Source organism: Ambystoma mexicanum, chromosome 8, assembly GCF_040938575.1.
Source record: "Ambystoma mexicanum isolate Mex_15411 chromosome 8, UKY_AmexF1_1, whole genome shotgun sequence".
Classification (NCBI taxonomy): domain Eukaryota; kingdom Metazoa; phylum Chordata; class Amphibia; order Caudata; family Ambystomatidae; genus Ambystoma; species Ambystoma mexicanum.
In genome coordinates this window covers 1063651375-1063723463 of record NC_090929.1, presented here as the reverse complement: position 1 = coordinate 1063723463, position 72089 = coordinate 1063651375, and positions in this window count along the sequence as shown.

The following is a 72089-nucleotide window of genomic DNA, read 5'->3' as shown; positions in this document are numbered from 1 at the left end:
CCCTATATTTGGACCATCTTGAGTGGTTCTGATCCTCCAGCCCCGCAAAGAAGCTGGAGTATTCAGGGGAAAATGTCCACTTGACATACTGAAGGCAGCTTTGGCTAGCCTTCAGGTGGAAAGCCTCCATCATTTGCTCATACAATTCGAGGTGCTCCCAAACTGAATATTTGGCATTTTTATGGTAGGGCGTTATGACACTCCTATTAGCTTTGATTTGCATCAGGGGTTCTTTCAGTAGGGCCCTCTTTATTTTGTTGGCCTTTTTGGTTTTCGTCATCCTTGTCCACGCATCCTCTGATTCAGAGGCACTGCTACCTGAGGTTCGCCCTGATTCTGCAGTCTTGAGAATGGCTTGCAGAATGTGGGGGCCTAGTCTCTTGATACTTGTGGTGCTCAGAAGAGTCTTCTGACTCTCCCTTTCTCCGAGGATTGGCTGAGTAGTCCCACCCCCTCCCCCCGCCCCACTGCCCTAGCTGGGAAGAGGTTTTTAAGATGCTCTTTGTGGGCCTACTTTCATGGAATTCCCCACCAAATTTCACTGACTGGTCCCTTGGTAGGTGATATTTTTGAGGATCCAGTTCTCTGATTCTCCCCTCACTGGAGTCTCCCTGATCAGAGAGGCTGGCCCTAATATTTGGGAACCTGTACATAGACGCCCGTCCATTTCTGGGAGGAACTGATCTGTCAGTCCCATCTCTCCCATTGTGTTGATGTCTACCACCCCTGTGGCCCTTGGTTCATCTGAGCCAGTGGACATGAGGGTGGCAGAGTCCATGGAACTGAAGGGATTAAAGTCCCTGATGCCAGGGGTCCTGAGATTATGCTCAGGAGTTTCTCTTTCCCATCTTACCTCATCTCTTTCAGCCTCTATTCCCTGATGACATGCCAAGATCTGACACTTTTATTCCTCTATTAAAGCCTTACTGGTCTCTATGATTTGTTCTTGCATGGCTATCTGTTTGTGGAGCCTGTCATTCTTTTCACAGAGAGCTGCATTGACTCTCTGTGCTTCCTGCCTGAATTGGGAATATTGGGCCAATTTTGCTGCAGGAGACACACCTCCTGAGTTTGGTCCTTATTGGTCTGATTGTTCTTTGCCAAAGCATCCTCCACCCGCCTGGTGTGCTCTAACAGCTTTTCATAATCAGTTTTGATTTCCCCAAACTCCTGAAGGGCCAACTTACTTTTCTCCAACTTTGTTTTTAAATGGCTGACTTCCTGGCCTAAGGCGTCCCTCTCCTGACTTAGAGTGCCCCCCCGCCCCCTGTGCAGCCAGGTAGTCCCTCTGCTTTTTAAGTGCACCAGCTTTCTGACACTCCTCATCAAACTCTGCTTGGGATTCTAGGTCTTGAATAATTAATTTATTATTTCCTCTTTCAAGGATTCTAGGCGGTTTTGTAGGGTGACTACCTGCTCTGTGCAGGCTCTGTTAAAGGTTAATTGCTGGTCCAACTTTTGTTGACTTTTGTCAACTTTTGTTGACTCTGTTGTAAAGAGTCGAACTAAGAGAGCCAGATCCTCTTGGAGTTTGGTGACATACTACCTAGCCTCTGTTTCAGATTATTTGCTATCCTGGAGCCTATGCTCTGCAGAGTCCAGATTGCTCTGGATATTCTGCAGTGCTTCCCCTTGACTCTTTGTCAAATCTATATAGTCTGCATGCTTTTCCTGTATGACTCCTATGTGGAGGTACAGGTAGGCCGCTAGTTTGGCAATTTTTCACTGCTCCTCTTTTATTTTTGGGGCCATGTACAGCTAGCTAAGCTCTTGATGTAATGGACCCTTATCCTGCCAGGTATCAAGGTTGATTTCAGTGATTTGCTGCTTTATTCCCTGCAGCCATACCTGTTTGTTCTGTTTTGGCCATTCACCCCTGACAAACAATTTGTGCAGGGAGTGTTCTCTAGCAATATTAATTTCCACTGGGGTCGCCATTCCGGAAACATTAATTTCCTTCTGACTTATCTCAGGGATTCTTTGCTTTTGCAAACAGGCCGAATTACTTTGAGTATTTCTTTTGAGGGATGCTTGTACAGTGAAGCACAGTATGATAACCCAACAAGGTGTATGTACCCCGCCGGCTAACAAGCTGTGTTAGACTGTCACGAGTCGTATGTCAAATTCAGGATCCTGGACCCGAGCCCCCAAGCTGTAAGTGATTTCAATCTGGCACACACCCAAGTCACACCCAGAATATAGTGCACAAATGAAACCCTTATTTATTTTATCTATAAGTTCAATATTCTGAACGATATACCACTCATATCACACCCTTCTCCTGATACCCCCCTGTTCACACTGAACCAGGAATCAGGCTAGTTCGCAAAGAAAAATATTTATGTCTTTAGAATTTAAATCACAATGGGCCTCATTACACGGTAGGCGGTAAGGGTTTACCCGTACCGGTAAGGGCACCGGTACCGGTAAACCCTTACCGCCTTACTACGAGGTCCCTTTGCGGGACCCGACCTTAATGGCTGGTTTCACCAGCCGTTAAGGAACGGGCCCGCAAAGGGACCTTGGTGCTAATTACGGTACCGCAATTTGCAGTACCGTAATTAGAGCCTTCCCCATTCCCATTGAGCCCTATGGGGGCAAAAATGGGAATGGGGAAATGCCTTGGTGAATGGGGAATTACCGCCCCCGCTCACCTTGGAGTAGGGCGGTAATTCCGCCATCCACCAAGGCGGACACGGTAAAATACCGGCGGCAACCATGGCGCTAATAGTGCCATGGTTACCGCCTACCGTGTAATGAGGCCCATTATATTTTAATAGGTAACAACAAACACCAATGGAGTGATAGAACACTAAATAATCTCTTGAATGCACTAGGAGTCAAATAATGAACACAAAAACATATGCAGCACAGAAAAGAATACTGTTGTGTTGGTTTGGAACACATAGCACTATGGTTAGAGGTTCCCCCTACAACACCCCTCAACCCACCAATAGGCAATTTAAATAGATGTGAGGAGAGAGCAGGTATTCAGGAATAACACAAATCAAACAGACTATCACTGCCACCTTCCCCCTTTTAAAGACAAGAGAAGAACAGAGTTGACTTTTCAACTGTCAGGATTGCTTTGAAATTGTTTGAGCAAAAACACCAAATGTGGTTAAAAATGCTTAAATTATGATACATTTCTATGGGAGCCACTTTGAACAGATGCACACAAACACAAGCAATGATTTAGTTAAACAAAACCCTTTGAAATCTCAAAGTCAAAGTAGGAAATAATTTAAAGCTAATTCACATGTGTAAAATCTTTCAGAATGTCAAATCGCAGCAAACGTTTCCTTGTGTGATTTTCTCTATAACGGGCCAGTCGCACTGTGGGTTTGGGTTGTATGGAAAGCTAAGGATGTTAGGTATAAATTGGAGTTGAAATTATATTTCTATCATGAAAACTGAGGGAGTTATAGAGGTTTTAATAAGAGTCGTTTTTACTAAATAGGTGCGAGAAGGGAAAACAGAAATTCGGGTTAAAAATGACAGATAGGTTTTCTTATACTATGTTAAGGACTACAAAAAGGAGAATGCCACACAGGAATCAGTTATTCACGGCCGCTCATAACCATTCATGCGTGATACTCTAGTTTCCGTTTGGTTTGGGAATTACTTTTCTTAATCAAATCAATAAGAAGTTAGGGTTTAGTAACATAGATGAGAGAAAAGTCAGTGCAAGGATAGTTCTAGCAATACTATGGTTCTGAGTTAAAGAGGGGATGGGTTTGAGATTGAGATCATACAATGCAGATATATTATGGGTCACTGTTCTTCCTATTAATACTTGCAGTCCTTGGTGATTAAATTAGACCGTCAGTTCTGGTAATTTGATCGTGTCTATCAAGAAAAGGACAGCACATCAGGCGCAGGACTGGATCAGCTAGACCGGTTACCGGATTTGCATAGGATCTGCCCTACTTGTTTCTGGGTATTTCAGATCAGCTGAATAGTGAGTTCAGACAAGCCTTGTGGTAGCAAGCCAGATAGTTTCAGGATACTGGTTCAGAAGGCCTTCCCACACCACAGCACTCCACTGGGCTGTGAGAATAAGTTTGAGGATTTAGGCCTTGCTGAAAATCAATAGTTCTCTACTGCTTGCCAAGGTTCTTGGCATCTGGATCTGGAAGGATGTTAAAGCTGGATGTTGAATGCTGGCACAAAGTGCTTCACCGTAATCACGAAGGTGAGTGAATCAGTGAGTCCCTATGTGTTGTCAGCTGTCTCTCTTTATCCTTTTAAATGACATCACAAAATGGGTGTATGGGTCGTCTTATCTAAGCTTGCCCCTGTGAGCTGGGATTGGATCAGGACCTCATCTCCGCCTTGCATCTGAGTGATTGGATCAAGGCTGGATGATGTCACATTTATGGTTTAGCTTTACAGTCCTTAGAAACCTCCCCTCAGCCACTAGTGTCAAAATTGGATTTTATCCTAAATACATATTTCTACATTGATCACTTCCACACAAATCACACACACACAGATTCCATATTTTATGTAGCATCTGTTCATCAAAATCACACAGCTGTGGGATCTTGTTTCACCTTTCTACCGAATTTTGTCCTTTTCGCCATGAACACATTTTCTAAATTGTCTGCACATTTTCACAAATGTGTGTGTTTAACATACGGATGTGTGTGTACATTTTCACAATTCTAGCATTAACACAGTTCACATAAAACCACATATATTGCCATTCCTGTCCAGACTATGTTATACAGTTCTACTGCCTCTTAAAGCGTGCAGCCAAAAATTAGACTAACAACCCTGTCCTTTTTATATTTTTCACCACTTTGAATAACATGTTATGAGTCTCTAAAAATTGTTCATTTTTCATTCTTAACAGCAAATGATCTGCCCCTTTGTCTCTCCCTGGAGTCCAGGAGTAGCCCCCTCCTTTGGGGAATTCCTTCCAGGACTAGTTTCTGACCCTTTCACACATCTGTTTCCTGGGCTGGAGGATCTGCTATTGTTCATTCTTTTTTTGTAGACAAAAGTCTGGCGTAACTCATAATTATCATCTACCAGTGAGTTTCTGCTGAGAGGATTTCCCTCTCCTTGGGAGAAACCTGTTTTTCCACTTCTTGCAGCTCAGCCAGGCTAATTTATTCTTAACTTCTTAAATCCAGCAGAAACAAAACTTGTTGCATCAAACATAAATGCATTACTTTCTTAGCTTTAAATCTGTGGGATCAAAAACGCAACTGAGATCTGTATTCCTTTTGGCAACAATCCTTGTGTGTTTGCTAATCTGGCAGACTTTTAATTTAGATAATTTGCAGTTTCATCAAGAGCTCATCTGACAGCTGTCATTTACAGGTAGCCCGGTCTACTTCACACATATTTTGACAGGAGCTGTCAGTTTATAGGCAATCCAGTTTGTCTGAGGAAATGTTTTGCTCTTTACAGTTTAGGACTTTGGATATTCGCCATGTTTCATTAGATTGCATGAATGTTAGCACCAAGCAATATTTTGAATGTTGAGAAGTGTTGTGTATAGGCATTTTGGAGTTTTTAGCAACAAAGCAACTGTCATTTGTAGGCACATTTTGGAGTTTCATTTACAAAGCGCTGCTTCTCTCTCTGCACATTTTCTGCAGTGTGTGCTCTATCCCACCACATATGCGCCATGGGTGTCAGGTTGAGCCTCCATCTATTTGTGTATTTAAGCATGCAGGTTTGGAGGTTTTTGGCACGTACCAAAGTTTTGCCGCCATTGTTGCTGTTCCTTGCACCATAACTATCAGAGTGATGCCGCATCAGATAGCGGAGTGGGTCAATACATCCCACAGATCGGCTCAGAGATGAGCAGAAGAGATGAAGTTGCTGACATTGTGGAGAGCTGTCTCGGTAGCAGCCAGAGGTCGGAAGCCAGATTGAAGATGTTCCCGGAGGTTGAGAGTATTAAGGAACTCAGTGTGTTGATTTAATACTACTCACGTAATCATTTTGGAATAGTGTGGTAAAAGAGCGACAGAGAGAAAGTTGGTAGGATAGTTAAGACCTAGACCAGGTTTCTTCAGGATATGTATGACGATTGCTGTCTTATAGGATGAAGTAAAAGTGGCATTGTCAGGAGAGGTGTTGAAGAGGGAAGTAAGATGTGGAGCAACACTTGGAGCTATGTCCTTCAGAATAGGTGGGGAGCCAGTGTGTCAGTGGGGTTCAAGGAAGGGATAGCCTTAAGGTGTAGGGCACAAACCTCATCAGGTTTGGAGGTTGGGGGGAGGAAGACATAGTGGCCAGAGAGGAGGGTAAGAGTAGTGGAAAAAACTTAGCAGGAGAGGGGATGGAAGGTAATTAGCAAGGGCATTGTGAATGGTGGATATTTTAGAAGAAAAGTAGAGAGCAAGATTATTTGCAGAGAGAGCAGAAGAGATGGAAGTGGGTATAGGAGGTGAGAGAATTGAGTTGAGAGATTTTTGGAGTCATCTAAATTGTTTCAGTTTTTTCCCCAGGTCAGGAAGCCACACCTTTTTTTGCATTTATTTAGTTTTGACCATGCCATAATGGCTACTCCAGCACCTGCGGCAACAGGATTCTTGAATCCTCAATAACTGGAAATCCCTGTCACTGAAATGTCATTCCTGGCCATGAAAGTATGATGGAGGGCCACCTTCTCTTCCTTTATGCAGTCTCAATGTCCCTGCTGGATGCTCCTCCAGTTGCTGTTATTGAGAATGTCCTTCACTACATCGAGAAAGTCCTTCTGGTTGCTGGCAGCCAGAATATCCTTCAAGGTCATGCTAGGGGCAGCGCAGACACACAACCAATGTGATTTTCATTGGTCTTGAAATTCTGTGGTTCCTTCGCCATCCCTGTCTTAGTGTGGTTTGAGAGGTAGCTGGTGGAAATGTTGAATGATGGGTAATAATGCAGATGTCCTGCTGATGCAGACGCTGCCCTTCAATGCAGAGCAGGGTTTTTGCCGCTATGCCGTTAATTATCACTTTTGGCAAGACCAGTTTGTGATCAGCCTGGCTCTCACAATGCATGGCTGAAAATGTAGGTAATTATAAAAAAGTTGGCCTCTCTATTTATTTTTGGGAAAATGTTGTTATGTCTCAGTGATTGTTCTGCTTCTGTAAGCCACAATGGTGTGAGTTCATTGCATGCTGTTATGACAGGGCATCCTTCAAAAACCACAAGGACTGCCATCGACTACTAACTCTCTTAGTTAGGAAAGTTTGAATTAATTTAGGGTATTGTCAACTGTCTGTGCATCCTTTGTTTTCTGTAGCTGTAGGACAGGCCATGACTATAGGGTGTTGAACACCATGAGGGAATTTAAAGGCCCCTATTGTGATAGCTGAATTTGGATGAAAACTCCATAACAGCTAAATACATCTAAACAACTCCTTAACTGCATAGATGCACTTGCCGGTTGCTAGACCAGCTGCCTTGATGACCGACATGCCATTTTCTGTAAATGTGTTACCAAAGAGTTATTTTAAATTCACATTTCCTCCAATGGAGTGTGAACATGCATTCCGCACTTTTACCGAATACAACTTTGCCAAAAATGTGCTTTGCCCATTTGTTAACACTTCTTTAAACTCAAAACTTGAAATGGTAAGTATGGGTATAGTATATAGAGTGGGAAAGGTTGTTGGTTTGGGAGTGTATGGGGTAACAGGGGAGTTCTCCCCCGACTTTTTAAGGTAAATAAAGGCAAAGTTGCATTCCGTAAAAAGAACTCCTTCGATCTCTGTAGGACCCCTTCCACTATTCAGTGGTGTTCACCAATGTAGACAACAAAGGTCAGGATATAGTCAGTGCCATTTAAGACACTAGACAGGCTCTCCGGCATCTCCAGCACTTCATTGATGGTATGGTGGACCACCTTTGCTGGCAGTAGCTGGTCAAAGACACAGTGGAAGGAGAATTTTGTGGTGTATTTCGACTTCAGATGCAGAGGAAATTGTTGCCACCCTGCATATGGTCCAGAATTGTGTGAACACTCTGATCTCCTGGATGCCTGTAATGTTATTAGTTGTCAAAGTCAGATGACATTCTCTTGTATCTTGCATGTTCAGTGGCAGCCTGTCTACAGATAGGGAAAACTTGTCAGGTTGTTTTCGCTTTCCCACATAATGATGGGGGGGACCCACAGAGCTGCACCTGAAACGTTCTCAATAATGTCCACTTTTTCCAACTCCCAAGTCCTTTCTTTGACTATGTTTGCAAGTGGAAGGGAATTCTGCAATGTTGAAGTGTGATCTGTAGGACCATGGTGTTAAGATGAACACAACGTTCCTATTCTTTCAGACACTACGCCCATGAACCAGTCTATTTTATTCTTCCATCAGACTCTCCCAATCCTCTATGTGTAGATGGTTTTAGCAACATGGATACACTCAAGGCTTCTGCTAAATCACAGCTCACCAGAGTGTCTTTGTCAACAACATCACATTGAAGGAAACAGACCTGGAGGGAGGCACATGTACGACTTATGACATTAAGCTCCACATCACTACACAGTGAATTAGCACTTCCCAAATTCATAGATATTCACACAGGTTCATGAATTGGCTGAGTCACATCACATTTACCTATGCCCATTGTCAATATGTTCCTGGCCATCAATGCCTGCAATAGTGGCACACACCTTGGTTGATGCCTCTTCTCGAGGTCTGGCCCAGCACAGTAGAGATGAAAACCATTTCAACTTCTTTTTATTACACTTTAGGTGGTTTATTTTCTTGAGAGGCCACCTCCCCTGTACCAACCAACCCACCTTACTGCAAATGTTGGAGGACGGTTTGTGCATGCTTGGTCAACACTAGAATTGACATACCTTTGAAAAAAGCTTCAGCATGTGGCAATTTGCATGTAATTGTCTACTTGCTGACCACGCACCTTGGTGAACTTGGGAGTGCAATGGCTGTTGTCACCAGTACAGATTTGAAATGGGATGTTTGCTTCTTCATATTGGGATGTGCAATGTCCAGATTATCCAGGACCACCTCCATTTCCACAGCGCTCAGGTTAGACAGCTCATGGGCTCTCGCTGACTGCAGGATCCTTTACATGGTAGTTCCTGGTTCCTAGAGATCTGACATTGCAGATGAATCAAGTGGCAACCCCATATTACTAACACCTGCAAACCAATCCCTTCGTCTACATATGTGCAAGTGTTGACTAGGAGTCATGAACATGTGGTAGAAGTCAAGTGATTTATTGGTATTCTTGGGAGACTGATGCAATTGGAAATGGTCAAAGTCAGCACTGGCAAAAAGGCTATTGTAGTCCAACAGAGTCTTAGGAACAGCTGCTTACGAGTCATCCCCTTCAGGCAGAGATTTAAAGGAATAGCACTAATTATGTAATGCTATGTTAATTGGTTTTATAGAGCGCTTGTTTGGCCAAGCACCATGTCGCTGAAGGACATCAGGACAAAAGGGTATTTAAAACAGAAAGGTTTTTAATAGGCGGCGGAAGCTGAAGTGGTTTGGGGTAGCCTGAATCGGGAACAGCAGTCACGCACTTTCAGATCTTAGTGAACGTGCAGGTACATAATGTTGAAATTTCTCCTGCAGGACTTGACGATAATCTGCTTCTGCACTGGCAATCAGTGTAATGCCCGCAAAACTGGGGAAATATGTGCCCATAGGCTGTGTTAGTGACCATGCGGGCCGCTGAGTTCTGCAACTGCTGAAGCAGGTGCATAATATAAGCTAGCTGGGCCAGGAACAGGGAGTTACAATAGTAGAGCCGGCACCACCAAAGGGCTGAGGTTCTCCGGGAGAAAAGGGAGAACTTTTTAAAATATTTGAATTTGGAAAAAGCCAGATTTATATACTGAGCTGACTTGGGCTGGGGATCAGAGGGATTTTGATGGCAGAAATCACACATTCCTGGCTACCGCAAAAGCTACCTGACAGGAGCCTAGCTCCAACAGCCAGAAAGCAGAAGACCAGAGACATGAAGGGGGGAGAGGACCAAGAGACCCACAAGTGGGTGGGGGGGCTGTAGGACCCACTACCAGGAACTCTGTTTTGTCGCCATTGAGTTTCAGCCAGTTTCTCCCCATCCAGTCACTCACTGTTCCCAGACATCGCTGCAGCTGTGCCATGGTGTCCGGCTTGTTAAGGTCCAGCCGGACAATAATTTTGGTGTCATCCACATAGGAGTATGATCGAAATCCATGGGACCGGATGAGAAGGAGAAGAGGCTGAATATAAATATTAAAGAGTGCAGGGGACAGTGCAGAGGCTTGCAGAACACCACAAACAAATGTACGAATACCTGAGAGAAAAGACCCCAGAGAGAGAACTTGTGACCTGTCAGACAGAAATTATGAGAACAAAGCAAGCACCAGATCCAAGAGGCCAGCCTGAGAGAGACAGACCAGCAAGGTGGGGTGGTCCACGATATCAAAGGTGCGGGCGAGATCTAATAAGATCAGGGCCCCCGTTCCTCCCTGATCCACTAATCTGGTTAGGTCGTCCACGGCCGAAAACCAGGACACTGTCTGTGCCCCGGCCTGGGCGGAAGCCAGATTGAAAATTTTTCTAAAAGTGGGATTTTTCTAAGAAGTCTGTGAGGAGAGGGAAGATGAGAGATTCAAGCAGTTTCATCAGAAATGGAAGCAATGAGATGGGTGAAAATTGCCGAGATCGCAGGGTCAATAGAGGGCTTTTTAAGTAAGGGGATAACCCAAGAATGTTTCAAATCGGTTGGGATCAAGCCAGTTAAGCAAGAATGGTTAACCACTATACATATCCACGGGGCAAGGTGATCTACAATCTCCTGCAGGATAGCAAGAGGTATTGCATCTGATGGGGAAGCCGATTTAAGGCCCTTTGTAACCTTGATTATCATAGAAGGTGTAAATAAAGGAAAGGCAGATCAGTTGTCTATGTTGCTTGCAACTGGTCACTCTGGGTCCATCTTGGTCCATGGCAACCCAGTGATGGCAATGGTTGCTCGTATATTACTGACTTTGCTAAAAGTCAGCTAATTTGACTCATAATCCTTGTGATGGGAAGATGGTGCCCCTTTCTGGTAGAAAAGGAAGGCACCAATGAGAATGGCTCTTTAGGTTTGTTAAGTGCCTCTTCCACTTGAGTGGTTTAGAATTTAGTTTTAGCCAAAGGAGTTGCTTGGTGGTAGACCTGGGAGCTAAGCTTAAACAGAAGTTGGTGAGTAAGAAACCCGCCATTTACATTCGTATTAGTGTTTTTTTTTATGCAATATTTTTAGGACGTCAACAAACCATGGTTCAGAGAGGTAGGGTTTACCCCTGCACATCTGCAAGGGTGCCAGTGTATCAGCAATGTGGGATGAAATATAGCCCCTGAATGCTAGAAATCAAGAGGCCAGAATATTTTGTAAAAGCCCACAGGCGTTTAAAGACCTATTGAACCAAACACATGCTTAAAATCTATAGGAAAGAAAGGGGGCCTAAGTCAAAAGTGCAAAGATATGTGCAATGCATTTCAGCAAGGAAAGGAAAGACATATGGCTGATAATGCCATGTTATTTAAACCATAGGCAGTTGCACTTATACATAAAGAAATGGCAGTGCATACATTATCGTCAATGGAATACCAGATTGTGCTCCAAGCAGCTAAAGTGAAACCGAGCTCCTTGCATGTACAAGACATAAAATAATTTCCTTTTTGTTTTTCCCTCAACCAAATGACAGTTTGCAGAGAAAATGCTCACTAGATCTTCAAAGTTTGAACATGGTTTTCTCATATAACTGCCTTATACATATGGAAAATCCAGACGTGATACTCATGTAGTTTGAAACTGTGACAGCCTTATACGATGTCATGGAAATGCATCAGGTGTGAGTTTAAAAGCCATTTGATTGCAGGTTACGTTTCTCTAAACATGAAACTTGACCTCCAAGACCTTTCCCTTTCCTTTGTTGCCCTGAAGAGAGGAGCCTGGGTGTGATCCTCAATCAGAGCCACTACTTAAAAATATAAGAAAAATACATACACTACTTAGATGTAAACCACGCTAAGGACTGATCAACCCATGTCTGTTCTTTCAGCAGAAGTGACCTTGATGTCACAATTCCCATAAAAGAGTCCATTAAGAGTTGCTATCCAGGGCCTCACAGGCCTGGAAAAGATAAACATGAGCCAGCCTCTGCTAGTCACATGTTTAAGGATAAATAAAACTGAGAGGAACAAGGGTGGGGGCTGGAATGAAAGAGGCCTGTGACACTACAGTTTGATTGATAGGAAAATACCTTTTGTTGCATAAAAAGGACAGTGTATGTGCCACAACGGTCATTCCAGTTTTTTTTTATAAAAGGGGACAGTCACCCACTTTGAACCATGCTAAAATTATTTTTGTGTAATAAACATAGCAAAAGTTGTTAATGAAAATTTGATTTGGGCCTTCCCTTGATTCCGAGAGACTTGAAAGTTGGTATGAGCGTGAGGGAAATAATTACTACAAGGACTACAAAGTGCCATATATTTCACTGTTATGACTCTTGAGTAAATGAAGAAAAAATGTATGTCTGTATAGGAAGGGTTTGCCGTCTTCACAATAGTATCATCGGATTTGCTTTAAAATGCAGTTCTTAAAAATATATTCATACATGTAAAGATTTGAACATTTACGGTACTTGCCATGTTGATAGATTTTTTAGTTTTAAAACAAGCCAAATCCACCTGTCAAAGTGGGATGACATAGCTTTCTCCTCCCACAGCTGTCCTGACTCACTCCCCCATCTCCTTGTCCTATTAGCACAAAGGTGGGAGGTGGGTAGAGAAGATCAAACAATTCCTTTCACGGGAATCAAAACAAGTTTTTGATGTCATTGACCTATAAGTAGACCAGTTTGCATTAGAACTAGACTTTTCCACTTAATCCGGAGGCAATCTGCTGCTGAAATCTGTCGAGAAACATCCCAGCAGAGAGGCCCAGATCTTGCATTGGAGATAGGAACCAGGAAACATAGAAGCTGACTGGAACCCCTTAAAGGATTCAGAGGAGATCCTTGACTGACCCACTATCCTCAAATCCATAGATTGTGTAGGCCCTGCATTATTTTTCAAGCATTGTTTTAGTTATTTCCCCATAACAAAATATCATGTTTGTTTGCGTAGATCCATAGCATATTTCATTAAAGTAAATCAATTAATTCCCCTGTAGGTATCAAGGGTGGTGTTTGTTGGCATTCAAAACCCACAAGCTCTTCCCAGTGTGTTTTGAGCCAGTATACATATAAAGATTGGCCCAAAAGTATTGATCCCAAAACCCTGTTTCCCCGTGAGTGCGCAGGGTGTAAAAACGAAATTCCCCTTGATCCCCCTAATTTTAAATCGGAAGTGTGAAGCCTGGTAGTGCCTTTGCATGCGCAGCGTGCAAAACGAAATTGCCCCCTTGTGCCCATTATGCTTTGACCAAAACAATGGCTGTTCTTTTTAGGTGTGGTAAAATGAATTTCCCATTGCTTTTCTTTCCCTCCTATTACATCTGTGATTAGAATACCAAAACCGATTTTCCCATTGTGTTCCACTCTCTGCCACTGGCCTTCAGTTCAGAGGGGTCAAGTAAAATTGTTGTTTGGAGGATGGGGGTTACTGGAAGAAAAGTATTAGAATCAAATCAGCAATCACTGTGTGTCTTGAATTGTTCTTTTTTGGTATATGTGGTGATTTAAAAGAAATAATTGTGACTGCACATCTCAGTGTTATCTCTGTGTTGATGCTTTTACGGAAGTCATTTTTGTTCTTGTGTTGACACAGCACTGTTGGCTGATGTTAGTGTATTTGTCAAATTTGGTTTACATAACTTAATAAATATATATATTCTGACTACACACCGGCCTGGTTCTTAGTCCATTGTGGCACCAGGTACTTGCTAGGGTTGGGTGTGAGACGGGTTGGAGGCCTTACCAAATAGAACCTGAATAAAAATCAGTGATTTGTTGTGTGCCACATTCATTGGGGGAAAGGAACTCCCTGCGTTGATTGTGACCGTGTTATAAACCGTGACAGCTATGACCCTAAATGTCTGTGTGACTGTAGATAATTCTGCATTAAGGGTTTATCCTTAGTATCTAGAATTCTCAAAATAATGTCTTAATTAGGGATGTAACGCCAACAGCATTTAATTACCAGTTGATGTCTGAGTTGCCTGCAAGGGATAGGAGTCTGAAGGAGAAAAGGTACTGCGTGGTGGTCAGACCAGAGAACGGGAAATGACATAAAGACGGTCACTAGAGAGGGAGCAGAAAAAATTATGTCCACGGTGTTACTATGGATAGGCCCATGAACTAACTGCTCTAGGGTGAGATCATTCATGGCATCCATGAATTGTTGTTCCACAGTGTGTGTTCTGATAATGGAGTTCAAGTTGAAATCCCCCAAAATGACAAGATTTGGGAATTCCAAATATAGGTTATCAGCCAATTGCAAAAACTGTTTAGAAAACAAACATTCGGATCCAAGCCGTTGATAAATTGTAAGAATATGGATGGCAAACATGTTTGGAAGTCCTGATGCATATCAGAAGAATTTTGGCTCTGAGGTTGTGGCTCACCACAGGATTTTGGCCATCAAAGGGGCTTGCAAAATTATAGCAACCTCCCCGGCCCTGATTTAACCTTTGTGTGATCCATTCGCAGTAGGTCATAGGTATCTGGCAGGGCTTGTCTAACTGCCGGACCCAAAGTGTCCTTTAACCAAGTTTCAGTGACACAGAGAAGATCACGCTCCAGGTCGTTTAATAACTCATAGCAGGCGGTGGCATGTTTAACTAAGAAACAAGCATTTATAAATAACAAGGTGAGGACTGTAGTATAAATTACTTGTTTCCCGGCCAATTCTCAGCCTCCAGATATAAAAGGAGTGGGGTACCTTTCCCCACAGTGTCTCCCTTGGATAGTGAAGAAATACAGGTCCAATCTTCAAACTGAAATGCCCACCTTGTTCCCCGGCCAAAGGTACCCCAACAACATGTCAATGGGAACAATTGGCATGGTGAGGGGAGGCGGCTCCTCACAAGCCATCATTTTATGGGTTCATGTTATCAACACTGTGCACTTGCTTGATAATCCAATACAAACACAGATGGACAGCAGTCAGGTTAGGAACGGTCTTGCATTATTCCTCCTGATAACCTTACATTTTTTAAATCAGTTATGTATATCCCTCGGTAGGCTCCGACTCGCAGTGTTTGCGAAACGCATTGCAATATATTGTCATTCTTACTTTCAAGAATGGCACAAGTTCCTGGCATGTGGCAACAGCAAAAGTGAATTCCCACAGAATTTTGATTCGGCTAGAACATGCTAAAGAAGATTTGTCTGCCATAAGGATAATCTCTCTGAAGACTTATTGAGTTAAGGAACGGTGCTCTGCGTCTGTTTTTGTGCCCATATTTGCATTACTTGATGTTGAAGGAAAAAACCCTGATGAGAAATGGAATATAATGTGCATTGGGTTAGAAAGGTATTTGACTACCACAGAGGGGTGTCCCTAAAGAGCAGTTGCCAGTTGTTTTATTAGGTATTAAGGGATAGCTTCTTCAATGAAAATTCGAGTTTCTATGTTCCATCCTGTCCATTTCCTAAATCGACTTTATATGTCTGTTTTCCTATGCTACCGGTCAGTCATTCACTAGGTCAGCTTGTCCCGACAGCTGTCTCGGGTTGATTAGAAAGAATGCAAAAAAGGTAGCAGGCGCCCCTCTCTCGAAAGAACATGGCATGATAACCTGTTCTGTGGTTTTAGTGCTGGTCTGCTGGTTTGTGAGGGAGTTCCCTACAGTGACGTGCTTTTCTATCTTTTCATATTCCCTTATTCCCTGGCACGGATAGATAATTGAGTCCTGCGCTCAGCCCCAGGGCTGTGGTCTGTCATGCAAAGTGGTGATACACATTGGAGGTCTGTTGGTTTGGAACTGACAGTGAGAATCTTGGTTTTGGTAGGGTGAGCTATGGTGGTTCCGTGTGTCTATGTGTGTGTGTCTGTGTATGTCGATGTATGTAGGTAGTCATGTAATTGCAGGTTTCTGTTGGGAGTCTTCCTGAGGGCTGCAAGGCCTTGCAATAGGTGGAAGGGGTGTGTAATGTTTGCTGATTGCATTGTTTACAGAACGCTTAACAATGTTCATTGTGTTCATGGTTGGGTGGCTGATTCTATGGAATGAAGCACAGAAGTTCCAGTTCAACCATTTTTGTGATCAGATTGGACTGGCCTACTGGCAAATGGATAGATTTTCCGACATGCTAGGGGTTCGTTAGAAACCCATGACTTTGACATGTACTGTTAAGAGCTACCCATAATCACTAACGCAATGGCAACTTGAAAGAAGCTATCCTTTCTCACTGTGATTTATTTATGTACTTAATTTGATTAGCTCTAGACAAAAGGCCCGCAGGCACAGTAGCGCTAGACTAGATGGACAACGAAAAACAGATAGCTACAATAAAACCAGCACCAGAAACAGAGGTTCAGAATAAGGGAGGATCAGTAGATCAGAGCAGTTTTCAGTTCACGTTTGAAACCAGAGCTCTGACCCATTCACTTGTTAAGCTACTTATGAGGGTGCTTATCTCCCAGTAGGAGGCTCCCACCATGCCTACCTTGTTCTGATCAAACCAACAGTAACAGTTTTGCGTTTGCCGCTACCTGCTTCCCTCTCGCCCTCCCAGGAAGTGATGCCCAGTGTCGTGCCGGGGTGGGTCTCAGTTACTCTGAGTAAAGTACTATACAGCCTAGGGCAGAGTCTGTGGCATACATTAAAAGGATCAATGACGTTTTCCTGATTTCTTTTCCCGTAATACAGTTTAAGGAATTTTATTATGCAAGTGTTGCACTTTTTTAACCACAAATCCCCCTTCCTCCCTTCACCCCTCTTCTATCTACCTTACCACAACTTGCCATCTGGATTTTTGAGGAGAGGGGGGGAAATGGTTAAAAATGCAGCAAAATAAATTTGTCAAAAGTATATTTAGTGAAAAGTGACAAGTACCTTTTAGAGTGGTGATTTACCACATTACAGACACTTCCAACCCCTCAGTTCAGGGTATGAGGGCAGCCCATGTCCAACGTTGTGTCCATCCGTATTTAGAGTGGTGGTTCCTATGTTATTGATTGAAGACAGAGGGATTCTGGGCCTCGCTACTCTGAGAGTTTGGTGAGGGTGCTAATGCAGATTGATCGAAATTGGGAATAGTTCCTTGCACAAACTGTTTTCAAAACCTGTGTGAAGGAGGTTGTGGGCACAGCTGAAGATGTGCTTGGGCTCATTTCAAAATGCGCTCTGTGGGGCCCCTTTCCTTCAGCTAAGACCCTGCTTCCAGTGATTTATTTTTGGGGTGTTTGCCAGGGTTTAGCCCTGACACTTATTTTTGAGCCCCGACACATATTGTCTCAGACTCACTTTAATTATGAAGAGGTCATTGTCAGTGCCTCTATCAACCACTATGGGCAGGTGTGAGCTGTAGTGTAACCCCAAAAATGTCACCACTTTGGGGAGAAGCTATGGGTGGTGGCAGCAGTGGTGTCCACCCGCACTGTCACAGGAGTGCAAGAAAATATTTTTGCCCTGGCACTTATTTCTTTACAAATTAAGCACTTCCTGCTTCAATATGTCAGTAACAATAATAAATGCATGTGAGCTACATTCATGGTTTTCAATATCAAAGGGGGGGAGCAGTAAACACATATTTGGAGCAGAAGCATTTTGAATTGGTGCGGGTTTGTGTACTTACCTGATTTCACAATCTGTAAGGCCTGGCAGGAGTTCTTAGAATATGATCTCTTTTGTTCATGCTTTACTTCTTGCTGGATTACAGTTTACTGGATCAATATCATGAACAGGCTGTGGCTTCCTTTGTGATTACGTGTACGCCCACAGCTTCTGCCTGAACCTGCGGCAACATCTCAGCTAAAGCAATGCAGAACATAGGTGGGGTGCATGTTATGAAGGGGCTTCTTTTTGTCCCCTACACAACATAGCAAATAAAGGCAGACAGCAGGGAAGCTGAAAGTCTTAAACACCACTTAAGAAAAGGCATTAGGCTTCCTTTGTCAAACAGTTTGGGGCCTGATATTTCCTGCAGATCCGCAACCAGGCTGTGGACCTGCCCATTGGGTATCTTCTATCGCCATTAAATGGCAAAACACGCACACAGTAGTAGTGCGAAGGGCTGAGCTGTGTCACTTCACCTGTGCAGGAGAGAGGCTGCTGTTATCGATTATGATATACTCCTTGAGTCCTTTGGTCTATCAGAGATTCCATGGCATATGTATTTTGATTCGCCAGCGGAGCGTTCACTTCACAAGCACTGCATGTTAACATAAGCAACGCTACACCGTGGCGAGTCACGGACCCGGCGCAAACAGAATCACAGTGTTCTAACATCCGGTATGATGCAGTAGCGGCCTGAAAAGGTGCTTGTGCGCTGCTCATACCAGAAGCAAACAATTTTTGGGAACTTTGGCAGTCCTCACCATACCAGAGGACAGCCCACAACTGGTAGCTACCACACAAAGGGTGGCTGGAAAGAAAAGCAGGCACAGGAGAAGGCACTCAACATTGGAAGATCCGAAGGGTATGCTGAATTCCACCATACATTGACTCAAGGTACGTGCACTGCCCACCCAAGTCAGGTTTGCGGCCTCTGAGCCACAAGGAGGTGCCTGTGCGACCTGTGAACATGGCGGAAAGTGACGGAGAGGCAGAAACAGCGGCGGTGGTGGTAAAGGCACAACAGGGGGCTTTGCTATCCATGCAAGAGTTTGATACGTCAGGCCCCCCTTCGAAACTGGGCCCAAAATGGTTGCTGTGGATAAAAAACTTGATATGTACTTCATGGCAACTGGGATAACCAATGACGATGCAAAGCGTGCCACACTCCTGTACTCGGCGGGCATGGATGTTCTACGCATCTATGAGTCCCTTAACCTGCAGGTAGCCACCTACGATGCTGTCAAGACTGCTTTGGAGAATCACTTTATACCGCTCTCCAACATTGATTATGAGAGGTTTCTGTTCTGTGGTGAAAAGCAGCGGGATGAGGGGTCTCTTGATCAGTTTTGCGCTCGATTGCGACTGATGGCCACGACCTGTCGATGGGACAACGAAGAATCCATGATTAGGAATCAAGTAATCCAAGGATGTGGCTCAGGCAAGCTACGTAGACAGGTGTTGAGGGAACCAGGCTGGACCCTGCAACAGATCTTGGACAGTGGTAGAACTTATGAACTGGCGGAGTCGAGAGGTGCCAAAATGGATGCGGCAGTGCGTCCGGGAAAATTGGAGGAGGCGTTTGCGGTTGGTAAACAGATGACGTCGAAAGACAAGTGGGGTCAGAAACGGCAGGAAGCTCGTCCTCTGACTGGGACGGGACCTATCTGCCAGTATTGCAGATATGATTTGCCGCTCTCTGAAGAATATCCGGCCAAATCGAGGTCATGTGGTAGGTGTAACGGACCCGGACACTACTCCCGGATGTGTCGCGCCCCCGCTCCGGTGCCTATGCAGCGGTGCCCGGCCAGGATACGTGGTGGTGGTTCAAGGAGGCAGAGGAGCATTGCGGCATTGGAACAGGAGATGCAGAGGCTTCAGATGGCTGAGGAGGAAGAGGAAGAGGAAGACGAAGTTTTCTTTATTTCAAGCATCGCCACAGGGGCGAAGAGTAAGAGACTGCCCAAATGTGTCGTAGACATACAAGGGGTGCCAACACAAGTGCTGATTGACACAGGGGCCTCTGTGTGCGTGCTTGCCTCTGAACATTACCAGATGATTCGTGGAACACCCGTGCTGGACGTTTCAACGGCGAAGATCTTTACGTTTGGAGGAGACACTCCGCTTCCCATCAAGGGCGTTTTTGTAGCCCCCGTGTCCAAGGGCGGAAAGACAATAAAGGCCCGATTCTTCGTCACGGACGTGAGCCCCCATTCGCTGCGCAGCTGTGCGGCATCCTAGGCCCTGAGCCTAGTACACTTTGCTCTGGAAGTATATCAGGTGGACATTGAGAAGCTGTTGGACAAGTTTTCTGGCATTTTTGTAGGAGATGGGAAATTGAAGGCTCCCCCGGTTCGTCTACATATTGACAATACAATCAGGCCCACGGCTCTCAAGCATCGGCGGATCCCATTTCACCTTCGAGAAAAGGTGGTGGAGGAGCTTTGTTCACTTGTTAGTATGGACATTATTGAGAGGGTGGAAGGCCCAACACCCTGGGTTTCGCCCATCCTGGTTGCCCCCAAGCCAAAACAGCCCGGAGCGGTGCGCATTTGTGTAGATATGCGCCTCCCCAATGCCGCCATTAAGAGGGAGAGACACATTACCCTGACCCTGGATGATATCATAGGGGAACTGCAGGGTGCGAAAGTCTTCTCGAAATTAGATCTAAGAGTAGGCTATCACCAGCTTGAGCTCCACCCGGACTCTAGATTCATCACCACCTTCACGACGCACGAGGGCCTCTATCAACTTAAGCGTCTGAGCTTTGGCATTTCGCTAGCTGCCAAAGTCTTCCAGAACACTATTAGGGGGGCGCTGGCAGGTCTCAAAGGCGTTTTGAATATGAGCGACGACATTTTAGTGTTTGCGACTCTGAAGCAGAGCACATGAAGAGACTCGAGGGCACGCTGAAAAGGCTGAACGATCTGGGACTTACCCTGCACCGTGAAAAGTGCGAATTTTTCAAAGACCGGATCGGGTTTTTGGGATTTATTTTTCACGCCGCCGGTGTGTCGCCTGACCCGGCTAAGATCAAGGACATTCGGGAGGCCGCAGCACCACTGTCCCCCACGGAGGTAAGGAGCTTCCTGGGGATGGTGAATTACTGTGGGCGTTTCATCAAGGGTTTGGCCTCCTTGTCTGAACCCCTCAGGGCGTTGACCAGGAATGATGCCGTGTGGAGGTGGGAAAGTAAAGAACAGGAGGCATTTCAAGCCCTCAAGAAGACCCTGTCCGACGGGGACACCATGGCGTATTTCAACCCTTCAGTAGAATCGGAGACTGTTGTTGATGCCAGTCCCGTGGGTGTTGGGGTGGTGCTGCTGCAGCCGGATGTGAGAGGGGACATGCGATCCATCGCTTATGCGAGTAAGGCTCTCTCCAACACCGAAATGCGATACTCGCAAATTGAAAGGGAGGCTCTGGCCATTTTGTGGGGCTGCCACCATTTTCGTCTTTACATCTTGGGCAAGCCCGTTATGGTAGTGACCGACCACAAGCCGTTGCTGCCCATACTGGCGGGCGTGTCTTCAAAGCCGCCGCCCAGAATAGAGAGATGGATGTTGGCCCTAATGGAATATGGGGTTCGGCTAATATATAGACCGGGAACCAACAACCCGGCAGACTATCTTTCACGACACCCCAACGCGGAGAACGCAGACAAGGACGAGGCAGTGTCGGATTGTCAAGGGCTGCTCTGTCATGTGGTAGACGGGGCATTACCAGTGCCGCTATCGAGGCTTGACATAGCAACGGAATCATCCAAGGATGAGGTTTTTCACATCATCAAAGCAGCGTTGAGAAGTGGCGAATGGAGGGAGGTACTGCGAAACAACTCCCGGCGACAGTCTGATGTCTTCAGGCACTCTGGAGGGTAAGGGATGAGCTATCCGTCCCTGATGGTGGGCTAATTCTAAGAGGGCGACAGATTGTGATCCCACAGGCATTAAGGCTCTGTGTCCTGGAACTGGCTCACATTGGGCATCAAGGAGTTGTTAAGACCAAAGCGAGACTCCGGCCAAAGGTGTGGTTTCCTGATTTGGAGGGGATGGTTGAGCGGTTCATGAGAAGGTGTTTGTCATGTCAAGCAGCAACTCCAGGGGACAAAGCCCCACCGATAAACTCCATGGAGCGGAGCGAAAAGCCATGGGGAACTGTCCACGTAGACTTTGGCTCGACTGGTCGGGGCACGTATTTCCTAGTTGCGGTGGACCAATGGTCAAGATATCCCGAGGTGGTGGAATCCACAGCGACGGAGTTTGCCACGAGAGCCCTCGACAAAATGTTTGCGACAGATGGATTCCCGGAAGTGATGTGCTCGGACAATGGACCTCCGTTTACCGGCAGCCAATTTGCTCAATATCTCAGAGAAAGGGGGATCCACCACCGCAGAGTATCCCCGCTATGGCCTCGCGCCAACGGAGAGGCCGAAAGGCTAATGTGTACTTTAAACAAAGTGCTATGGATTTCCGCCAGTGGGGGTGAAGATCTGCTAAAGAAGCTCGTAGAATTTCTGCGAGAGTACCGGACCACTCCCCACCAGTCAACGGGGGTTGCCCGGGGGGTTGGGCATCAAGGAGTTGTTAAGACCAAAGCGAGACTCCGGCCAAAGGTGTGGTTTCCTGATTTGGAGGGGATGGTTGAGCGGTTCATGAGAAGGTGTTTGTCATGTCAAGCAGCAACTCCAGGGGACAAAGCCCCACCGATAAACTCCATGGAGCGGAGCGAAAAGCCATGGGGAACTGTCCACGTAGACTTTGGCTCGACTGGTCGGGGCACGTATTTCCTAGTTGCGGTGGACCAATGGTCAAGATATCCCGAGGTGGTGGAATCCACAGCGACGGAGTTTGCCACGAGAGCCCTCGACAAAATGTTTGCGACAGATGGATTCCCGGAAGTGATGTGCTCGGACAATGGACCTCCGTTTACCGGCAGCCAATTTGCTCAATATCTCAGAGAAAGGGGGATCCACCACCGCAGAGTATCCCCGCTATGGCCTCGCGCCAACGGAGAGGCCGAAAGGCTAATGTGTACTTTAAACAAAGTGCTATGGATTTCCGCCAGTGGGGGTGAAGATCTGCTAAAGAAGCTCGTAGAATTTCTGCGAGAGTACCGGACCACTCCCCACCAGTCAACGGGGGTTGCCCCCGCAGAGGCACTGTTTGGGCGCTGCCCTCGGGGCATGATACCGGAAATGGAAGGCCGGGAACCAGGAGTCATAGACAACGAAAAGGTTCGAGAGGAGCTCGCCATGCGCAATCAGAAGGAGAGTGAGAGACGAGGTCTGCAAGACAAAGAGGTGTGTGTTGGCGATTTAGTGTTAGTTCGGAACCGTCACCCAGAGGGCAAATGGTCGTTGCCATACAAGGCTCGCCCGTGGGCGGTCACCCACGTGAAAGGGACCATGGTGACGGCGGCCTGTGAACGTGGCACGGTCACCCGCAACAGGTCTTTCTTTAAGAAAGTGGACACGTCAACAGAGACCGTTGATCGGGAGGAGATACCCCATCACAAGGCGATTCCTGAAGTTCCGGTTGAGGCTACCACGAGGGCTGTCGTCCCTGCTGAAGACAGTCCCAGTAGAGCAACGCAAGCGTGACGTGGTATCCAGTGCGAAGGGAGCGTAGACTGCCTGCTCACCTCAAGGACTACGTCCTGGAATCAGGAGAATGAGTCGAGGTCACAACGGATCCTCGTTTGTGATGGGGTAACCCATTTATGTTTGACAGTTTGCATTGCCGTTGCGCCATGATGTTATGTTGTGTTGTTGATAAAGAAAAAAAGGGGATGTGATGTCCCAGTTACTTATGGCGCATGCGCGAGCCTCGTTTGGGCAGCGCGCATGCGCAGTGGAATAAAGTACGTCCGTGCTGGCAGTTGCCGCCGCGACGCGTAATAGGCAACATCGCGTCCTGTGTCTCTGTGTGCGAGTGTTCGTATGCATGCGTGAGTGTGGCCCACCCGAGGCACGGGTGAATATACAACAATTACGAGGCTGGTGGTAGCCTATACAGGCACGGCTCCCGCTGGTATTCTTTTTTTTCCGGCGCCCAGAAATGGGCAATTACCGGGTCATTACGGCCTTGCCAGACCCGGTATTTGCCCATTCCTGGGCGCCAGAAAAAAATGCTCCCCATTCCCATTTGAGCCCTATAGGGCTCAGTGGGAATGGGGAGGTCAGATCCACCCGCAACGTTTATAACAGTGCCAGTGCATCTGACATGCTGTGCTCGCGGGTGCCTTTCTGCCCGCCAGGTCCGACCCGTAGTTCACAGACCGGCAAACTTATAATGAAGCCCAATGTCTCTTTCTGAGTCTTGGGTCACGTGAGGGTTTGAGTTCTTGTATTTTATTACAGGAAAGACAGTATTACTCCATCCAGCAATAAGGGAAACCACTGCAGAAGCAACAGAGGAAAGAAAACAGAGGTCTATGCCCAAAAATAAAGGGGCATGCAACTGCAGCCTTCTGGGGTACAGCTTGCCATGCCATGTCAAAACCGGTTGTGAGAAATATCAGGTTATATAAAGAGATTACACATTTGGCATATTTGGCTTTGTACAACTTTCACTTTAGAACTGGACTCCCCCACCCTTTCTTCTTTCAGGTTCTAAATTGAAATACCGAATTTACAATAACGAGGGCGAAAATGGTGAGTTTCTTTTAATCAAATTTTCAAAATGCCCTTTCATTTTTTTGCACCCCCGCATCCATGTCCCCTCACATTCCTCTACCTTAATGTATTCCCTTAACCAATTGCCTAACTATTTTTGTGTAAGAAAAGTCGAAACATTCCATAACAAACAACGTTTTCAGCCTCGTTATTTTGTGATTCGTTTTTTTGAGGGAATACCCTTCTTTCCACCTCCGTTGCGCCAAAATGTCTGTGTGTCTTGGATCATCACAGGTGGCACCTCTCCACAGTCACACAACAAACTTCACATTGGGTGTTGTCTCCTCTCACTCACAGGCAGGTGTCTCGCCAGTCAGAACTCTGGTAGCACACAGATGAAACGTTTAGGAGTCGCAGTAATGGGACTAGGCTGGGAGCCGTGGTGACTGAACAGGGCTATATGGCAGTCGGCTTGGCCCACAGTTTGTGGGTCCAGGAGAGGGATCTGGGCCTGAGAGGATTTCCCAAAGCCACACTGTCACTGTCAGTCTGCTCTCCCTTTTTGTCAGACAACTGTTATCACCGGCTCCTCTCTTTCCAGCGAGGAAGCGCAGCGAGTGTTTGTAGGAGCCCTGCTCCTTTGTAGAAATTGTGCCCATTTTGTTTAAAGTGGCCCCCCAGATCCCTGAAGCTCCTCTTGTCATCCCTCCAAACCCCACTCCCACTTCCTGCTTCCCATCCCTCCCACCTCCCAACCCGCCGCCTCCTACTCTGATTGGGCCTTCGGCCCGTGTTTCCCAAGCCATAACTGACCCTCCCAGGGCAGGGCTCTGCCGTGCAGCCCTGCGGCTAAGGGCCCAAGGCAAAGGGCAGCTTCAACAGAAGCGACCTCAGAAAGTGTCAGCAGGTGTCCGCAGGGGAAACCAGTAGCCAGCCGTCAACCAGCAATGACCAGGACCAGTAAGGTAGGAGTGATCTGGGTGAGGAGTAGAGTAATTACTCTACCCTGAAGCCTAGAACAATTACCAAACCTATCTAAAACACCTTAATAATAATTAACACTTCTGATGCCTTCCTCAACATCACACTATTAAACAAAACCATGTTTAGTACAAGACCCATTTGACCTGTTAGGCGTAGGCCTCTCTCCCACTCTACGGGACTCTCAAATCTAGCTGTGATTAATATTGTAATCTTTTGGTCACCTGTGTCTCAAACATAGCTCTGTTTAATACAACACCAATTTGACCTGTTAGGTGTAGGCCTCTCTGCCACTATACAGGACTCTCAAATCTTGCTGTGTTTAGTACTGTAATCTTTTGGTCACCTGTGACTCAAACATAGCTGTGTTTAGTACAGCAACCAATTTGACCTGTTAGGCATAGGCCTCTCTCCCACTATACAGGACTCTCAAATCTAGCTGTGTTTAGTATCGTAATCTTTTGGTCAGCTGTGTCTGAAACATAGCTGTGTTTAGCATAGTAATATTTTGGTCACATGTATCTCAAACATAGCTGTTTAGTACAACGTCCATTGGACTTGTTGGGCGTGGGCCTCTCTCCCTCTATACAGAACTCTCGAATCTGGCTGTGTTTGATATTGTAATCTTTTGGTCTCCTGTGTCTCAAACATAGCTGTGTTTAGTACAACACCCATTTGACCTGTTGGGCGTGGGCCTCTCTCCCACTGTATAGGGCTCTCAAGTCTTGTTGTGTTTAAGATTGGAATCTTCTGGACACCTGTGTGTAAAATCTAGCTGTGTTTAGCATAGCAATCTTCTGGTCACCTGTATCTCAAACATAGCTGTATTCATTACAACACCCATTTGACCTGTTAGGCCTCTCCCCCACTACACAGGACTCTTAAATCTAGCTGTTTAGTATTGTAATTCTTTGGTCACCTGTGTCTCAAACCTAACTGTGTTTAGCACTGCACCCATTTGATCTGTCAGGCATAAGCCTCTCTCCCACTATATGGGACGCTCAAATCTGGCGGTGCCCTACTTCAAATTGCATTGTTGATTGTAGGCCTCTGTCCCACTAATTAGGACGCTCATATGTGACTGACCAACTCACACCTAGAGAGCATTACTGTAGAGTGAGACAGAAATCAGTGGCTGATTACTGTGGAGTGATACTGTGATTAGGAGCTCACGCCTCATAAAATGACACAGTGATTCTTAGTTACACCTGTTAGGACAATTCTGTAGTTAGTAGCTGTCCTTCTTAACCCCACATAGCTAGCTCCCTATAGTGAACCTCATCCAGGGAGACTGACATTAAGGACAGCCACTGATAACACCCAATGATATAACCCTAACTACCTCCCCTACCTCACTCAAGACAGCGACTGAACAAGTCAGCAACACCAGCTGACAACACCGACTACAGACAGAACCCAAACATGTAGCGGACAATTCTCTACACCCAGTACTACACCACAAGACAGCCAGACCAAAGCAAAAAATCAACTCGGCATCAACCAACAAAATAAAGACCAAAACAACTCTCAAGCTTAAAATGCTGCGCACTATACTGAGGAAAAGAAAAAGAAAAGAAAGAACAAATACACCAGAACAGCAACAAAGACTCCCAACTGCAGAACACACTCCCACAGACAGGAATTAAATCTGAACCAATGCTGAGAGAAGAGACAAATCCCTCTACTTAACTCCATACCTTGCAAACAACCGATCAACAGATCAAACCAACCCAACACTAGAATCAGCAACAGCAGACAACCAAACACAACCACACAGATGAAGGACGGACAACACTAGAAACAACAAAAACATAATCAACACAATGACACCTTACATCACCAAAACAAGAGGAACTTCCACTCGACACCCACATTTCTTGGAAGAAGAACCTGATGAAAACAAAAATCCAAGACAGAAGCTAGAAGAACTTTTTGACAACACAGAAGCACCTGTACAAACACCTCAACTAGAGATCGACCAGAAAGGAAACCTCAACACCGATCAGAAGACAACCCCAACAATAAAGCCCAAACCAAACTACACCTCCAAACTCCACTGCAATCTAATAAATGCAAGATCCATGTCAAAACACTCAACAGAGATCTTTGACCTACTTGATGACAACAGCATTGACATCCTATTCATAACAGAAACATGGCTGGAATACAACTACAAAATCACACTCCAAAGCTGCCTCCCAGCCAACTTCAAATGCCTTCAAGTAAACAGAAAAAATAAAAAAGGAGGAGGCATCGCAATAGCATTCAAAGGACACCTGAAAATAAAAACAGACACACCTCTCAACATCATCAGCTGTGAAACCATGGTCATACAGCTATCAGCAAACCCAAAAACCTACATCACATACATCCTGGTGTACAGACCACTGACATACGATGCAACATTCGTCGATAACTTCATAGAAGCCATCACCAACATAGCCATCAAGCACGAACATCTAATCATCCTGGGGGAATTCAGCATCTGGTTTGAAGAAAGTCACGCCAACTCCCAAAACTCACTGATTGGACAACTTACCACCATGAAACTACGACAGCTGGTCAAAGGGGAAACACACTCAGCAGGAAACACCCTCAACGCAATCTTCACCAAGGAAAAACTCATCACCACGGCACCACCGATACAAATACTGTAGAGCGACCATCTCATCATCCCATTCCTGATCAGATTACCAACTCAAGTCTGCATCCAATCCCCCAAACTCACAACCACCACAAAAAGAAACTGGAAAAGCGTCAAAGCAAACAACCTATTCAAACAACTTGAGATGACCAAACCCTCAACTATAGAACTAGAGCTGGCTGAACTACATGGGAAATCGGAGCAACTACACAAATGGATTGCTGATACAATTGGTAAGATCGCCCCGGAAAAACCATTCACCCCATCAAATAAAGAGCAATTGCAAAATGGTTCACCCTCTACTAAGCACCATGAAAAAGGACAACAAGAAGATGGAACAGGAATGGAGGAAAGAATACAACCCAGACAAAAAAATACTGTTCCAGAAACAAAGCCGGGCATACAAGAAGGATATACAAAAGGTGAAGAGAAGGCATTATGATGACAGAATCACCAATGCCACCAACACACAAAAAGAAATGTTCAAAATCATTAAAGAAATGAGAAATCCTCCAGGCTGGGACAACACCCCAACCCCTTCAGGGAAACTTTGCAACGACCTGGCAGACCACTTCAAGAACAAAATCAACGACATCCGACAAATCATACAAAACCAACCAACCACAATATTCAACCAACCCGACCTAACACAGAGCCACAGCACAAACTCCAAAACTTTCCTGAAATATTAGCAGAGGTATTTGTATTGTTGGTAAACCAAAGCTAGAAAGCAGTTCGCGCCTTCAAACACTTGTGTATAGGCACGTTACAAATGCCTTATCATATCATATCAGGATCATCCATGGATCCCTACCCCCTGACATCTACAAATCAATCCTCGCACAAGGAACGCCATCAGAATATTACAGAAACCTCCTAAATCTCTCACTAGCAACAGGAACTGTACCAAGAGCCTTGAAATCAGTCCCTATTCAAGGAACCCGGACCCGGACACGAGTTTGGAGGCAGCAAGACCGTAAAACACCCCAAGCCCAGCCAACAGACCTACCGGGATGAAGCCGCCAACAACACATCACTTGCACTTTTCCAGCTTATTCCCACTAAGTCACACCCACCCTTCCCTTTTTTCAGAGCAACCAGAGCGCCAGGGGACCACTCCGGTGGTGATAGTGTGCAGTACAAATATCCTTTAACATTAACATTAACATTAACTTGTAATGTTCTACTTGTCGCAATATTGGAGTTTTGAGCCCTGGAATAAGCCCTTTGCCAGACATCATTTTCAAACTGTCCGACCTTTATGATTTTAAAAATGTAAATACTCTAATCTGATCTCAACCTTAATTCTCGAAGAATAATGCAAACATTAAGATGATCAGTGTCCATTGAACTAATCCTGATTACACATTTTAAACATTGTGCACAATCCAGTTTGCCAGTAGCTATGACAGACCCTCTGTGGGGTCTGTTAGTGGCTACTTCTTTCTCATCTCATTATTTGCCTCATACCTTCAGCCATAATCCAAGATGATATTCTAATGACATACTTTGGTGCCAAATTGACAATATTTATGCCTTGCCAAAACAGCCCTATTACTGCAAACATCGCTAACAGACTCAAAATAGATTTTACGTCACTACATGTTTACATGGGAATTGCAAACACATGCATACAAGCCCTGGGCAGTAGAAACCTCTGGCTTGGGAGAGTAAGACCCTCCGACTTTGAGGCAGAAGACATCACAATGCTGTGAAGCCTAGCCCACGACTAGGATAGCAAAGGGTGGGAAGGCAAGAGCTTGTCACAATTCTTACCTCATAGACAGGCTCGGACTGGCCTATAGGGCAACAGGGTAATGCCCAAACCCAAAACACAAAATGCTAGCGTGGGCCACTTTTTTGGCCAAAGTGGGTCCCTTTTTTGCCCAATGTGGGCCAGTTTGATGAGTTACTTCACCATGTGGCAAGTAGTTTTGGCCATTGTTACTGAATAAAAACTCTTTAAAATGCTACATTTTGCATTACATTTTATTAAAAAACTCCCCCTCGCGTACTACTCAAACAGTCTGTCACTAAATGAATGAATTGCCATTTGCCACCGTGCCCCACTTTTTAATTGGTGTCTGAGACAATGTTATGCCCCAGTCTGACCTTCCTCAGAGAACAGTGTAATTACTTAAGCAATGACATCCGATCCGGCTGGCTGATTGGGTGGCATCGCCCGGGTCCAAAGTTGCAGGCCCGAACACAGAAAGGCCCTTAACGATGGGACCTGATGCCATTAACACCTGGTCTGGACCTCCGGATCAGGTATCATTGCTATTAGCACCCCGGGTTTTCAATCTCCAAACCAGGGAAGCTGACAGCAATGTATTTGGTATGAATGAACGAGACGCCTCGCGGCATCCCTTTAATTCATACAAAATACTTAAGATGGCCACCAAGGAGCTGAAAGACGGGGCTCCAAGCCAAGACCCTCTTCCATTTCCATGGCAGCCTGGGAGGATGGAGCGGTGGCGACAGTTGAACCGCTGCCAAAACAATAAGGTGAGTAGCGCACGGGAGTGGGGAGGGGAGGGACCTGTTACCGAGGGGAGGGTGGGGGTAAGTTGGCAAGATGTGGGAGCAACAATCCGGTTACTTGGAACGTAGCCTTCTATCATTAGATTCAGCCCGCGATACAAGTAACCTGAATGGCTGGCTCCCCCATCCCTTTTGCTAATAACATGTAAACAAGCATTAAAGTGAGGGAAGTAGAAAACATGGAGTGGCAGAGGACAAAAGCCTGCACAGGAAATGTCAATAGACCCCTTATGATGAAGTTAAAGGCTTAACTGCTGGATTCAGGTTTTATATACCCCACACTACCAATAATTACCATGTTTGTGGAACTAAATACGGTATACCTTACGATACAAGATGCATCTAATGGGCCCAAAGGAAGGCAAAATAGCTATTCAGTATCCTGGGCTCAGAGGATTTGGTGGGAGTCCACAGTGTAATGGTTAAATGGCACCCTCACTACGAGCTTTCAAAATGGCCATCCACCTCCCATTTTGAGGCGGGCTCAACCTCTGATAGAGAAACACACATACCGTCCCCATCTCCCACATACACCTAAAACGTGCTGCTTAAAGCACGTGATGTTTGTTATTCATGACAATACAATAATTCAATATATTCCTCATCACGGTACCTTCTGAATTTGCAATGTTTCTAAGCCGTGGTTCTCTTTCCAGAAACACGAAAAATAGATGCTTAATGCAGGCCAGCGCAGCAGACTCGCTCAATCACGCAGGGGAAGAGAGCCTGATACGTTCCTTCTGTGCAATGCCTCGCTTGTGAATGTATATTTTTATCCCATCCCCTGAGAATATTTTCCCGGAGATGGCTGTAAATGTTTACAGCACCCTGAGCTAAAAATGTCTACTCCGCTTGACGATAGGCTGTAAAAACGCGAGCTAAACATTATGGTGAACAGTAATTGAGATAACAGCTGACGAGATGGTGCGCGCGGGCTGGTTGTCTTAATACATTCAGCGTGCACCTCGTGTGCATTGTTCTCTACCCCGCAGGGCACGCCATTCTATAGGAATGCGGCAGAGGCACAATACACGGGTGGCAGAAAGCTGTATATGTTCATGCATACCCGCCTTCTGAGAATCAACGAATGGCATGCAATAAACAGACCGCTGCCATCATCTGTCCATTTTACAGCCTCGGGCGTGGTTTTATGGAAAGAAATAACCGTAAAACGCAGCAAATTTAGGAAAACAAGGGATTAGAAGTCCAGCTTTGCCCTTGCACAGTACCGTGTCACCAATCCGGCACTAACTGCCACTTGTATGAAATGCAAATCTGCTAGGGAACATCACTTACCAACAGCCAGTGGAAAACGGATAGGATAGTAGCATGGGGTAGATAGGGACAGAGTGGAAGAACAGGCAACTGATCAGATACCTACAGTCTGGCATAGCTCAGCGGTCAAAGTGTATGGGAACTAAAGGGTACAACGTTCCACCATCGACCCTTACTTTATGCGACCGTAGCACTTTTGCAGAATGGCAGGGAGGGGTATGTTTGTGTCTTTTTACTTGTACCGTGCTGGGGTTTCGAACCCAGGCCTTGCTGGTGACACTCCAGTGTCACATGATGATGCTCTAACTCCCAGTTGTTGGACTGCTTTTGTTTATTTGTATAGAATGCCAAGGACTTAACACCTATTGCCGAGCTCGAGAGTGATCTGTGTTTGTCTTCTACAATTCAGATGAACGTTTCATCTGTGTGATTGCTGCAGACGTAGGGCCTCATCATCGGGTGGGTGGTAATTCTGTGGTAATTCTGCTTTATTAGAATTACCATTACCGCCGTGGTGTTCGGGAGAATTACTTAATACAACTTGGCGGGAGGGCACAACACCATTGGTGGTAATGCTAATTCTGTCCGGTTGAATTATCTTCATAAATTAGTCATTCCGATGGGAATCAGCAGAATTACTACAGCCATACAATCGGCATTAATCCCGCCGGCAGAATTACAGGCAGTGGGATTACAGCCGGCGGAATTACTGCTGGTGGAATTACAGCCAGTGGAATAACTGTCAGGGGAAATCGCGTCATCACTAGAACGGGAAGCATGGCGGTGGCCATCTTGAAAAGTACAGTCAACTCTGAAGCTCCCATTTCCTGTTGCCATCACCATACTTGGCAAATCATGTCACAGGAAAAGGGAAAGCCTAACGTGCCTGAGATGAGGCTGCAAATGCAGAAGTTCACAGAGGCAGAACTCCAGGTATTGGTAGACAAGGTCGACTGCCACAGGGAGGAGCTTTAAGGGAGCATAAAACCTCTGGCCAGAGGAACGCTGCCATCTGAGTCACCATCAGGGACAAGATGGTGGCGGTGGGCATTGCCCCACGGGCCAGTGAAGTCTGTCGAAAGCAATGAAAAAGCCTAAAAGGTCAGGGTCTGCAGACTTATTGCCAAGCAGAGAGACCTCAGCCACAGGAGGTGGCAACGTGGAACCCCTCGTCCCGGGGCCCAGGGGAGGAGAAGGCTATCTTCATACTCCACATGGAAGGGATGGAGGGTATCAGTAACATGGACATTGGAGCAAAAAGTCAAGGGAATGGCGGTGAGCCACTCAGTCGCCACTTCCATGTGAATTCACTGGCCAAAAGGGAAAGTGGGTTAATGTAGTAATGCACATATACTGTAGGGGAAATGTGTATGTGAAGCCATGCAACCATGAGAAGTATCCATGTGTGCTGTGACAGTACATGTTGCCAAGTGAACCCCATGCACCATCACACCAACAAAATACATTGGCACGCAAACAGGCAACATGCATATGTATGTGCTGTGCACAGCCTCAGCAGACACTACTCCCACCTAGCAGGAGCTGCACTAAATGGCCTGAAACCAACCATGCCCATCACACTAAAAGTGTGTAGAAAGAACAAACCTTATGTTGCACGAGTGTCTTGCTAGCTCACTTATATGTATGCAAGATGACTGACAGCATGTCATTATCAACCTAACAGGTACACAGTAGACTGATGCAAAATAGGCAGGGCCCACCACTGCCCAGGACACCTCCACCACTGGCAGTACTTCCACATCCACTCCTGCATAGTCTGGATATGGGAGCAGCTGGAGGAAGAGCAGGAGGGAGGCAGCAAGGCCACAGAAGACCACACCTATGACAGCTGTGTTAGGTGTGGAGACACCCACCGTCCCCACATCCATGTTCAGTGGCCTCTTTACCAGCCATGCATATGGCACAAGAGGCACGGCACATGCTAATGCAGGTGCAGCAACAGCCACACCGTAGCTGTCCCCTGTGGAGATTCCCAAGAGTGCCCTCCACACACCTGCAACCAACCATCTGTCACCTGTGTCAGACAAGCATCTGGAGCACCAGGCTGGTGTAGACACAGGAAGCAATGGCTCTCCAAATGAGGAGGAGGAAGTCACAGGCTTCAGGTTGCCCTGCTTCAGTCTGACCCTCTCCAGAGCCCAATGCAAGTGCCACAGCCCACACTGGCAGATATATTGGCAAGGCTGGATGCCATGGAGCAGTGTCAGGTGTCCATGGAATACCTGGCAGTGCAGCAGGTGCAGCATCTGCAGACAATCAGGGACAGCATCCATCGATTCTACAGGATGATGATCCCAGTCCCTGAACCACCATGCCGGCAGCTGTCACAGACCACTTCAGCCATCACCAATGTTGGGCAGAGGATGAAGGCGCACAATGAGGGCATGTCAGCCTTTGCTGAGCACCTTCATTCCTGCATGCTATTGACACTACAGCACACCCGGGTCCAGGAGTCTGAGCCCCCCACCTCTGTCACCCCCACTGAGGGATCTGTGCCCAGCACCCCAAGGTGCCGCTCCTTGCGTCATCTGATCCCAACAGTGCCTTAGCAGGCTGGAAAGGGCAAGAGGCCAGAGAAGTGACATTTCATAGCACTCTATCCATAGGCACAAGGGAGGTGGGTGGGGAGGGTATAGATGTTGAGGATGGTGTGTTGGGGTGGGTGGAGGCGGTTGGGGTGAGTGTGTTGTGGATGGTGTGTTGGAGGAGACAGGGAGGGGAGTGTGTTGGGGATGCCTTCTTTCACACTTGAGTATTACATACTAGCTCACTTGAAGCAATGCTAGTACATGGCATATGATGAGTAAGTGTGCTACTTTGGACTATTTCTTTGTTACCCGCCCCAATTTCTATGGAGATTGGTTGACACAAGTGTGGAATGTAACAAGTTGAGTGATCACGCAACTGTGGAAATTAGAATGAATAGTCCTTCTAGATCCACTAAAGCCAACCTCGGACAAGTAGTAAGAAATCGGGTAGGGAATCAGATTGTTTGGTCTTCTCATAATGTTAAGAATGCTGCAAGAACCATTTATAACCACGGCACATCTACTCTTGTCAAATTTGATACTAAGGTCTTGAGGAAATGGAGCAGTGGATTGTTGTGTTCTCAAGTATACATGCCACGTCTAATACGCCATTGGTTGAAGGTATGTGAAAATACCAGCACTTTGATAGAGAGGTGCAGGATAGAAAGCAACGTCAGAGGCAGGACATAAGACATGTTAAAAGTGAAGTTACCAATATTAAGGAACGACTTGTCCTGATTAGAGTGGCTAAAAATGCTTGTAGAAATTGAATTAGGGAACGGAGGCACGCACAACAGCTGGCACGGTGACAGTGCATGATAAAAGTCCTAGCAGAGAGGGACACTAGAAGTATTTGGCAGATTCTGGGTGAAGCAAAAGGTAGTAGTACCAAAGGAATTATTAATCCCATAAATGAAGAAGTTTGGGTCAACTGTCAGGGATACCTTAGAACTTATGATAAATCAGCAGCTTCAAACCATCAATATGATGAACTGGACATTAAACTTTGTATCCATAGGTTCAAACCCTCGAGGGGTCCTAGCACTGATGGGATTTCAAATGTGGTCATTAAGCGTAACACAGATTTTTGGCGGCTCTATTGAAAATCATGTTTAATAAAATATTAAGTGAAGCAGGCATTCCTAGGTCCTGGCAAACATCTATTTTTATCCCGGTACTAATAAAAGGGTTCACCCTTGGTACCATGCAGTTATAGGCTCCTATCTATGGTAGATTCCGTTGGAAAGATCTTGTCACCCCTTGTTCTGAAGGAGCTGCAACTCTGGGCTGATACCCATGGATTGCTTGATAGGTTGCAAGGGGGCTTCCACCCAGGTTATTCAACTTCCCATAACCTTCAGGGTTTGGATTGCTTTGAAATAAGCAGGGTGCACCTGTACTCTATGCATTGTTTGTTGATTTCGCTACTGCTTTTGATTTGGCAGATAGGTACTTACTGTGGGCGAAAATGGAAAACAAGAATTGTCCGTCTAGGTTACTCTATTTTCTAAAGTTATTCCATTTGCAAACCACATCAGTCTTTCGGCTGAATGCTGATGGCATGGTTTCTAAGCCTATAAAAATAGGTAGAGGGATTAAAAAGTGTTGTGTGTTTGCCCCTTTTCTTTTCAGCCTTTCTGACCTCTCTGATAAATTGTCTTCTGCTAACTGCCCTCCTCCTCGCTTGGGTAAAGTTTCCTGCCAAGTCCTAGCATACGCAGACGATCTCGTTCTGCTGGACCACTTATTTGCTGGTTTAAAGTGGGCGGCTGACAAATTATGGCAATACGCTGAGGAAAATGGCTTGTGTATAAATAGTAGTAATACCAAGCTGATGCTGTTTAATACCAAGAAAGTCTGGCGGCCAAACATAGGCCTCGTGGCAAGGCTATTGAATATGTGCCAGCTTTCAAATACCTTGGAGTTGAGATCTCCAATAAAAATGGCTATCAACTGTGTAAAGAGGCAGGCATTAGTAGACCAACTCAACTTACTACCTTGATACATAGGTTTGTGGTTTGTACAGGGGGTGTTATGGTAGAGGGAGCTAGACTTCTCTATATTCAGAGCCTGACTCCATCTACAATATACGGGCTGGAAATCCTCTCCCTGTGCGACCTCGGATGGCTGCAAATGATTGAGGGTAGATAATGGAGGAAGATTTTGGGCGGCTCCCTCAGTGCGTTACTATGGAGATCATTAGCCTTGAGATGGGCCTCTTCTCCTTGGAATTCATGGTACTTAAGAAATGGGTGGAGCTGTACCTTTTTACTGAAACCTGTAGCGAGTTGCATTTCCTATATGATCTTCGATGCCCTGTTTCTGATGTGAAGAACGACCAGTTTTTGAACATAGTATCTTCACACTATTTGAGTTACTCGATTGGTCTCCGGATTGGGGAAAGGGCTTGCACAAGTTGGCAAAAGAAGTTTATAGGAAGATTGAACTTTGGGACATTTATCTATGCTGAGGTCTTATGTTTTTTTTCTGAAAAGCTGTACTCATACAGGTGACCACAAAAGGTACCTTACTATATGTCCCTCAAAGCATCTTCGTAGGTTCTTACTCTTACTGTGCCTGAATAGGTTACCAGTTTCAGAGACTTTGAGTAGAACTATGAATATAAAAGAGACCTACGTTCCTGCCAACTTTGTAAAAAACATTTAACCATAAAAACACAAAAACATGTGCTAACGGAATGTCTGGTCCCGGTCGCTGAAAGCATGTTCCTCTGAGATGAAATGTGGCCCTCTTGGATGAGATAGTAGAAAAAGCAATTAGAGCTAGGGAGTCCTCTTCTTTGAGGGGCTGTGTGGCTGAGGACCATGTTTAAACATATATATATAGAAAATGCGCACATCCCATAGCAGTCTAAACCAGCTATAGACTGTTTTCAAAAAATTGCTGCTAGAACCCAGAAACACATTTCTCTGTGTCGACAGAGTCAAGGACAAATGAAGGATAAACTGAGGGTATATGTAATAGTAACATGTCTACCTCACATTCTTACTAACCTCACAATATTGTCCTAATTTAGTGATTTTGTTTGGTTTGGTCTGTTGAAGACATTGACTTTCACAAATTGTTTTTTATGTGATGTTCTGTGTAAACAAAATGCATTTCTGTCTCTTTTATAGAAACATTTTGAGTGTTTTTATACTTATAAATTAAAATAGGTTTATCTCTATTTTTCTTGTTTTGATCTATTGACTTACATGATTGATATCACTTGTTGCAACTAGACACACCCAGTACGTGTGTAGGCGGGTAGCTGTCCTCTTGGATGAGATGCAAGTCCAAGCCACTCCCTCCCCACTGTTACGCTGTAAGGCTAATGCCCAGCACACAGTGTAGATGATAGTGGTTTGGCAAGGTCCCTTAGTGTTGTCAGGAATGATGGTAGGCAATTTAGATGAACCTATGGACAAACAAGTGAAGGTCATTAGTGCCTGGTCTCCTATTCTCCCCCACCACTTCCCTTCTGCTTCCCCAGGTTTTGCTGTGTTGAGAGGCAAGCGGCCTGGCTCACCTTTGTACTGAAGTTGTGCACACAAGTCTCAGGATAGCATCTGATCCAGTTCCTTCACTGACGAGTAGTGGCTCAGTCCAGCTGTGGCGTATGTGATGCTTTCTGCAATTCTTTAGCTGCACTGCAAATGTCTTTTACTGTTCTGTAGCAGTACTCACGTCCTTATGGATGATAATTCATTGCAGTGCACGTGTTATTCTTTACTTACGGTCTCTCTCTTTCTTTGTTACTTTCTCTTTAGCTGCCGCGATGCAGTACCGTGCCGACAGCTGTAGCCGTTGAAAAATATTGTACAAAGTTTGCAGAATGACTGTCTCAGGTAAGAGGGTTCAAAAAGGGGGCACCAAGGGTGCGAGAATCTGAGTTTTCAAAAGCTCACTGTGCTTTTCTGCTTTCCTTTCAGGAGCGCAGAAATGCTTTGGTGGATTCAGGAAATGTTTTGTGCTCCGTCCGAGTCCAGGTAAGTAAGTATGCATGCCGGCGAGGTCGCAGAAGGACAAATAGACTGCAGGAAAGCTGCAATCAGTTCAGCTGAACGATGGGCGAGGAGCCGAAATGCAGGGATCTTATTGAACATTGATCAGGGAGAGCGTAAGCATTAAACCGCTCGCAATTCAGCAGGTACAAACGGGTGTGGCTCAGGGCAGTGTTTTATAGCCCTGGGCTGCACCCTACCACTAGACCAGCAAGGATGCGGATGCCTGAGCTGCTCAGGGGCCATCTTGGTTTCTGAGTAGAGTCCTGACTTGGTGGTCCTCTTGGTGGAGGCTACCATCACTTGCAAATAAGCCTCCATGCCAGCCAGCAACCTTCAATGTGCATGCCCTACTGGTGCTGCTACACCTCCCCCTGCCGTTGTATGAGAGTGTGCCTGGTGTTCTGCTAGGGATCATGACAGCACTCCCCTCGAGAGCCCCCCAAGGAAGGCAATCCCTGACCCAGATCGATCCGGATGGTTGCGATGGTAGCGAGCTAATAAGTGTGGTGCATGTATGTTACCTGCTGGTTCCCAGGACCTATCTAGTATGCTGTACCCCTTCCAGTCATAAAGATAATAAAGTTTCTTTTGAATGACTTTGGAATTTAAGATTTCTCAGACTTCATATTCGACTGAGAGAGGGTCTGGTTATTGAGTCTTGAGTACCAGGTGGCACCGGCTTCAACAATGATACATGAAAAACTGGATGTATGCGTAATGTGGGAGGTAACCCTAGTTTTACTGCAACAGGATTAATGACGGAAACAACAGTATATGGGCCAATATATATTGGATGGAATCTCCTTGGCCCTTTCAACTGGATATGTTTTGTGGTGAGCCACACCTTATCCCCTACATGATAAATAGGTGCTTCTATTCTTTGCTTGTCTGCAAAGTGCTTGTAAGATGCTTTCGAGTCATGAGGGGTCTTCAAGGCCATTGCTAAAGTTTTTCTAATGCTCGCATGCAAGTAGGTTATAGCAGGCATTTCCAACGGTGCAGGTGGATCAAAGGCAGTGGTATGTGGACTACTACCATGTAGGAAGAAGAAAGGTGAAAACACAGTAGAGCTATGGACAGTGGTCGAAGTGTACGAAAAGAAGTAGTGGAACTATGTTCCCTGCTGGCCTGCACCCACTACCCACAAACCCCATCATCATGTCCCCTCCCACACACAATACACACCACCAAATGCTTGCACCTGCTGTTTAAGGGAACGTTCAGTGCAGTGCCCTAAAAGGGCAAGTTTCAACTTCTTCCTATACTTTTATATTAAAATGAAACCATTCCGGAACGGTTTCTTTTTCAAATAAAAGTATAGGAGCTGTAAAAGGTCATTAAAAAAAGTAGAGGAGCACCGCTCCTGACCGCTCCTGCTCACTTCGACCACTGGCTATGGATAGAGATATTATACGCATATTATGCTGCCCAGAGGAGGTCAACCCAACTTTTGTCTGCTTAAATAAACATGCAACGTAGGTATTGTACAAGGGTTTGATTGGCCCTCTCAGTCTGGCTGTCAGTCTGTGAGTGGTGACTAGTTGATAATCGGATCTCAATTTGGGCGTGGTCAGACCAACTCTTCGAGAACTTGAAAATGAACTGGCTTCCCTGGTCAGATATAACCACTGATGGAAAACCATGGAACTATGTTTGTTAGAAATACTTGTGCCAGTGTTCCTCCATTTGGTAATCCTTTCAGAGTGATGAAGGGCAACATCTTGGTCAGGAGATCAACAACAGCGAGGATATTATTGTAACCCTTACATGGAGGAAAGTCTGTAATAAAGTCTAAAGATATTGTATTCCAAGGGGCAGGTGGAGCAGATGGCGGACAAAGTAGGCCTTGTGGCTCGCATTTTGATGTCTTGTTTCTTGCACAGGTATCACAGGTTCTGATGTACTGTATGGTATCTTTTTGCCATGTAGGCCACCACACATGTTGTTGGATCTTGGCCATGGTTTTTGTGATTCCTGGATGACCTGCTTTGAGTGTATCATGGTAGGCACAGAGAACCTTATTTTGCATAACAAGATTCAGTAGGTATAAGTGCTACTGGTAGAAGGTGAGCCCCTTGTCTTCTGTCCGCAGAGGGTCCTAAGAGACCCAAACATGTAGTCGTTCAGATTTCATGGAACATCTGATTTCCTTCTGCAGTGAATCTACAGAAGTTGGGTCAGTACTCATAGCCCACAACAACTTGTCTTCTGGGATTATTGCAACCGGTATGGGGATTGCATAAACGTCTTCTCCTTCTGCATCGCAACCTATGCGGGAGAGAGTGTCAGCTTTCCCGTTTGATACTCCAGGATGGTATTTTACGGCAAAGTCAAATTCTGTGAAAAACTGTGCTAATCTTAACTGGCGAGGAGGCTGCGCTTTGGCTGTTCATAGATACTGTAGGTTATGATGATTGGTAAGTACAGTGATGGTATGGTGCGCTCCAAGCAGGTAGTGCCGCCATTCCTTAAAGGCTGCCTTAATGGCGAGTAATACCTTATCAGTCAATGCATAGTTCAACTCAGCTGGGGTGTATTTCTTGGACCAGAATGCCACAGGGTGAAATTGGTTGTCCCCTGGGTCCCATTGGGACAATATTGCACCCATTGCAATGCTGGATGTGTCGATCTCTACCAAGTGTGGGAGTTCTGGGTCCAGATGTCTGAGTACAGGCGCATTGGTAAACTGATGTTCAAGCTGAACGAAGGCCTGTTCAGCTTCGGGGGTCCAGGTAAAGGTTTTTTTTTTTTACAGAGTAATGAAGTGATGGGATGGGCTACGTTTGAAAAATCAGAGATAAATCATGGTTAAAAATTGGTGAACCCCAGGAAGCTTTGTACTAATTTTACTGAGGTGGGTGAAGGCCAATGGAGAATTGCTTCAACTTTGCGGCTGTACATTTGAATCCCTTGCAGGGTCAAGATAAACCCTAAAAACTCCACTTTGGTTACATGAAAGGTACATTTTTGTAATTTTGCATACAGTCGATGTTGTTACAGTTATTACAAGTCCGCCTTCACATGTTGCACATGTTCTTCCAGTGTTGAGGAACATATGAGAATGTCATCTATGTATACCATGGCACAAATCTCCAGCAGCTCCCTTACTACATCATTCATAAAGAATTGGAAGGCTGCCAGCACGTTATACACGCCGAAGGGCATACCAGGGTTTTTGAATACCACAAACTTGGTACGGAAGGCCGTCTTCCACTCGTTGCCTGCTTTCATGCATACCAAGTGGTATGCTCCCCTAAGATCAAGCTTGGTATAGATCTTGGCGCTTTTGAATTGGTCCAGCAACACCAGGATTAATGGCAGAGGGTACCGGTTCTTAGTTGTGATCTTGTTAAGCCCTCTGTAGTCTATACAGGTCCTAAGGTCTCCCGCCTTCTTGAGTACGAAGAAGAGAGGTGAGGAAGCGCGTGGCTTAGAAGGTCGATTGAATCTGTTGGCTAAATACTGGTCAAGGTAACTCTACAGGTGTTGGTTTTCCTTCTCTGTAAGTGTGTATATATGACTGCATGGTGCTTAGAATCCCGGAATCAGATCTATTTGGCAGTCATAGGGTCAATGCAGTGACATGATGTTGGCCTGTTCCTTCTGGAAGACATCTTGATATGCTTCATATTCAGGAGGTAACAGTCCGATGATACCAATCACTTTGTGATCATTGTTTTGTCTTTCTTTAATTGAATGAGTGTCAATTGGTGTGGGTGAGTAGCAGGTCTGCACTCATTCAGCTGAGAAAGTCAATGTATGAGTCCGCCAGTTAATGACTGGATTATGGCACTCAAACCAGGGCATCCCTAATATGAGCTGGAACTGGGGTGCGTTGATCAAGTACAATACTATGCATCCCCGATGGACATTGTGACACAATAGCATTACTTCACCCGTACACTGGGTCGCTGGTCCAGATGACAGTTCAGTTGCGTTCTGTCGACTGACCCTATATTGACAACCTTTTCTCTCTGCCGCATGGGGACGCCTATCCGCTGAGCTACAGTGATGTCCATGTAGTTTCCTACTGCTCCACAGTCCACATATGCCTCATGGGCATGCATCCGCTATGGCTGGTCAGGGCAGACGAGGATTACCGATGTCATGGGATGTGAGACTGTTGACTCCTTCTCCTTTCTCAACAAGCCGATCTCTACTCTTGCCGAGCCATGAAGTTTTTTGGATATTTACTTGCTTCCACCATTCCAACATCAATTGCTCCTAAAGGTTTCTGAGGTGCTTTGCCTGGGTAATCTTTCAAGAAATGTCCTGCTTTGCCACAGTATAGACAAAGTTGTTGTCACCTTCTCTTTCCTCCTTGGTCAGAGGTCCACTAACACTGCCCAGTTACATAGGTTCTGGTGGATTTTCTGCAGGATAGGATACAGACTCTCGTGGGCATACGTACAAGGGACTTCCTTCAGAATGAGACCGATCAGTTCTTCTTTCCTGCAACCGATGGTTTAGCTGTACAACTAAATCTATATATTCAGACCAGCACTCATTCGGATTAACTACTTGTGCCAAATGTCCTTGCGTTCGCTACAGAGACCTCAGTAAAACAGGGTAGTCTGTTATTCTTCTGGACAATTCATCTCTGCTACTAGCCGGTTGAAAGTGGTAGTGTACACTAAAAGGTCCTGTGATCCCTGCCAAAGGGTGAACAATTCCCCATCTAAGGCCTGCCCCTGTGTTCTGCAAGCAAAGAGTTTGTCTAATTCTTGCAGAAAACCCATAAAATGATACAGAATTGGATCATCCCGGTTAACTAGTGGCACTGACCAACTGGCTGTGTGCCCCCCCAGGTACGATAAAACAAAAGCAACCTTTGTTTGTTCTGTCGGAAATGCCCCTGGCTGACACAAAAAAAGGAGTCAGCACTGATTCATAAATGTGGCATACCTCTCTGGGTCCCCCAAGAATCACTTGGGAGGAGCTAAGGGGACAGTGGCGGATGTGGTGACTTGGATTTGGGAAGGTGCTTCTGCAGTGCCATCTGGCAGACCTGTTAAGGGGACCTGACCCGCTTCGGTCCCAGTGAGGCAATTTGCTAACTCCTCTGTCCTTTCCCGATTCACCACTAACTCCTTTGTCATAGCATTAGTTTCAGAGCGGGCTGCATGAACCTCTGCTCGCAATTCACCTAACAAAGTGGCTAACTGGTCGACTTCAACTACATGAGACGCAGGCAGGGTTTATGTACGTTGGCATAGCGTTCTGCAACGTTTACCTCTGGTGCCCTGCAGCAGTGCCTGGTCCCGGTCGCTGAAAGCATGTTCCTCTGGGATGAAAGTGGCCCTCTGGGATGAGATGCAAGTCCAAGCCACACCCTCCCCACTGTTACGCTTTAAGGATACTGCCCAGTGCACTGTGTAGTTGAGAGTGGTTTGGCAAGGTCCCTTAGTGTTGTCAGGAATGATGGTAGGCAATTTAGATGAACCTACGGACGCCAAGTGAACGGCGTTAGTGTCTGCTCTCCTATTCTCCCCCTCCACCTCCTTTCTGCTTCCCCAAGGTTTTCTGGCTCGAGAGGCAAGGGGCCTGGCTTACCTTTGTACTGAAGTTATGCACACAAGTGTCAGGATAGCATCTGATCCAGTTCCGTCACTGACGAGTAGTGTCCGAGTCCAGCTGTGGCGCACGTGATCCTTTCTGCAGGTAAGTCTTTAGCTGCACTGCAAATGTCCTTTACTGTTCTCTAGCAGTACTCAAGTCCTTATGGATGATAATGCCGTGCAGTGCGCATGTTTTTCTTTACTAACAGTCTCTCTCTTTTTTTGTTGCTTTCTCTTTAGGTGCCACAATGCAGTACCGTGCCGACAGCTGTTGCTGTTGAAAAATGATGTGCAAAGTTTGCAGAATTACAGTCTCAGGTAAGAGGGTTCAAAAAGGGGGCACCAAGGGCACGAGAGTCTGAGTTATCAAAAGCTCACTGTGATTATCTGCTTTCCTTTCAGAAGTGGAGAAACACTGCTGTGGATCGTGGAAGTGTTTTGTTCTCAGTGGGAGTCCAGGTAAGTGTGAGCACCGGAGAGGGATGCTGCAGTGGATCAAGGAAATGTTTTCTGCTCTGTCCGAGTCCAGGTAAGTATGCATGCCGTCAGGGTCCCAGAAGGACAAGTAGACTGCAGGAAAGCTGGACTCAGGTAAGCTGAACAATCGCCGAGGAGCTGAAATGCAGAGATCTTCTTGCACATGGATCAGGAAGAGTGGCAAGTCTTACACCGCTCGCAAGTCAGCAGGTAAAAATACTAAGCACTGGGTGTGGCCCAGGGCAGGGTTTTCTAGCCCTGGGCTGCACCCTACCACTAGACTAGCAAGGATGCTGACGCATGAGCTGCGTGGGGGCCATCTTGGTTTCTGAGTAGATTCCTGACTTGGTGGCGGCCATCTTGGGTGAGGCTACCAGCATTTGCAAATAAATGCCCACGCCAGCCAGCAACCTTCAATGTCCAGGCCCTACTAGTGCTGCTACACATCCCCCTGCTGTTGTATGAGAGTGTGCGTGGTGTTCTGCTAGGGGTCATGACACTTAGGTGGTGAGCTGAATTGCCTTGGGGGGAGAAAAACAAAGTTGTTCCCCAAGCAGATCAAACAGAATCCAAGTTCTCCTGAAACTTCAATAGGCAGAGTCCTTTAGGGACTCAAACTGATTCAAAATAGCCAGAATCAAGCTTAGTGGCTTTAAAATCTAGCGCAGGAAAAATGAGGGAGTTGCCCCTCCCTTCTGGAAAGTCCCTTGATCTCTCTTCAGTCTTCTAGCCGTCTGCCCCTAGCCAGCTGTGCTGCCTCAAACAGCTGTGTGCAGAGCATAAAACTTGTTTTATTAATACTTTTCTGGTATTCACTGTTCAACGCCTACAATCGATGAAGTTGTCTGCTCATAGGTGAGGGTGAGAACTGCTCCATAGTTGTGGTATCAGCAAAGCACATCTTTTTGTGTAAGCAGGAAAAAGGAAGAAAGTCATCCAACACTAGGAATATGTCAAACAGAAATGTTAGCCGACAGCACCTTTCTTGCGTGAATAGTAGCCAAAGATGACCTCATAATCCAGGGGAATATTTCCAACAAAACTGTCTGTGCACAGAAACTAGAGCTCGGACAGAGATTTGTAGTTTCCCTCTGCAGTGCCTTTTAGCAGAATTTGATTGTCCCTGTCTATATGTTAGGGAAATCCCTAGGGCAGAATACTTAATTAAACCAACTTTTTTCAGAGGAAGTTGAGGAACATGTAGTGAATTCCTATGCAGCCTTGTGGGTTGTTCTAGGTAGAGCACTGTTATATAGGAATCATGTAGGACATGACATAGATTGCCCTCCACATAAAATGCCAGTGTTTGCAGCACCAAAGCCTTAGAGACAATATGCAATGAAAACACAGGCTACACTACACTTGAAAATAATTGTGGACTAGTTATTAGACCAAGGGATTCTGATACAACAGGCAAGCCGTTACAATACAGCATTTCTTCCTGTATTGAAATCAGATTGTTCATATTGGTTGGTAATAGATTTTAGAATATTAAATGCTAATACAAGCACAGAGGCTGTACAGAACATGCATATTGGGTAGCATACAGAGATACAGATATAAGACTGTATTGGAACTCTTGAATGGATTCATTGCATAACCTTTAGATCCATAGAGCTATAAAAACACAACCATAACATTCAAGGGAAAACCATTTTGCTACACTAGACCCTCACAGGGGTACAGCACAAGGCTATTCTGTAGTAGAATACAATCCTTCTTAGAAGGCATACAGACATTCTGGACATATATCAATGACATACTACTGTACAGATGATAACTTAAATGAACACTTAGAGAAAGTGGACTTAATTATAAGAATGTGTAGGAAGGGCTATTTTGGTTTCGCTGGTGGTGTACAGAATAATGATAAAGAAAGGGGATCTGACTGTGGAACAGTTTGTCCACATAAATTAAATAAAAAGTGTTTCGCTCAAAACATGAAGTGTGAAGATTGGAACAAAATGAAGAAACCTGTAGGGAATGAGAGGAGTAATGACCAGATCAGAAGCAAGGTAAGTAAATCAGTTTGTGGTAATCTATGGAGGGGGGAAAGTATTCTTTGCAGCAGATAAGTAGGTGAGTTTGGTGTGGTGTGCCTGAAAGAATGATTGGAAAGTAAGGGTATAAATGGAACATAGAAGATGTTAACAAATAAATGTGTGAACATATGTAAGATAGCAAAAAGATGAATAACAAAAAAGAATATGTAAATGTAAAGAGAGAACATGTTAAGGTTGATTCTAAGCAACATGAGAGGAAAGGAGAAACTCTTAAGAAAAATGATTGTTGCTTGGTACTTAACCTGTCTGTCTCTCTTTTCGTTTAGATTGGTTAACTAGTTTTCTTTCATACAATGAATGAATACTCCTGGAGACCTGCACCAGTTAGTTTAGCATTCTCAAAATTTGTGAAATGTGGAATTACATTTTGAGAATGCTAAACTAACTGGCACAGGTCTCCAAGAGTATTCATTCATTGTATATTTTTGTGCAGTTTTGTTTGACCTTTTGCCGCCTTATTCCAGCGAGATGCGACAAGCGACAAAATTGTGGCCTTATCAACCTAATATTTCACTTGTGTAGAAAACAGGAACTAATGTAAAGGTGTCACCGAACAGACCAGCTTTAAGATAAAAGCTGTTTTTTGTGATTGAATAGTTTTCTTTCATGAGTAATCTAGAGCCCAGGATGTAGAGGAGTCCCATCATGAAAAGGAGTCCCCGGGATAAAGAAAAAAGACAAGAATAGACAAGCAGACAGAAAGGAAAAATACAGATGGTGGCAAGACGGTCCATGTGTCGTGGAAGGAGTTATCATCTGATTACCTTTAAATATGTACTAGTTATAACATGTTTATTAACCTGGACATGTGCCACACCAGCAAATGGGCAGGCTCTGATCGAGCCAGGGCCAACATCAAGAATTGTAATGAAGGATGCCCCAGGATTCATATTAGGGAATAGACAACTTTTACAAGAGAATGTATATATAAATGTAGATTCGGATAGAATTTTTGAAAAGAGTTTCAATTTTACAGAAACAAAATCTTTTGAAGTGAGGAAATGGGTTTAAATACGCTAGGAGGGGGTTCAAAGGCTAGCCAAGGACATTTTAATGCAGCTGGAAAAGACATTTATAAACACAGCGAACATCAGAAGAACAAGGGAATGCAGAATGGCAGGGTTTTTAATTGTGACTATTGTCATGATATGTGGGGCTATTGCAGGGACAAATGTGTCAACAGCAAATGTGGGGGACAAGGCCTGAGCATTAGGCAAAGATTTAAACCTGATTCCGTAGAGGCTGGATAAGGTTAGACTGGAACAGAAGGAACTAATTCAGTTTGTGAATGAAACCACTATTACCTTGAACAATCAATCAACACTGTTAGTCCATGGTATGCATGTGATGGTTTTGCAAGATGGGATTTTGGAGGATATGTTGAATTTTGTGAACCTGAATATGATTCTTACTAGGTTTGTGCAGGAGGTCCGGGATGGGGTATCCCAATTGATTCAAGGTCATATTCAATATTATTTTGTCTCATCAGATATCAAACAACAAGCAATTACACAGGTAACCCAAAGAGAAAGTGAGACAATGCAGGAAAGGATTGCAATTGAAATGGAAAGCGTGATTCCCCTGTATATAGATGGAAAATGGATGGAGATTGGTTTTCTCTTGATTATTCCCTGTGTCAGCCAAGAATTAATATATCAGACCAAAATAGTAAATAATGTGGGTTTCTGGTTTTGTGACTCCTGAAATGGTGGGCATTCAGACATCGGAGAAGTGTTTGTACCTCATTCTAAAGATAGATACTTGTGTAAAATTCAAAGAGCTAACCTACATTTGCCAAGGGAAAACATTCTCACCTGATGCGACAATTGCGTTAGGTGGTTTGCAGGTGGATCAGAGTGTTACTGAGGGTTGTGTGGTATTTAAAAGTAATCTAAAGTCTGAGGAGTTGGTGCATGCCTAATTGATTAAACACAGGTGCCTGTTCAGTACATGTCTAGTGAATTATACAGTCACCCACTTCAATCATGGTTCATTTGTTCTCAGGTCATTGGAATACAATAGGGGTCATTACGAGGTAGGTGGTAAGGGGTTAACGGCACCAGTAAAGGTGCCGGAGCTGTCAACCCCTTACCACCTCATTACAAGTTCTGCTCGCGGGTCCCACAAGTAGACAAGGGTGCTAACAACGGGCCCGTTCCTTGAATGAGGAATTACCAGGCCCTCCAAGGTCGGTATGGCTTGGTAATTCCTCATTCAAGGAACCCAGACCCGGTACCCGGTACTCATTAAGGGGGTAGCCATGCCGCTAATAGCGGCATGGTTACCTCCTACCTCGTAATGACCCCTAATGTGTGTTTTGTCACAGTGCCTAATAATACCGTGGTAACGTTTGGAGGTCTAACATTCTTCCATGTGGATGGTGATCTTTGGGAAGGGAGAGTAGAAACATTGAGTTATTCCGAAGAAACACATTTCCTATGGATCCCAACATAAAATATCTCCTGAAACATAAGGAGGTACACACAATCAAATTGAATATGTACTTAGTGACATGGACACAGGCCTCTCTGGCAAATAGACAAGTTGTATTGAAACCGGCCCAGCATTAGGCCTTGTGATGTAAGATGTCACTTCTGTAAGAAACCAAAGGGTGTCTCACCTGCTGGTCCCCAGGGATCTCTCTCTCAGGTGGCCAAGGCATGTCCATTGCCTTAAGATCCAGACCCTGTGGGTGGACCAGTGCGAGAGGATCACCTGGCTAAGGGGTGTTCGGGGAGTAAGGCTGAGGAAGCCGGTGGCGAGACACAGTATTCCTCCATTTCCCATAACTATGATCCCTCCTATGGATTCTCCAATGTCCCAACTCCCTCCCATTTCCACACAAACCCTGGCCCGAGGAAGTGGGTGACTGACAGTAATAAGGCAAACTCTTACACATCCGACTGGACATGTCCCACTAATTGGGTCAGGCAAAGTCAGCCACTTGACTCAAAGTGCATACATCTGATACCAATTAGCTCTCCTCATACGGATAAAAGGCTGAATGTAGAGAAACACTCTGAGCAAGGTGGAAAACACGTAAGAGCAGAACTTTTGGGGCAAAGGCAAACATACTGGAGAAGAGCAATGGACTGAGGGACGAGAGCCACAGGTGGAAAATCCCAGGAGTTCCCTGCATGAGGTTGTTGCCTCCAAAAGGCTGTGAATGACACGTGGAGAAGGCAGAGACCCAGACAAGAAAGCTGCATTGAGTTTCAAGGATGCCAGCAACCCTCCCGGTTGAACAGCAGAGTTGTCTAGGTGAGGTAAAGCCTGTGGTACCAACCCTGACTCGAGACTCCAAGCAGCGCAGAACAGAAAAGTAACGCACACAGCCTGTGAGTTGACAAGCGGGATGAGAGACCTGTGTGTGCTAAAGAAAAATTGAAGTAGTAAAATATTATCGCACAATTGAAGGCTGTATGTATGTGGATGGGACGCGATGAAAGTCAGACCTGTGAATGAACCTTGACATAACGAAAGTTGTAAATTGGGAGATAGTAATGGAGTGGTCCGGCGAAAGGAAGTAGCCCACTCGAAAGTCTCAGTAAAAGGTGAAATGTTTGTACTGATAAAGTGAATGAACTGTAAAAGCAAGGTGATTGCAATTGACCCTGAGAAAAGGGGAGAGTAAAAAGGTTAACATTGAACTTTGGTGCATAATACAGTGAATTACCGAGATCAGGAAGCACCGGGGCAATAGAAGTTTGAGTTACAAATTGGAAGTTCAAAGTGGTCCTGTGGAGGTCTGAAGAAAAAGCCACGTACATTTGAAAGTCTTCAACATCAGGAAACAGTCCAATCTAGACAGAGGGAGACTGAAGGTGTAAAAAGTTAGGGGAGGGGAACCCCTAAAGGAGGTGCATGAGCTTGGCAAATGTCTGAGGAGCCTGATTGAGGGACACTGATGTGAACTTTGCTTTAAGAGGTCTGACCCCGGCTGAGGGAGTCCGATATGAACTTTGCTTTAAGAGGTCTGAGCCCAACAGAGGGGGACCGATGTGAACTGTTTGCTGAACTGTGTTTGAAAATTGCAAACAAAGACTTTAACATGGAAAGCCAGGCAGGTCTCGATCCACGTATTGAACCCTCTTTGTGTTAAGAGTATGTGCCAGAATGTGTCATCTTGCCTACATGGACTGCCTGTTCAACGTGGGGAAGAGAGCTGACTCATCCACATGTATTCTTTATATTTGAAGATTGACTTTCCTTTACATACATATTCTCCTTTTCACCCTTTTTTTGTACAAGATATAGGGCAAGCATTAGGTTTTTGTTAGTACAGGCCATTTTGATTTGAGGGACTCAACTTGGACTGTTTTGTTTATTATTTGATGGTTGAGACTACTCCCATTTTAGCTATACGGCAAAGTAGGAGTTTCTCCATCCCCATTCAAACTACAATAAAGATTTTACAAATTGTACCTTTTGTGCCCGTGTCATACTTGTGATACCATGCTTCCCTTACACTACAAAATCCCGAAGATGCTGAATCCATTCTAGACAATTTCTCATTTTTATCACTACTTTTTTCTTTTGTTTAGCTCTTTTCTCATAGTATCCTTTTTCTCTATTCTCATCGTTTTGCTGTGTTCTTCGTTTAATCTATTAGCAATTTTTGTTGACAGTACCAAAGGATTAATTGAATGCAATAATGTATACTTTAATTATATAAGTGAAGCACTTACATTATTCCACAATGCTGAAAGGGTCTGACAACATGAAAAATAGGTTGCATGGGACACATGATTTCTAGTCAAGAAGTTAGGTGTTCTGCAGAGTCCCCATGTTTGATCAGTGACCTCAGCAGAAAGGGTGGGGTATGTAGGAAGGGCTATGTGCTAAAGAATTCATGCAGCACATGCTCTTATAATACATGGATTACTTACATGGATCATTAACATACAGCATTAGGAACCAAAAGGGACATTGGGTGCTAACAGCTTATATAGGGCCTGTTTTCGTGGGCTAGATTCTTGGGCCTCAGACGCAAAAGCGCATGAACAACAGGCTGGCTGTTCATTGCCAGTTTCAAAATAAGGTAAAATTGAAAGTTGATACCAGTCCTTCCAAGGCAGAGTGCATGAAGGACCACGAAAAGGGCCTTTGAAATGAATGTTCATTGTTCCTAGCGGAAAAGAGGAAGGAAGCATACATTCTATTATTGGTAGGTGTTTGCCAAATACTTTCCAAAGGTTGTTCATGCCTGGCCTGGAAGATTACACGAGAGGGAGGCAGTACTGGAAAGTTCGAGAAGGTTCTGGCACGTGATGAAAATGGGAGTGACTTCATGGAGGGGTGGTGACAGCTGATGACACAGAGACTGGACAATGGTACAGGGAATATACGGAATATAGCATAAGATGCAGGACCCACTGAAAGGGTTTAAAAGAGAGTGAAAGGCAGAGACATGGTTCAGTTGTTTTTTTCTGGGAGCTGGTTTCCTGGGACCTGGCCTTGTCAGGTCTGCTGTTGGAGTCCTGAAGAGAGCTTGTTGGGCCGTGATGGGTGAATTCTGTGGAAATACATGCTGGGCTTGGACGAAGGAGGGGGAACACTGCAGACCTGTGTCTCTGGAGACGACAGCAGAGACTGGTGTAGCTGCAAAAGGGAGTTTGGAAGGTACTGTCGAGCCAAGGACAGTGCTGGCAGAGGGAAGGTATAATTCTTAGCAGCCAAAGGGCCTAGCATATTGTAAGTATAAATAGAACAATAGTCACTTAATCATTCAAATACCTAGCAGGACCATTTTTGAAGGGTATTACAATTTGGCCCATTGTGAACCAGACACAGAAGGCACCTCTTCATTTGTCGGGTTTCAACAAAGGATGAACCTTTTAAAGGTTGGGTTACCTACATTATAAATGAATGTCAGTCAGGGTTCTCAGGACAAACAGGAGAATTCCATATGTTTTGAAATGTGTTTCATTTTCTCACATTCACTAGTGTTAATTGTTGACATATGTCTTTTCCTCGCCTATAACCAATGCAAATGGAAGTGTTTCTTGTTTTGCTAACAGATCTGAATATCTGCATACAAAGTGTATAATTGTGAAATTGTGTGGTGATTTCTATTGTGTGGCCTGTTCAATTAATGATTTCCAGTGTTACAAGAACATTGCGTGTGTCTGGTATTATACAAAGTCTGTACATGTCTAGCTAAACACTTGGTAACATTCTGGGAAAAAGGAAAGTGACAGGAAATACCCTACAAACACTAGCAGCTTTTCAATTTCAACAAATCAAAGATATTCCGTAGGGAAATTATATTTCTGTGGTTTTCATTAATTGATAAGGGATGTTGATTTGCATTACAATTCCTAGAGAAATGTGCACACTTGCAAAGCCCACATACACTTAAGCAGTTGCAGGTCATACTTTGCCTTTTAAACGTTGGGTGATCATATGTGGCAGACTATGCTTCATTAGTGAAACTATTATATGACTTGTTTAAACCCAATTTTCATCCAACATACTGGAAAGGAGAGAGCACATGCATCCTGAACCATTACTACCAACAAATGACTCACAGTAGTCTTCTTCGGGAAAGGAACACAGGTAAGGACCCAGAAGTATCACTATTTTGGTAACATGTGATTATATGGAATCACAAAATAACTAATCCAATTACAACTAATACCAAAATAAAGAATTCCAAAATAACAAATCCCTTTTTTGTTGTTTTGGGGTGGTTCCCCCAAAGCACCCCTTTTTTTGTTCCTAATATTTTCCCCCACCCCCAAAACCACTATTCCCACTCCCGACACCATTTTCAGTTTTTTCCCAAATTCAGAATTCCTTATTTTGGATTTGCTGTAATTGGATTTGTTTTTTTTTATTCCACATAATCACTGCATACCCACTATTCCCTGGTCCAAAAGTGTTTAGCATACCTTTCACCTGTCTATACAGTTCCAGAGCTATAATTTAATCAAGAAGACATGATTCTGGTTGCTGTACAAATGATAGTGCAGAAGGAACGCAACTTAACTGCAAATAGAATAATGTATATGAATAAAACACGATTATAAACCAGAATTACTAGAAAATTATGAACAGGAATGGTCTTTAAACCCAGAAGCAGATGCAAAAGTACCAGACATCCCGCTTTGGATGTTTGCAAATGTACTATACTGTGATGAAAGTGCTGTTCGAGCAGTTGTGACACACTCTACGTATTCTGCTGCCTGTGCTTCTGTAAAAGGGTGATTCAACCATAATAATGAGTTGGAACACCAGGATACACAAACAAAACACTTAGGGGATACATCAGCTCAATACATCAGCTCAGGTTACAAGGCCATCTCCATGCACCAAAACTAAGTGATCTGCATAAACCCACTCTTAATGTGTCTGATTCAGACTATATAATATGAGGTTATATCTTTGACCTTCAATGGTGGTAAGCCAACTCATTCAGAGATTGTAAAGGCAAGCCAATATTGTCAAAACAAATTTGACAAAACATATGGGACATCAAGAAGGCTAGACCTCTCATCTGAGTTATACACACATAAGCATACAGAACAGATTCTGTGCACAGTGCAGGCAATGCGCGAACTGATCAGTCTGCAAGACAGCAGACTGCACACAAAGTGGTATACCCACTCACATACATAGATGAGGACATAAAAGCATGTCTACATTCTAACAGTCCTAACCTTTAAAGTTCTCCACTACTTGTAACCATGCTGTAAAGGAAAATACAGTGATGGTCAATATACCTAGGGGTCAAAAGGAGGCCCTGTTGACAGGGTACTATAAAAACATAGAAGACTAGATTCAAATGAATCTCCACAGCACATGCAATTGTAGCCTCAACCCACTTTGGGATTTCAGCTACTACACAATACTTGCAGGATAAATACTGGTAACAGGGTTTAGTAAAGAGGTACAACAGTACATAGCAAATTGCCCCAAATGGTCACAGACAATAGTGAACAATCCCTGCAAACCACCAGTAAGCACATTAACAAGGGCAACAGTGTATATGGACCACATAAGTCTAATGACACCCATCAACAAATACAGATGTGTTAGTCATGGTGTACTCATGCTCCAGGTTGACTTTGCTAATTCTTCAGAAGAAAGCTTATTCAAAGGAGGTCATAAATGGTTTGATGTTCTTAGTAGCTATGTGGGCCAGCCATTCCAGGCAAAGCCTTAAGAGAGGCGCCCGTCAAGCCGGGCTGCACTCTGCAGGTCACCAAACTTGTTTTGCCCACAAGCTAATGGTGTTGTAGAGAGAGCAAATGGGATAGTAAACCAAGCCTTGACTAAATACATCCTTTCTTCTGGTGATAACTGGGTAAGTTATGTACTGATATTGCAGCGTAGCCTAAAATTCTACTTCACCTTTCTCAATGTAAGGGTAAAACACCTTATGAGTTGATGTTTGTGCTCCTATGCATATGCCTGATTTACACAATCCGTGTAGCTCTATCAACGGGTCAGACCATCTGCTCCTCATAAATCTCCTGAGGGACTCTATCAATAGTGAAGAAGCACCACAGCATCAAGACAAAGAGGCTATGTTTTAGAAATCATCCATGATAAAGAAGCACTTGGACCGTGTTACCGACCTCTTGTGAAGGTACTGAAACTTATTGGCTCAAGAACTGCAGTGCTACAAGCCCTGCCCCCTAAGAAAGGCACTGGACAAGTGTCAGTCAACCACCTTAAACCAGCTCTGGATGGTTACGCCCCTGTTACAGAGAGGGTGGAGATTCTCTTTCTTGAACAACCTGATCAGCAGGTAAGATTAGAAGAACATATAACATTCATGCAAACTCCAGAAACCACCACCTCCTATAAAGTTATAACTATTCTTTTGGGAACAGAAGACAACAAAGCTAGAAGTACAGCCAAGCAAAAGGTCTATCCGAAGGATTTTGATCATCAAAAATGCAATAGGAACTGTAAGATTTTTGTTGGAGAAGTAATTTTGTTCTACCATTTTTCTGTGGTTAGGCCTTCACACCTTTTTTGTCTTATTGACTTTGACACATTTACTAATCCTGATGGTGATCCCATGATTAACCAAAAGTTGAATATTTCAACCTTAGATGCAGCACATACTCCAAACCCAATAGACAAGAGGGAGGTGTGGGTGGCTGATATAGGAGTAGTCTCCACACAAATAGGCATATACCCACTAGAGTTAGGGCAAATCTGGACTCGCCAGTATAAAACCTACAGTGGGCCTAGTATGCAATCCAGGTACATACACTATCGGTGATAGATGAATCTAGGGTAGTGACCCCAAAGATGCACAACACAAACACCTATAGGGACCTGTTGAGATCCAAGATAGAAGCTTTTGCCCAAGGAGGATTGTTAGATCAGAAAGATGATCTAGAAAAGCTAGATGACAAGGCAGTTCATGCATGTTTTGTGAAATATTAAGTCACATACCTTTTCTATAAGCAGAAACCTGTGCAGTGATTATACACAACCTTCTGGGAACATTGTCCTGTTCCTCTTTTGAACTCACCACCAGAGTTTAAGACATAACTCCCTTACATACCAAATGCTCAGGTGAAGGGAGGGCGTACAGCGCACAATGGACACATATTCACCCCACCTCCTACAGATAGCCAGTTTAAGTGTTCTACACTTTTTGTGGTGTATGATAAAATATGCTATGCCACAGTGACAGAGAAAACATGCCAAGTCAAAATCCCTTTTAATATGTCACGGAGTGACTGCGGGCAAGTACATGGGACTGACATGCTAAATGTAGCATGTAGAAATCCACATTTTATGTTTTCTCTCAATCACACTCATTTTTTGGTAATATGTAGTTCAGACCGTTTATCTGCGTATCCAGATTGGGAGATCAAGGAGGGTGGATTTTGGTGGACAACTAAACAGCTTAACAGAGAAATAAGGGAAGGTAAATACGAGCATATTACAAATGACTCAGACATTGCAGTAGACTGGAATCTTGGAAGCAATTAATGTAATAAAAGACACCAAGGTTTAAACATAGGGCCATACACAGCTTGGGCTCCACACAATGTTTCACAAATCTATGCCATTTCCGTAGACAAAGCATGCCAAGTAATGGCAAAGCAAGAACCTTTACATGGGTTGTTAGTGTAACAGAGGAAGGTCAGGTAATTGCTCAGCAATCCTAGACAGGATAGGTCACCTAGAAAAGGCTAGGGCAAAAAGGGAGGCAGAAGAAGCGGAACTTACCTGGAAAAAAACTGTGATGGATAGCCAAGGACTGGCCGTACTGGCCGTACTGCCCATCGGGATTAGCCATTTTGCAGCCGAGGACAACTTAATTGCATTGCAGTAGGGAATCTACAAGCTGAGAGATGTGGTAGTCGATATGGCGCATGTCATCCAAGAGGAATTGGAAACTTTACAGGATGAACAACAAGCAATCGTTGAACTTCTGAAGATCACTGACTTCCTAGACACAGTCTCTACCGGTGTATCAGACTGGTCTATCAAAACATGACCGGAGTAGCTGACAGAACTGAATCTATCAATACAAGCTCAGAGACAGGCCCTTTCAGAGTCCAACTACACTTTACTGAATGTCAGGGTCGTATTGGGCTGTCGGCCATTCAGCCCGTTGCTGGGCCGAAATCATAAACCCACGCCTCTGGGCCGGTTTTTTAAATCATATGCTTGGGCCGTTTTTGTTTTAATGTAACGTACATTACTTTAAGTAACGTACGTTACATTGATTGCTTTTTGCAGCCCTGCTGATACTCTGAGCCAACTGCCGGACACCATGGCGCGGCGGTGCCACCAGTGTCTATTTAATTTTACAAAACACTGGGAGCGGCCGGGCTGGACGGGGTAGCTGCCTCAGCCCAGCCCGCTCCCAGTGAATTCAAGTGGCCGTGGAGGTATGCATTTGCAACTTAAGTTGCAAATTGCCTTGTTTTTTTTGGCACGGGGGGTGCGGGGGCAGGGTTGGGGAATTTCCTGAGCGCGCCACTGACACAATCCCTGCTAGGGGCGGATCCGGCTGTGTGGCAGCCTGAGTTCAGCAACACGACACCGGTCTCTGCACGGACTGTTTGTGCGCAGGAGACAGCTGCTGCAGGGTGACTGAAGGAGGTGAGAGATGCCAGGGACCGTGCCTGCCGCACAGCAGCAGCACCAGGTATTCATGCACAGAGCTGGGACTGGAGGACTGGAAGCAAAAGCAGAGACGGAAGGAGGATTCTGCAGATGCATTGAACTGTTTTAATGCACACAGCCTGATGATGCACAGTATTTTTAGTATGTATTACTGTTGCGCTGCTTACATATTACCTATAGTATTTAAGGATTATTTATTAGTACAGGTGTATTTATATCAGTCAGAAATGCGTATTTAATGTTCTGGACCGCATTTCATTTAGGCAAAAAGCACATTTATTATACTGGTAGTTACCGCGTGCCTTATACAGCCCCAGGGTTCATAATCAGTAAACATAGTTAATAACCCCAGAAAATGCCTAGTATCATCATTAGGAGTTTTTATATTCATTGGTCTACTGCAACTGCCACTTTTTTCATATCATTATTGCACCATTTTCTTTTACCAACAGGAGGGTCCTCGGGTGTGCTCCTGAAAGCCACTTCGAGCTGGAGGCACATTTGTTTTAGACAGGGCATCTGCAGTGCCCCCACAGGAACCATATTCAATGTCCCTCCTAATTCACAAAAAAACCAAGCAACACCCTGTGAGTGGTGTGACAAGTCCCCTGTTTATTAGCATAACCCAGGTTCCTCCCGCACTGTCGCCGCACTTGCAAGTGGAACTTATACACCATTCCATTTTCCTACAGGCTCGACACCACCGACCGGGAACCCATTAGAGTGCCATCACACTAGTCCATCATATATTCAGTAAACAAGAAAAGGTTCCATTTACTTATATAGCCTCCTGGATTTCACAATGGTTCAGATATGGCCTCAAGCACCATAAACAATACTCAAGGGTTGACCCTCAAGACTTATACACAGTAGCCCAGTATCCATCCTCGGGAAGTGGACTTCAAGTGAGGTTTTTTCCCACCCAGCACTTCGGCACTTTTGTGGGACATGGGACAAATACTACCTGCAAGGCCCTTACTCTTTCAACCCTAGGATTGTCTGGCAACATTTAGCATGCTGGGGCTGCAAATGGACATATGTTATCCCTAAATTAATGCAACAGCATGTTTTTCTTACTTGTAAAACCGTTCAATGGTTGTTTCCCCACCTCATCTGTACTCTGTGCCTCTGTAACTTTCTTCCCTTCAATGCTCTCACTATCCTGTCTTTACCACATCTTCTTTCATTCTTTCCTCATTCTGCTCTCCTTCTTATCACATTTTTCAACCTCTAATTCCCTGCCCCAGCACATGTCTCTTAACAATGTCTCCCCTGCTCCCCTTTTGCCTTCTTCATGCAATCCTAAACGTATTTGCCTTTCTTTTGCTTTCCTACTTTTTTGTTCTTTAGTTTTTCTTCTTCCATCTCGCTTTCTCCTTATACTCCTTCAGGCTTATTTACTTTGCTCCCTTTCTTCGCCTATCACTTTTTCTTACACTCTTCTGTTAGCTCAGATCTTGTCTCATTCCCTGCTCCTTTTCTCCCCATCTCTTGTGTGCCTGTCCGCTCCTCACCACTGTAATTTCTCACCTTCTCAACTTAGTACTGACCACCTTTCTCCCCACTCCGCTCTCCCGTTTCCTCCGTTCATCCATCTTCTGTTATTCTCCTAGTTTCTTCTTTGGGTTTCCTTCTAAACCCTCTCCAAGTCCTGTTCTTTTCTTCCTACCCCCTCTCTTACTCGAGCCCAAAGGGTTTACTGATGAGACACTAGGCTTGCGCAGCGGGCAAGCTCTAGCGATTGCTGGATCGGGTTCTTAATGTGCTTGTGCTCTGCATACCGGCCCAGTGCACCAAACCCTCCTCTGCATTGCTGTGAGTTAACGACTGTTTGACAAGCTCTTTGGGTAGACATCACCAGAGATCCTCAGCTGTACTCCACTGCAGCGTGAGGCCCATCAAACTAGCCTAACCAGCTGTGTCATGGGAGGGAGTTCTTGCCCGTTCCCAAACCAAACTCCAAAAATAAATACAGTTGGACTTAAACATTATGCATTGGCCATAGCCGTACAATTAACCATTGACATTATAAATAAAGCGGTTTCAGAAACAGGTGATACACAAGTTCATATGCAGCTAAATATTTTAAAATAGCGTCCAAAAATACCTAGTCATGTGTAGAGATATCGCGAGAGCCCACACTCTCGCGAGATCTCGCCGCGAGCCTTAGCTCCGCCCCCGCGCGCTTCGCACGCATTACGGGAAGAGCCGAGGACGCAACAGGGCGCGTCCTGCCGGCTCCTTCGAGAAAGAGGCCGAGGGACTCTTCCATTGACACGGACCCTGTGGCATTATCCTCAAGGCCACGTTTAGGCCTTTGTTACAGCTGTTATTTGGACACGCACCTGATGAGCAGTGTGCACTAATCTTATGAGAGAATAAACCCTCAGTTACAAGCCCCCTGACTCCTGTCTTCATTGGGGTATTTCACAACATAAATTGGCGACGAGGATCACCACCAAAACTCACGGAGGACCATGCAAGGGGCTACGCCACCCCCACCGTTTCTACAAACTCCAGGTAGGCCTGCCATCCCGTGGCCACAATGGCAACCCCTATTCACAACATATGTGGAGGCTCTAGGAGGAGCAGGGTTTTCAGCGGCAAGGCGCAGGGCCATGCTACTCAATGCATTGGGAGTAGAAGGACAAAGAGTTTTCGAGAGTCTGACCCCGATGCCAGTGGATGACGACGATGACGATGTATTCAAGGAGGCGGTCAGGAGAATCATAAAAAGATTTGCCAGCAAAGAGAACACAGTGCTCCACAGGATACGGTTTTACACTCGAAAACAAGAGATGGCTGAACCAGTCGACGACTATGTCACCAAACTGAGGGAATTGGCAGCGCTGTATAGTTTTGGCAACAATGCAGAGAGCCTCATATGCAACATGTTGGTTGTTCTCACTAACAGTCGGAAAGTCCAGGATAAGTTCATTGTCGAAAAGGAACTGCAGTTGGAGAAAGCAATTGAAATCACCAGGGCGGTCGAAGAAACGGCGGGAAGACGAAAGGAGCTTACAGGGGCCCAGAGTTCCACGGAAATACAAGCAGTGGGCTTTCATACAAAAAAAGAAAGGCCAGCAACCGACACGAGAGAAGGTAAAGGGAACAGGAAAGAACCCCTCAGGTGTCACAGCTGCACCAGCACGAAACACTTAGCGTTCGACAGGGAGTGCCCAGCCAGAGACAAAGAATGCTCCATATGCAAACGCATCAGACATTTCTCAATCGTGTGTCGGTGGAGAAACAAGAAAGTCTCCAGTCTCAATGCTGACCGAAATACAGAGTAAGAATCTTCCTCAGAAGATGAAGGAAGACCCACAGTCATTATGGTAAACAGCACAAGAGCAAGGAGAGAGAAGCCTCACTGCACGATAAAAATTGATGGCATGGAAACAAACAAAGGTCATGGCAGATTCTGGTTCGGACCTAACGATCATACCTCTTCGAACTTACAAAGACATGGTGGGAAAAGAAAAGGTGCAAGTGTTAACGACAAGGCATCAACCCACTGTATTTGGAGGGGCGTCGGTCGAACTTTTAGGATACATCAAGGGCAAAGTAGAATTCAAAGGAAGGGAAACCACGACCCGAGTCTACTTCAGTCACGAAGGTCCAGCAGTGCTAGGTTGGGATGACCAAGACAAGCTGAAAATCAGACTGGATCCCAGCACCGAAGATCAGGTCCTGTCGGTCAGGGTGACGAGCGGACCCGTCGTCAAAAGCGACTACCCAACACTTTTCTCGGAGGAGTCGGGGCACATTAAGGGTTTTCTGCACAAAATAGTGCTCAGAAGAAATGCAGTCCCTGTAAAGCACCGTGTGAGGCCTGTGCCAGCCACGGCGAGGGACATCCTGAGGTGTCTGCTTGAAAAGATGAAAACGGAAGGGGTCATCGAAGAAATCGAAGCGTCCGAATGGCTGAGCCCCGTCGTGCTAATAAAGAAACCCCAATCACAGGAACTCAGAGTGTGCATAGACCTGCGCAGTCTAAACTTGGAAGTCATCACAGATAATTACCCCCTTCCAAGCATAAACAAACTCATTCTGTTGATGAAAGAAGCCAAAATATTCTCGAAATTAGACATGAGGAATGCATACCACCAAATACAACTTTATGAAGAGTCGTAACCCCTCACGGCATTCATCACTCCATTTGGCACATACCAATTCACCAAAATGCCATTTGGGTTGTCATCAGCGGCATCAGCGTTGCAACGCATGATGGATGTCCTGCTACGGAAAGTTAAAAATGTGGTTTACTTCCAGGACGACATTCTGGTGTATGCGGAGGATGAACAAACGCATGATACCACGTTGAGAATTGTCCTACACAAGCTTCAAGAAGCAGGTGTGCGATTACGTCATGAAAAATGTTTGTTCCGGGTGAAAGAAGTTGAATACTTGGGGTACAAGATTTCAGAAAAAGGCATCAGCCCCAAACAAAATCTCATGCAAGCAATCATTAAAGCACCGGAACCCACCAGCAAAGAGGAAGTGCGGTCATTTCTTGGATTGGCCGAGTATTATGCGAAGTTCATACCCAAGTTTTCTGAGACCACGGCACCCCTTCGCTACATACTCAAAAACGGCTCGGAATTTATATGGCAAGAACCCCATAAGACGGCGTTGGAGAACATAAAGCAACATATCATAGATGCACCGTGCCTCCAACCATTTAATCCGGCGTGGGAAACAATTGTCACCACAGATGCCAGTGCATATGGACTAGGAGCGGTGCTCACACAAAAGAAAGGTGACACAGACCATGTGGTGGCTTTCGCATCGAAGGCATTATCAGAAGCCGAACAGAACTACTCCACCATAGAAAAAGAAATGTTGGCCTGCGCATGGGCGGTCGAACATTTCAGGACATACGTATGGGGCACAAAATTCAAGCTTGTGACAGATCATAAGCCCCTCATTCATATGCTCAGCCAGGGAGGCACTAAAGTATCCACACCCAGGTTGGCACGCATTGCAGCCAAACTACAAGAGTACACGTTTGAGATCCAACACATCTCAGGTTGGAAAAATTCGCAAGCTGATTGCATGTCGAGGCTGCCGGAGGGTAAGGATAAAGCCACCACGTTCCTGCATGGAGAATGCATTGTTGCATCCATCACGGACTTGAGAACACCAGATTACCTAGAACTCAGTGAGAGACATTGGGAAGAGGAAGATGGGAAAGACCACACCATGGCCATGATTCGCAAATGGATCAAGGAAGGTTGGCCATCGGAAAAGACGTTGCCCGAGGGCATGAGACCCTATTGGAAGGTCTCAGATGAACTATCTGAAATGGATGGGATAATTATGAAAACCGATCAGATTATCCCCCCCACTGGAATTAGAAGAACTATTCTATGTAGAGCCTATGCGGGTCACTTGGGAAACATGATGACCCGTCGCAGAGTAAGAGAGGCCTACTGGTGGCCATCCATGGACCAGGAAATTCAATCCATGGTAGAACGTTGCCATGAATGCCTCAATAGCGACAAGAGACTTAAAGTCCGCCAAGCACCCCTAATACCCACAGAAATACCAGAGGCCGTGTGGTCAAAGGTTGGCATCGACTTCATAGGGCCTTTGGAAGCAATGGCACCTGAACATCGGTACAGCATAGTACTGGTCGACTACCTATCCAAATGGGTGGAGGCACAGTTTGTCCCGAACATAACGACAGCGACAGTTATAGAAGTACTTACAGAAATTTTTCAGAGAGAAGGCCTCCCCAAGGAAGTGGTTACAGACAACGGGGTGCAACTAGTCTCTAAGGACATGGAAGAATTCTTAAAAAGAAACCACATTAAACAGAAGAAAGCGGCCCTATATCACCCCCAGGCCAACGGCCTTGTGGAAAGGGCCAACAGATTCATAAAAGGCGCCATCCAATTGGCCACAGCTTCGGTTATGGACCCGCTCAAAACCACTAAGGAGGCCATAGCGGCCCACAGACTCACTCCAAACGGGATCACACAGATATCCCCGTTCAAAATGTTGAGAGGGAGGAGTGCGGCATCCACGCTCATTCCACCATGGTTATCGAAAATACGAGAAGACGAAGCGGTGGACATGGCAGAAGTTGTCTGGAGAATCAAAAGCAGCAAGGCACGCATGAAATCATGGAATGATCAGAGAAGAAGAACTAGGCAAGCGTCCGACATAGGAAAAGGAGATTTGGTTAAAATAAAACTACCGAAGAAAGATCAGGTCACGGGGTCTCGGTTTAGCCGACCCACCAGAGTGACCCAAAAAGGGACAAATCATGTTCGCACGGAAGACGGGCGAGCGTGGAACCTCGAAAGAGTGTCATTATATCAGAAGAATAGGGAAAGAGCGAGGACTCCGGAGAGATCACAAAGGGAAACCGAAAGAGACTATGGAACAGGCGAAGAACGAGAACCAGAAGGAGACGACAGAGAGAGGGTGGAAACCGAACGTGAACCGGAAGCACCGAGTGCAGATCCCGAACAGGAGCAACAGGAGAACTGTGCCGGAAATAGTGAGTGGCCCAGAAGAGAACACAGAAGACCGGTGAGATACAATGACTATGTTTTACAGTGATTCCGCTGCACATTGAAAAGGGGAGATGTGTAGAGATATCGCGAGAGCCCACACTCTCGCAAGATCTCGCCGCGAGCCTTAGCTCCGCCCCCGCGCGCTTCGCGCGCATTACGGGAAGAGACGAGGACGCAACAGGGCGCGTCCTGCCGGCTCCTTCGAGAAAGAGGCCGTGGGACTCTTCCATTGACACGGACCCTGTGGCATTATCCTCAAGGCCACGTTTAGGCCTTTGTTACAGCTGTTATTTGGACACGCACCTGATGAGCAGTGTGCACTAATCTTATGAGAGAATAAACCCTCAGTTACAAGCCCCCTGACTCCTGTCTTCATTGGGGTATTTCACAACATCATGCTGTCTCTGTACACAGCATGAACACACTGTTGCCTTCTGAAAACCAGCAGTAACAGACTCAAAAATTTGCGCTTTCTGTGCCCACCTCTCAATGTTGGCAAACACACATTAACCCTCCCCCAAAAGCCACAATAATGAAACCTAGGGAGCAACCAAGCAGCCGAATATAGCAAGCACCAAACCTTTAAGAAACAGGCAGGCATGGACTATCTTTCTAACCGTTTCTTCTGTCTAAAAGGTGCCAGAGCTGCTTTCTTGAGCACCCTGTGCAAAGTGAAACTAACTTGAGAATAACAAGGCACTTCCTCCAGTGACAGGAGACAAGCCATGTGCCATTTTGAGTAGGGTGTGTATAAGAAACAGTCTTCACGGGCAAGCAATTTCACTGTGCAATATAGATACAACTATCTCAAAATGTCATGTATATTTCAGTATGCAATATATTTATTTCAACATACAGCATATATGCATTGGTAATTTAACAACTGGCTTTTTAGTAGAGTACTTAGGAACAATGCCTTGACCTCTCCCTAAACCTCATTCCGGTTTCCCTAGCCCACCCCTTCCTATCCAACCATCGTCACCCTAACCCTCCTTCCCTGCTGGGGTTGCGGAGCCCGGTATAAGCATCAACTTGCAGCAGTTCCCAAAACCGCAGTGGGGGTGGTTGGTTCATGCCACTCCTGCACCTCGGAGCTGTGGACCATGTCACAGAACTGTATGCAAAGTTATGTTATTTTATGAGTTGTGCTGTAATGTAACAGACACATGAACCCTCCATAAATAGCATTTTCTGTAAAGTCGTGAATTGACGCAATTCACGGATGAGCGTTTGAGGGCCACTTTTTTGAAGGCGTAGGTTGGGACACTTTATTGAGGCGAGCGGTGGGTCACTTTTTGAGGCAAGGGGTGGGCCACTTTCTTTTGGGTGTCTGGGCCTATTTCTTGTCCCAGTCCGACCCTGCTGAGTGTACTCGAGAAGACATTCTATGGAGTATCAGATTGGAACAAATACTCATTGTCATAGACATTGCATGGAATTGCGAATATTCCCATACCAGCAGACACCCCTATGTTGTTCGAAGAACTGCATTCCTGGGACACAGCCATGCATCAAGTAAGTTGTACACCATACTCTTTACTAGGTTATTTTATTCTTTGGATCATCAGGCCTGTAGCAACCAATTTTGGCCCTCTTCGGTAGCCATTGGGGAGAATATTACTTGGATGTTGGAAAGGTGAGCAATATCCCATCTCAGGTGCCAAACTGAAGTAATTTGTATCACCCATTCCACCAGTGCCTTCCCTCTACCTCCATGGGAGTGTCCAAGACCCCACCAGCATGGGCTGTGGTAATAGCAGGGGTAGGGATAAGCATATACCAGCCACTGTGCATCAGTAATGACAGCTGATGATCAACCCACTGCAGTGTGTTGCTGCTACTCATCCATCAGCACAGGAGTGGTTTACCAAGGTCACACATATTTTTATTGATAGTCCACTGCTTACACCATCTAGTAACCCATCATATGTGTATTAAAAGACATATAAAGTATATATAACAAATCAATACACAATGCACTTAGATAGATGCCCCATTCTTTAAGTTCATGTTCAAATACTTATCACTCATTAATGAACACTCAATGACTGCTTTGTACACTCTCATGTACAAAATAATCTTTTAATTATGAGAAATTTGTAATAAGGAAACATTGCATTCTTATCATCACTATAAACAACACATTTTGGCTTCATCATGAGCTGGGTGTTATCCTGGAGCTATTGCACTGGGATACCGTCCAATGCAAATTACGGTACTGCAACTCAGCCTGGTGCAATTTGTGGTGGATCCCGAGTTGGGTGGGGGAGGTTAGTTCCCATTCCCATTGGATCCGCTGGAGCTGGAAGTGAAAGCCCTGGAACAGGGGATTGGGTGGAGTGGTAAATGTGGTGGTAATAGCATTACTGCCGCATTTAACCGCTCTGCCCAACTCGTGATGAGGCCCCTAAAATGCAAAAAGTCCTCAATGAAAAAGCTGAAATAATTGTCATTGCCCCATCCTCAAATCAAGACTAAGACTGATTAGCCGTCCCAGAGAAAACACAGCCACCTACCTGCCCTGCCAGGTCATGATAGGAAAACTCACAAATCATAGAAGCATCTGTCTCAATCAACACCTCACTACCTTTCTCAATGTTAACTCAAATGAAGGGTAAATGGCCTCAAATACTCTCTAACTTTAGAGGGTGGGGAGTTGAGAGGGCTGGAGAACACTGGATGCCTGAGAATATCCACAATTCAAGAAAAAAATGAAAAAATGGCAAAGTTAGAAGGACATATTTAAAAACCCTATTAACTCACCATGATCTTTTCATCAAAAAAGCATAGAAAAATATAATACAATTCTTCAAAAAAACATTAAATATCCATTGGGATTAATGGTGCCAGCATATAGCCAATCCAGAATAAGGTGTCTTTTCTTAGGTGGTGAGCTAATTTGCCTTGCGGGAGAATAACAAAGTTGTTCCCCAAGCAGGTCAAACAGAATGCAAGTTCTGCTCAAAGGTCAATAGGCAGAGTCCTTAAAGGACTCGAAGTGTGTAAAAAAAGACAGAATCCATCTTAGTGGCTTCAAAATCCAGTTCAGGAAAAATGAGAGAGTTGTCCCTCCCTTCTGGAAAGTCCCTGTGCTCTCTCTTCAGTCTTCCAGCAGTCTGCCCCTTGCCAGCTCTGCCGCCTCCAACAGTTGTGTGCAGGGCCTGAAGCTTGTTTTCTTTATACTCTTTGAACGTTCACTGTTCCAGGCCTGCAATCACCACAGTTGTCCGCTCATAGGGGACGGGGAGAACTGCTCCATAGTCGGGTTACCAGCGAAACTCATCTGTTTTGTGTAAGCAATAACAAGGACAAAATTATCATCCAAGACTAGGAATCTTTCCAACAAAAGTGTTAGCCAGCAGCACCTTTCCTGTGTAAATATTAGCCAAGGAGACCCCATCATCCAGGACTAGGAATCTTTTCAACAAAACTGTATGGGGACAGCACCTTTCTTGTGTAAACATTAGCCAAAGACGACCTTGTCATCCAGCACTAGGAATCTTTCCAACAAAATTGTCAACGGACAAAAAGTACAGCTCAGAGATTTGTATTTCCCCTCTAGGGTGCCTTGTTTTCTCTTGTTTTCTATTTGCTAGAACATTGGCTCTTTTCCTGGGAAACGCCTATATAGCAGTGAACTGCTTTTGTTTATACAAGAGGACTGCAGTGTGCCAGGCTCAAGGTTGCTGGTGCTCAGCCCAGACTACTGAAGACAAACTCTTATGTACTGTGCTTTAACTTTACAAAAGCAAATATTGTGTCATGCCTTTTACTAAATATGAATGCTTTTGCATCGTGGCTTGTGCTATTGCTCAAAATGTCACGCTAAGCATGGCCTAGACATGGTTATGATATGATAGTTTATTTATATAGCACCTATACACAATTTGTTTCAAAGTGCTTCAAGGCAAGGGAGGGAACAAGGGAAAATACAATGACATTCTTACAGGCCATGAACAGTAAGGATGTGAAATTAACTATCATACTTGGCCTGAAGACATTTCAGATAGTGCAAGAGCTAAGACATAGATAAGGAAGGGAGGGGGAGAGTGGGAAGGAAATGGAAACAGACAAGCGACTACCGTACTAGGCCTGACAACATTTCTGGTAGAGCCAGAGAAAAACAAGGGGTGAGGGAGAGGGGTGCAGAAAGGTAGGGGAGGAACAAAACAAGCAACTATCATTCTAGACCTGACGACATTTCAGATAGTGCTGGAGGGGAGATGGGGAGGAAAAAAACAGTAAGGGGAGGAGGGAGGAGACAGACGAGGTTGCTATCAAACTAGGTCCAGGGCCAATTCTGATAGAGTAAGTGCATAGAAGAAAGTAAGGGGAGGAGATAGGAAACGGGAGAAGGGAAAGGAGGAGAGAACAGAGTGTTAGCAGTCAAAAGAGTGGAGAAGCAAGAGGGGAGAGTGAATACAATTGCAGAACTCAGTAGTAACACATAATGTTGCAAGACAGGATAGAAGATGAAAATGGGAACAGCATGATTCAGGGCCATCATGAGTAAAAGATGCAAAGGAAGTCCAGCATGAGAGTTGAAAAAGGGTGACACACTGCGAAAGAATGAAGTCCATAAAAGTCAAATCCAGCATTGGCCACAAGACGGTGATGGTGAAACCAGAATTTATCAGGACAGACTCCTGCAGAAGTACACTTGAGGACGTTAGGGGGGAGCAGGGTAGAAGAATCAAGCAAAATAGCCAACACCTGTGTGCGAGAATGGTGGGGGCACAAGGGAACATCACGGGGGGACCAAAGGGGGTGGGATGGCCTGTGGGGACAGAGGGAGTAACACATGTTGGTGCATGCTTACCTGCTGTCGGAGCAAGGGGTCGGGCCCTGGGTCCTCCTGGTCCGAACAGGTCCAAACAGGAATTGCCCTTTTCTTCGTCTGCCCTTCGCTTAGGACAGCCGGGCGAGAGACGCCCTTGATCTAATAGTTAACAGCAGGAAGGAAGAGGCAGAGCTAAGAAGGTGGGTGGTGCTTAGGCCAGGTAACCTAGATCCACTTGCACCTGCAAAGGAAAAGAGGCTGGAGGGTTCCTTAAGTAGGGAAAAAGAGTGGCAAGCAGGAAGGCACCAGGTGGGTATGGTTTACTAAGTGTTCAAAAAGAGCAGAAAGCAGGAAGGCACCAGGTGGGCGGGGCTTGCTAAGTGGTGAAAAAGAGCGGCAGGCAGGAAGGCACCAGGTGGGCAGGGCTTAGGCCAGGTGACCTAGATCCACTTGGACCTGCTCCTCATCTGCAAAGGAAAAGAGGCTGGAGGGCTCCTTAAGTAGGGAAAAAGAGTGGCAAGCAGGAAGGCACCAGGTGGGCGGGGCTTGCTAAGTGGTGAAAAAGAGCAGCAGGCAGGAAGGCACCAGGTGGGCAGGGCTTAGGCCAGGTGACCTAGATCCACTTGCGGCTGCTCCCGATCTGCAAAGGAAAAGAGGCTGGAGGGCTCCCTAAGTAGGGAAAAAGAGCGGCAAGCAGGAAGGCACCAGGTCGGCGGGGCTTGCTAAGTGGTGAAAAAGAGCGGCAAGCAGGAAGGCACCAGGTCGGTGGAGCTTGCTAAGTGGTGAAAAAGAACACCAAACAGGAAGGCACCAGGTGGGCGGGGCTTGCTAAGTGGTGAAAAAGAGCGGCAGGCAGGAAGGCACCAGGTGGGTGGGGCTTAGGCCAGGTGACCTAGATCCACTTGCACCTGCTCCCCATCTGCACAGAATTATATTTTAGTCTCATCTGGATCCTTAGGTCCATAGTGCAACCATGAACGTGTCCAATAAAGAAGGCTAACACCCCTGCATCTCACATTGGCCTCCTGATGCAATTACACCTCCGAATCCTATGGGGCATGAATGGCAATTGTTATGTCCATGTGTACCAATCAGAAGCAATGAACTTACCCTGAATTTATCCAGGTACGACTTCTCACTGATTTTCCCAAAATCCTTCACTCAGCTAAGTGCTAATCCAGGACACAAGCCAGAGCCTAGCAAGACATCTGTCGTAACGCATGCAGGAGGAGAGAAGTAAATAGGGTCAGCATCCTGTGGACCGCATAACAACCATATGATGTGCTTCTCCACAGTTACCATTGGTCCCAGGCTAAACACCCATTCCTTGATCAACTGCATTAAAACATTTGATTCATGCACATCCATTGTGCACACATATGTGTTACTGTTTGTCCCCCCTTTGTATATGTAAACACTCATTACATACCATTTAATCATGAAATTAACTAGAATTTTTTTTTTGAGACTGTACTATTGTTTTCCATCTCTATGTTGTTTTCCAGTTTCTGGTTGACTTAATTTCTAATTCTATCATTCCATCCATCTGCAAACATGCATACTAATTTTGTTGGCCCAGAAAAGTGTTCAATTCCCATCACCCATAGACAGCATACAGTGAGGCAGCGTACCTGTTAATGATCTAGGGGGGTTAGAGCAGTGTTCCTTCCTTCACCCTTCTCTGTTTTGGCTAGGGTGGAGGGCCGTGTGACCTCAGTGCAATTCCAGAGTGGTTTGGTTTGGGACTACTAGTGCTGTGGTTACTGCCTCTGCTTATGTCTGCTCACACCCTGATTCAAATCTATTGTTGGTACTAACAAAGCATTGAATACTCTCTGGATAATTAGTGTATAATTAGTGAGTATTTGGTGAGGGACTTATTTAATGAGTATACTGAGTATAATGAGCGCATGGTAGTTGTGCCGTCTTTCATCCAAGCACCCATACTGCCGTCACAGCCTAAAGCAAAGTACACAGTAAATATTACTGCTGATGCGCCGGTGTCCAAGTTAAGAAAGGGGGATATTATGGCCAAATGTTCAAACAAATAAATCAAAGTCTGAAAGACCATCTAGACCAATAAAGCATGCACACATTTGGGGTGGTCCTAGCGAAAGCCAGCACTAAGCATTTGAGCATTGAGCATACATTTTTACCTAGTTCGGAGCATGTTTTGACCAAAGGCACTGCTTCTACACCATTGCACCCAATATTGCGGTGGGCTCTTCATACCCAGAAAGAGGTAACTATACCATCCATTTCAGATATAATTGTTGGTGAAGCCATTAACCTCAATTTGAACCACATTAATACTTTCGCTTCAGCCCTCCCCTTGGATGATGTAAGCAGATTGGTGGCAGTAGAGAGCGTGGGTGTGGAGACAGTCGTGGAGGCTATTATTAGATATGGCAATAATCCAATGCATGTCCCAAGCCTCAATAGCCTAGTGGTCCAACCTTCTCAGTCCATACTCCTCGTCCTGCAATCGCTACAAACACCCATTTTGGAAACAGAGAAGTTGGACAGTGATCACCATCAAAATAACACTTTTATTGGTAATCAGTTGATTCCCCCAATCCACCTAGCATGGCAAACTTGACCACACACTTTACCGAGCCCTTCAGCTCTGTGGAATAGTTTTGGGCTCTTGTTGAATCTAAGCTAATAAAAGAGAAAAGTGGCATACACAAAGATGTTATTTGTCCTGCGAGCCCTGTAACTAAACAAGATCCATTGATTAATAGGCTTGGCTGCAGAATGGATGAACTACTGGACTCCTTCCTCCGGCAATTGGGAAATTCACCCCTTAAACGGGGAGATGGCCATTTGCGGACACAAACACAGTTCTGGCCTCAGGCAAAAAACATATTTTAGCAGAAAATCTTTGGCACATTCACCTAAATGTGCAATCCCAAATGGTCAACTGTCCCCACAACAGACATTGTTTAACCTAACAGAAAGCTTGCACAATGATCAGCACTGGATTTGGCTTTGGAAGTATAACCTCTGGCACCTTTGGAAGATCCAGGACACACACAGCAGGAGCAAAGGACCAAAACTAACTCAATCAAAATTTAGGACTGCACAAGCTTCCTACACGTCAACTACTGCAGGCTCAGTACTAAGATTGAATGCAGCTGAAAACATGCATCCTTCGAGAGGGCCAGCATCCTTGCCAAGATGCTACTGTAACTGCAACTGCATGTCTGATTTAAAACACTGTGAGAGCAGTGTCAAAATGTTGGGGGAGCAGTTTACAGTGATGCTAATCTCAAAAGAAATATTA